Here is a 72,089-nt window from a genome sequence, read left to right as displayed (position 1 = left end):
AAAAGACAAATTTCCCTTCAAGCATGTTTAGAAAAACCGCTCTAACATGGTGGGGTAGTGTCATGCATCTCCAAGGGTCGGAAGCGGCTATGGCTCTTCCATGGTCCGACCTCAAGGCACTCATGATGAAGAAGTTTTGTCCCAAACACGAACTTAAAAAGCTTGAGGAGGAATTTTGGAACCTCAAGCAAGATATTGGTGATAACGCCGCTTACTCACTCCGTTTCCACGAGTTGAGCATTCTCGTCCCTCATTTGGTTACCCCGGCTGAGCATGAACTTGACAAATACATTGGGGGTTTACCTATGCAAATCCGGGACTCAGTCATGAGTAGCAAACCCGTGAATCTTGAGGATGCCATTACTCTAGCCGGTGCGCTATCGGAGAATCATGTGAAAGCGGGTACCCTAACCCTCAAGAAACCAAACGAAAATGCCAAACCCGAGCCCGCACCACAAGCCAAGGTTGAACCCGCACCACAAGCCATTAACTACTCCAACTCTTCCCGTCACAACAATAACAACAACAAGAAGAAACCCAAAACCAACTACCGAAACTATGCCGTTACCCAACCCCAACCTCAACAACAAACCCAAATTCCACCCCAAACCCGAAAACCCTATACCGGTACCGCCCCACTATGCAACATTTGCCAACTCCATTACCCACCAAACATGCCTTGTCGCCATTGTACCATTTGTAGCCGACTTGGTCATCTCAACACCACATGCCGATCCGCACAACGAACCCAACCTAACCAACCAAACCAACCAAGAACTTTTCCCCAAAATACTCAACACCGATATGCACCTTACCCACCAAACCAACCTCAACAACCCCGAGCTTGCTACAATTGCGGTGACCCTAACCATTTCCGCAACAATTGTCCTCGCCTCATCCTTACTAACCAAACCATGACCACACCTTACTACCAAACTCAAGCTTACCAAGTTCAAACCTACCAACCTCAACTTTCCCAACACAATGCACCACTCATCCAACCCATCCAAGCCATACAAGCACCACCTCCTCCACCACCGCAAGCACCTCAAGTCAACCAAGGCAATCAAGGACGAGCTTTCATGATGAATGTTAATCAAGCTCAAGCGGCAAACGATGTTGTGAATGGTATGTTTTTAGTGTACCAACATTTGGCTTCCATTTTATTTAATACGGGTGCCGATAGAAGTTTCATTTCTTTGAAATTTGAGTCAAAAATTGCCGTGTCTCGAACCAAGCTTTCCCGGTCGTTTTCTGTTGAAGTCGCCAATGGGAACTCCATCACCATAAATTCCGTCGTCTGCATTTGTACTCTCGTTCTTGCTAACCATAAATTCTCCATCGATCTCATCCCGATGCAAATGGGAAGTTTCGATGTCATAGTAGGCATGGATTGGTTATCTTTGCACCGTGCCGAAGTTGTTTGCTTCGATAAATTCATTCTCATTCCGCTTGTTAACGGTAAAATCCTTAAGGTCTTCGGAAAAGCTACTTCGAGAAGGCTTAATCTCATGTCGTGCTCTCAATCGCAAAAATACTTACGCCAAAAGTATGCTCCGCTCCTGGCTCTCTTGGCGACAAAAGACAAAAAGGAAAGGAAAATCCAAGATATTTCTATTGTTCGTGATTTTCTCGATGTCTTTCCCGACGATGTCACCGGCCTTCCACCCGTTCGTCCGATTGAATTTCGAATCGATCTTGTGCCCGGCGTGATGCCTGTGGCCAAGGCTCCTTACCGTTTAGCCCCGTCAGAAATGCAAGAATTATCGAACCAACTCGAAGAACTTTCCAATAAAGGTTTCATTCGTCCTAGCTCTTCTCCTTGGGGCGCTCCTGTTCTCTTCGTGAAAAAGAAGGATGGTTCGTTTCGTATGTGCATCGATTATAGGGAACTTAACAAACTCACCATTAAAAATCGTTATCCCTTGCCACGAATCGACGACCTATTCGACCAACTTCAAGGCGCAACTTGCTTCTCCAAAATCGATCTTCGATCAGGTTATCATCAATTGCGTGTTCGCGAAGAAGACATTCCAAAAACCGCTTTCCGTACTCGATATGGACATTTCGAATTTTTGGTTATGCCCTTCGGGTTAACAAATGCACCTGCGGTGTTTATGGACCTCATGAACCGCGTTTGCAAACCATTCCTCGATAAATTCGTTATTGTCTTTATTGATGACATTCTCATCTTTTCCAAATCCAAAGCCGAACATGAGCATCATTTGCGTTCCATTCTCTAACTTCTTAGAAACGAACGACTTTATGCCAAGTTCTCCAAATGTGAATTTTGGCTGGAGCAAGTTCAATTTTTGGGACATATCGTAAACAACAAAGGTATTCATGTTGATCCCGCTAAAATTGAGGCCGTTAAGGATTGGAAAACTCCAACAACTCCCACGGAAATTCGATCCTTCCTCGGTTTAGCCGGATATTATCGACGTTTCATTCGAAACTTTTCCAAGATCTCTTTGCCTCTTACCTCACTCACTCATAAAGGAAAACAATTTGATTGGGGTTCGAAGCAAGAAAAAGCCTTTTGTACTCTCAAGGACATGCTTTGCAATGCTCCCATTTTAACCCTTCCCGATGGAAACGACGATTTCGTGATATTTTGCGATGCCTCTCATCAAGGTCTTGGTTGTGTCCTCATGCAACGAGGTCAAGTCATCGCTTACGCATCAAGGCAACTTAAGGTCAACGAGAAGAACTACACGACTCATGATCTCGAACTTGGTGCCGTTGTTTTCGCTCTCAAAATCTGGAGACATTACCTTTATGGTACGAAATGTGTGGTTTTTACCTATCATAAAAGCCTTCAACACATTTTTGACCAAAAAGATCTCAATATGAGACAACGACGATGGGCCGAATTACTTAGTGATTACGATTGCAAAATTCGTTACCATCCCGGTAAAGCGAATGTTGTCGCCGACGCCCTAAGTCGAAAGGTTAATGTTAAATCCGTTCTGCTTCTAAGCGTTGTCATTCAAACTGATCTTCAAATTCGAATCTTCCAAGCTCAACGTACCTCCGTTGAAGAAGGTAACATGTATGACGAAATGTCATGTGGAGCCGAACTTCAACTCGAAACCAAACCCGATGGTCTTTTGTACTTTCTCAATCGTTTGTGGGTTCCAAATCGCGATGACCTTCGTACTTGTATACTCGACGAAGCTCACAATTCGCGGTATTCCGTTCATCCCGGTGCGGATAAGATGTATTTCGATCTTCGTGCTACCTTTTGGTGGCCGGGTATGAAAAAGGACGTAGCGTTATTCGTATCTAAATGTCTTACTTGCTCAAAAGTTAAAGCCGAACATCAAAGACCTTTTGGTCTACTCGAGCAACCACCGATTCCCGTTTGGAAATGGGAAGACATTGCTATGGACTTTATCACTAAATTACCCAACACCCAAAAGAGCAACGATAGCATTTGGTTGATCATCGATCGTTTTTACCAAATCTGCTCATTTCATTCTGATCCGCGAGAAGTATTTTGTCGAGCAGCTTGCTCAAATATATGTTCGAGAAATCGTGTGCCGACACGGTTTACCATTGACTATTATCTCTGACCGTGATGCTCGTTATACCTCTCATTTTTGGTGTTCACTTCAAGAAGTTTTGGGAACACGTCTCGATCTTAGCACCGCTTATCATCCTCAAACGGACGGTCAATCCGAACGTACAATACAAACTCTCGAGGATATGCTACGAGCATGTGTTCTTGATTTCGGTGGGAATTGGGATTCTCACATTCCGTTCATTGAGTTTTCTTATAACAATAGCTACCATTCGAGCATTGAGATGGCTCCTTTCGAAGCCCTTTAAGGTCGTAAATGTCGTTCTCCGATAAGTTGGAACGAAGTCGGTGAAGCTCAAATCACGGGACCCGAAATGGTTCAAGAAGCCACCGACGTTATTGATCGAATCCGTAAGAACCTCCTAGCCGCTAGAAGTCGTCAAAAGAGTTACGCCGACAAACGGCGAAAACCGATCGAATTTAATGTTGGCGATCTTGTCCTTCTAAAAGTATCTCCTTGGAAGGGGGTAGCCCGTTTCGGAAAGAAGGGTAAACTAGCTCCTCGTTTCGTTGGTCCTTTTAAAATCCTTGAGCGTGTTGGAAAAGTAGCTTATCGACTCGAACTACCGAAAGAACTTACCGGTGTTCATCCGAGATTTCATGTTTCAAATCTAAAAAAGTGCTTAGCCGAGGGTAATCTCCATATACCTCTCGACGAAGTACATGTCGATGAGTCGATGGTCTTGGTTGAACGACCCGTTGAGATCATGGATCGCAACGAGAAGAGAACCAAGCGTAGCCGTATTCGGTTAGTCAAAGTTCGATAGGAATCACGGCGCGGTGCGGAATTCACTTGGGAGCAAGAAGACAAAATGAAAGAGAAGTATCCACATTTGTTCGCAGCATCGTCTTCGTCTTAATTTCGGGACGAAATTTCCTAAAGTAGGGGATACTGTGACATTCGTCAATTTCGGGTCTTGTTTGTATTCGTTTTTGTATTTGTTTATTATGTAAACCGACCCGATTTGTAAACCGAAACTTATGTTATAATCAAAATAATGGATTTATGTTACAATATTGTTTCACACTTGTTGGGTCTTGAAAACATCCTATTTTTATTTTTATTTATTTATTTATTATTTATTTATTTATTTTCTTGTTGTTTTGTGTTTTTGTCTTGATCCATTTTGCATGAAAACTCTTGTGTCTCACACCCATATTTGACCACCAACATTACCCTATATATACACCACCTTTCCTCTTCATTTCCCTTGCTACAACTCCAAAAAAAAAAACAACTCTCTCAAACATCAAAGATTCAAGGTTATCTTCTTAAGTGTTCTTGAAGGATATTGGTCTTTCATCTTAATTAGTTTATGTAGCCTTATTAATACTTGTTTATGGTTGTGCAACATATATATAATATACACCCCTTGTTTACCTTTGGTAGTTACTTCTCCGATTTCGGTCTGTGAGGTTTCGGACCCCAAAAGGCAAGGCTTCATAGAGGAATTCGTGTCCTTAATATATATACATCTATATAACTTGTTCATACATATTAATCTTGCTTATTTTAGTTTGTTGGTCATGTTTACAAGTTCCATGGTTATGGGTTTTTAAGAGTCTATGTGTAACATCCCGAAATTTCCAAGTAATATTAATTATATTACTTAATAATAGAGAGAAAGTTTACCCGGGTTATCAGGAAATAAATAATAGAATAGGAGTTGGTATGGGTCGGGCTAGTGTTGGGTAATGGATGTGGGTTGTGGACTTGGATTAATTAGGATGGGTTAAATGAGAATGGGCCTTAGGTCCATGGGATCTCAGGGATATAAATACCCTAGCACCCCAAAATATCTTCATTCTATCTTTATCCAAGCACACTCCACACACACATACACTAACTTCGCCGGAACCGGGCAGAGCCAAGGGAAGAATCGGACTGATCCGAGAGTGAGAGAGGGCGACTAGTTGCGTTAACAAGTTAAAGGAGATCCAAACAAGCCCAAAAAGGTATGATTCTTGATCTTTGAAGTTTAAAGATCCAAGCTTTTTAGTGTATAAACGACCAAAAAAAATGGTCGGGTAGCGCAGTGGGTGATATTGAACCATAGCAAGGGTGTTAAAATCGCTCGAAATGCCGATTAGAAACTAAAACAGCGGCTGCCTGGGCAACTTCGCCTTCATCTGGGCAACTTCGCCTTCATCTGGGCAACTTCGCCTTCATCTGGGCAACTTCGCCTTCAAAGTGACGAACTTCGCCTGCAAGCTAAGTTCGCCTGATGAACTTCGCCTGCAAGCTAAGTTCGCCTGATGGCAACTTCGCTGTAAAGTTAAGTTCGCCTAACTGGTAACTTCGCCTGAGGCTAAGTTCGCCTGATGACAACTTCGCCTGAAGCCAAGTTCGCCTGATGGCAACTTCGCTGTAAAGCTAAGTTCGCCTAGCTGGTAACTTCGCCTAAAGCTAAGTTCGCCTAAGGTTAACTTCGCCTAAAGTCAAGTTCGATTAGAAAATAAATTAAAAACCTAATGAAAAATGTGTTAAGACAGTTAATGTAAATAAAATTTTTCCAAGCTGACCTGGCAGCTCGACCCCAGCCAGGGGCTCTGCCCCTTGGACCCTGCTAGGGGCTGCCGCCCCTAGACCCCGCTGTCAGGGGCGCTGCCCCCGGACCCCCGTTCGTTGTGGGTAGTAGTTAAGACTGGAAAGATGATATGAGTAGTGATAGTTGTTTGATACGTGTACTTGTTATACAGTCAGCCGTGCACAGCTGAAGAAAGGGATTACGATTAACGGTGAACGTAACCGTGTTCAGGTGAGTTTCTAGCCCCATTCCTTGTTATGTTTTTCGGGGCTGTGTGCATACTCGATGTGTTATTAATACATTTATCCTAAGTGATAAGTGTATGTCATATGTGATATGTGTGATAGATATGAATGATTGTTTGTCGGTACGCGAACGATCTTCGGATATTGCGCGTACTGTCAGGTTAAAAATAAAGGTACGAATATTATATATCGAAGATGTATGAATATTTCAAATGAATACTTGTCGGGGCGTGAACGATCTTCGGATATTGCACGTAACGACAAGGGGTATGGTTGTTAAATGAATGAGGTAAAGAATGCCTAGAGTGTTCTTATGTTATAATGTAAGTATGTGTATATAGGTACACGAATGGCATGTGAGTTCTACGTTCGACATAGTAAGTTAGGATGGCAAATCCCTCTAGCTTCTGTCGGACATAGACTCGGCTGGTAATGGCGTAGTTAAGGACTGCGAGCCTTATACGTGAAGTAGATGATATATGTAAACGTAGATAAGGACTGCGAACCTTATACGTAATGTAAATAGGCGTCAGCATAGGAAAGGACTGTGAACCTTATACGTGCTGATTTTGTAGCATAGGGGAGGACTGCGAACCTCGTACGTGCTATGAATTAGGTTGCAACATAGGGAAGGATTGCGAACCTTGTACGTGTTGTGAATGTATTTCAGCATAGGAAAGGACTGTGAACCTTATACGTGCTGATTTTGTAGCATAGGGGAGGACTGCGAACCTCGTACGTGCTATGAATTAGGTTGCAACATAGGGAAGGACTGCGAACCTTGTACGTGTTGTGAATGTATTTCAGCATAGGAAAGGACTGTGAACCTTATACGTGCTGATTTTGTAGCATAGGGGAGGACTGCGAACCTCGTACGTGCTATGAATTAGGTTGCAACATAGGGAAGGACTGTGAACCTTGTACGTGTTGTGGATGTACTATGGTATGGGGAAGGACCGGGATCCTTGTACGTACCAATAATGGTGAACATAGGTAAGGACTGCGAACCTTGTACGTGTTCACAACCTTGAGTACAGGTATAGACGGTGAGCTATGAACGTACTCTCGGTAGACTGAGGTTAGTGATTGTAGATATATATGTATGAGAACAGAAGGATAACTAGTGAAGTATGGATATGTATCTACCGATATGTTTGTATGTGTATGTATTGTATGGCGTTCGATTAACTAGAACTCACTCAGCGTAGCTGACTTTTAGTATGCACGCAGGTGAGCTGATTACAGAGTTAGCATGAGGATGACACACGGCATGGATTGAACGGCTGGCATCTGAAGAAAGAAGTAAAGATGTTTTAAATATAAAGTTTTGTGTTATGGTATCAAAGAAAGGATTTAATGTTTTGTAACAAATGATTGATGTTTTATATTCCGCGAAAAGTTTTAATAAACTCTGATTTGAAGAACTGTGTTTATGAGTAAATCCGACGCTAAAGTAGGGCTACCGGGTTCGGGGCCTTACACTATGCTTCGGTTTAACCGTAAATAGCTCTAAACCGTAAACCGAACTTTGTTACTAGTTTTGTTTGTTTAAACATACTTAGTGTTAGATCAAAGTTTCTAAAATCATTTTTACAAATTCTATGGTTATGGGTTTGTAGAATCTTACTTCGGTCTTAACCCGAAACACGATCCGAACCGAAAACCGAACTTTTGTTTAAAGACTTTATTGTTAACTTTTGGTATTTTTTTTATTTGTACATTATTATACAAGTTATTTAGTGTTTGGACATGTGGAAACCATCTATGAACTTGTTGTAAGATGGAAACCGAACCAAACCGATTCTTGCCGCGTAAGACACACAAGTGTGTTTTTTTTAGCCATCAAGACTTGTATATTTCTTTAAAAATAGTTACAAATTGATTTTTAAATATTTTCTTAAGTACTTGGAAATGTTGGATCCAACTTGATCTCATAACAAAGTTTGGACCGACAAAACCGAACACAAGCTTAACGTGCGTTGTTAGTTCTAAAACAATGGAACTACATACTTGGTTAAGTCTTATTAAACTTTATTGAGTTATCTCATAACATTCAATATTTTGGAAAGTTGACTTTGGGTTTGACCAATTATCAAGACCCGAACCGACAACCCGAACACTCGATAAAAAAAACGCGTTTTAGTATCTTTATTCCAAAGGGATTTGCATTCTTGCATTTTACCCACCTTATTACTTAACATAGGTTGAGTAAATATTAAGGTTAGATACTTTAACCCGGTTTCGAGCAAACTTACATTTTTAAAGGGTTATTATTATAAATTCTTAAATAGTCACATTTTAAACCTTGAACTTTAATTATTTACATTTCTCAACATTTATTTTGTTTAAAGACCTTCAAGACAACCTTTCTAAATTTAAGATTTCTTTTCTTTTTAGGCATTGTGCGTTAAACTCGTCGTTCCGACAAATCTCCAAATTATCATCTTTCAAGTTTACCACTTGAAGGTGAGTACTTCATACCCCATTTTCCATCTTTTATTTTGGAGGTGACATTTCATACTTATTCAACAAAATGCTTTATATTTGAATCTTAAACCACAAACGTAGTTGTATAATTTACCTAAATAATTGCTCGATTTGGTGTTCTATGCTTATATGCCTATGTGTTTATCTCTTTTGGTTGGTGGAACTATAAAATCCTAGACTATTTGGCATCCCCTTATAGCATGGTGTTGTTAACGTAATGCAATTAACGATAACTATAAAATCCTAGACTATTTGGCATCCCCTTATAGCTAGGTGTCGCTAATGTATTTAGCGATATCTATTTATCCAAATTACCACTTTTATTTATCGTTTCGTATGCAAGTTTTGTGGCTATCTTTATTATATACTAATATGATTAAACTTATGAATTGATCACCGACCTTTGTGTTGACAAACTTTATTTTATGAAATGTTGCAGGTTTGCATCTTGGTTGATTTATGATTGTGAAGAAAACGACATCAAAGACCTTAGGATATTAGTAAAAATGAATAATATCAATTTGCCATATTTTGTGATATCTTGTTTATGGTTATTTTATGAATAATTGTTATGTGACATTTTCGATGTTGTGAAATGAAATGAGTTTATTAAATACTGTCACTTTAATTAGTATCATGTGCTTATGGACAATCGTTACACCTCGGCATGTTCCGCCGCCTTTGGTCGGGGTGTGACAGGGATGGAGAAGAAGGGTGAGAGAAAGAGGAAGGAGATGAGGAGTATTTTAATGGACGTGTTAGGGTTTGTAATGGTGGTGGTTCCTCATGGTGGTGAACGATGATGACATGGTTGCTGGTGAGAGTTTGCTAGTTACCGGTTTTCCGTCTACAAGTCAAACAAGCAACACAGAAAAGCTTCAACCCGGCGGCGTCAGCGTCGGCTGTGAAGGCTAGAATTATTTTTCGGGCGGCCGTTAACCAGTCATTGGCTTTTCGGCGCCGATCACCGGTAATGTTGATGACGGCTGTAGGCATCTAAAGCTACAAACGTTTTCTTTCCCTTTTTGTTTGTACCCTAAATTGATAAAAAGAACTGGGCTTGGGCTGCTATGGACACTTGGGGTAGTGTATGTATGGGCTGATATAACAGATTCATAAATGGCTAGCAAGTAAGATATGCTTTGGGCTGTTGGGTTTAATTTAGTTTGGGCTTAACTTTATTATTGGCAGCTAGGATTAATTTTATTTTGGGCCGATAAATAATTATATGTTCAGATTGACCAAACTAAAGAAAGTCACACTTGTTTAGGTTTTCGTCATATTGTTTAATCGTGTTGAAAGCTTGTTATTTCTAAGGCGTTCGAGAAGTTGGATCCGAAAGGTGAACTTCGAATGAATTAATAAGCTTTGTCATTTGACCGTTGAATTTGGTAATTCAAAATCGATTTGTGGGTATTCGAGCTCTTCTCAACCTATATTGCTTAAGATCCGAAAGAATGGATAAAGAAGCGGGAATTTCTTCATGACTAAATTAGGTGGGTCATAGCTTGAGGGGTGAATTGAAATGAAGAGGTTTTAGTTTATCGGTTGATATGTGAAGATGCGAGACACTATTTGACAAGTTGATATCACAAGTCAAGGGGGTGATTGTAAGGCTAATATTTGTGATTTATAATATTGATATAACGATACCCGTTAAATATAATATGGTCAAGCAAATAAAGTGGGCGCGAAACTGGATACAAGACGAGAGCTTCATTGCACTCGTTTAGCTTCAACGGAGAGGAGATGTTCTAGAATATTTATGTTTTTGCTATTTATGTGTGTGTTGTATGGTGTAAATCACCCATCCAAGGGGACCTTGGGTGGGTCGGTTCGTTCTTAATATTATAAATCTTTTAACCAATTACGGAGTCGTTCACTATATTTATTATCTTTATATTTTTGTTCGATCGTTTGATTTACCGCACCCATCTCGAACGCTAATCAAGAACAAAATTCATTCGTTGTTGAATCCAGTTTCGAAGCCTACAATAGCATTCAAGAAACCCACAACTAACAAAGCAATTGGATAAATGTCACCATAAGTGACTTTCCAAGTAAAAAAAAAAAGCCATACGGGTCTTCAGCATTGACACTCTCCTATCATCTAAACATTTCACATTGCGTCTCCTGTAAAACAAAATGTAAACCTACCAACCAAATTATAAAAGAAAAGGCAAAACAAATTAAAAAAAGTTATTAGTTTTAGATGTTATAAACGAACTGAATTCTTATTTGGTCACTCGGTTCATTTTAAAACTGTAACCAAATTATCAATTTGCTTTTCAGTTAAGGAAATTCTAGGTTTGTTTATAGCTGAACAGCCACTCGTGTGATCTGTAGTACTTACTAGGTTAGCTACCCGTGTAGCACATAGGTAAGAATAAAAAAAATATTTAAATAATAACACAATGTAATATACAAAAAATATGTTTAAAAGATATAAATATATATTATATGGTAGAATAATTTACATATTATTCAATATGGAAACAAAAAGTTGTTAGAAAATTCACAAATCTTTAAATATTTATTTGTACGTAATATTTGTAGTTTTATTTGTAACTTTAGTTTCTATATTAAAACTATAAAACTTAGTAGTTTTACATTGTTTCTGTTTATAACTCTAGATAATGCAACACATAACTGTCCATGAGTTAAAATAAATTATCTCAAAAACAAACCAACCATCTATAACGATTGACCTTAGCTTTTATTCATCTTCAATGCAGAATACAAATAAGTGAAAATTTCATACTTTGAAATTAATCATTTTATCTAAAGGTATAAGCTTTTTTAAAAAATAAAAGTGTGAGTTCCAATATTACTTTTGGATATGATTTCGGCTTCTATAGCACGGTTATCATATTGTATATTCACATATAGTTTAGTTTTATTGCATAGGCCAATTTTCTAGTTAATATTTTTAACAAATGATTAATAGTGTGCTAATGTCTAGCATTTGCATTCTAAAGATAAGTTGTCTTATCCACCTGAAAAACCAAAACATGTAGTTTAGTGTTTATATTTTTGTGGATCTTTAAGATGATGAACTTAACATAATAAATAGTCAATTAAAAAAGAAGTTGTAAATGTCTACTTTTTTAAACCAACCCGTGGACCGAAACTCATTCTAATCATAAACTATTTTGACTTGAACCATGTTTGATATTTTAACTGGTTAAAGAAACCCGCTCGTTTAAGTTAACATAAACAATTAGAATACATCAATAGTAAATTTGTCTTTTCAGGGTTTGAAAGAAAAAGACTTGTAATTTAGTAAATAATCATATATATTTAATAAGTTAAAGTTTATTGAAATTTAATTTTAAATTAATCTTGCCTCTTTATCCAATAATATCATTTCTTATAAAACCTTAATTAATATAATATATTTAAAACCTTAATTTTTGAAATCATTATTCAAAATCAACGTGAAAATTGGTTACTTATAAAAACCTAATATTAGTAACTAATATAATAGATTTATATACAACAAAATAGCAAATTTATGTTGGTATTAAATTGTTTAAATCTGGAAAGAATTATTAAAAAAAGAAAATGAAGATTAAAAAGTAAAAAATGAAATACAAAAGTATTAATAAGAAAAAGAAATGTCAAATGTATTTAATACTAGTTTAAGACCCGTCTACTACAGTCTAGTCCTTGAAAATACAAGATTTAATAAATAATCAATATAACAAGAAAAATAAATCTATTAAACACTATTAATACACAGTCGTTAAACAATAGTCTTTAAAACAGTTTTAAAGTAAAAGATTATTATAAATATCAAATATTTGAAAAAAAAATTAGGAAGTAAATATTAAATTAACAAATTGTGAAGCATAAATTTTAAGAATGGTAAATATTATTCTACTATTATAAATTTGTTAAAAATAGTGAGATTTAATGTGGGATTGACAAGTGGAAAAACTTGTAGCTTTTTATTAGAGAGTATAAAATAGATATAGATGAGAGAGAGGAGGGAAAATTTTTATAAGAATCAATTTGGTAATGATATGTGGCACTTAGTAACTTTTATTTATTATATAGTATAGATTTTCAGAAAATCGTATACGATACATCCAGTCCCTAACAAATACCAATGTCTTTGTGAATGAGGCTAAAGGTGAGATGACGTCAAACATTAAGGTTTAAAAATGAGCCTATAAAACAAGCCTAATGAGGGAGAGTTTACATTGGGTCAGACTTGGCTCATTTTCAAACCTAGCTGGATCGGCTCGACTTGTTGACCAAAAACAACTGAATTTTAGTCAAATTTGCATTTGACTAAAAAGCAAATGACCTTTATCAAATAATTTTAGATTAAAGGCAAAAATCTTACACAACATTCCTAATGGGTTCTTCATACCTATTTTTATTTCTAAAATTTAGAAAAATCATCTAAATAACCACTCCAACCCATTCTCTATCTCCAAACTCTATTTCTAAATTTTAGTGAAATGGTATAGGAAACCTCTAAATTTAAAGTGTTGCCACAATAGTCTATTTCCAACTACCCTTCTATAAATATATATTAGAAATCAATTTATATTGAAAATGATAATAAGACAAAATAGTTAGAGTTAAGATTATAAATGAAAGAAAGGGAAAAAATAACAAAAAAACTTAAAAAAGTATATAGAGATGGAAATGGAGAATGGGTTGGGGAGGTTTTCAAAAAATGATGTATAAATTAAAGAAATTGTGTTTTTTAGTTAAATTTTAAAGATGGAGATAGAGAACCGATCGGGAATACTCTAAGTTGCAGATTTGAAAACATATAATTTAAAAAGTGTAAGAAACAATTGACTTTTTTTATCAAATTTGCAGTTGGCCATAGCCCGTTTTGATCCGAACCAACTTGACACTTTTCTAAATTGACCCGTTTAAACCAAAACCAATTTAGCAATTTTTATTAGAACGACCTAGCTTGGCCACTAATCTCCTAAAAGATACATGTCAAAATCTAATTCTTTCATACTCATATTTGTCATGAGTATCCTCATAATAGCGCCCTTTTCTACCTCGGGTTCAAAACTGGATCGTCCTCCCACAATAACACGATCAGTTTTGTAAAGTGTAATTCTAAGGCCACAAATCCACAATAACACAATCAACCTCGGGTTGGAATGCAACGAGCCATAATAAGCAGTCATTACAGACAATAATATATACGTTAATTTAGTTTCTCTTATAAGTGTGATGATTCCCACGTGTGTGTGAGAGAGAGAGAACAATTATTTACCAAGATGAAATCGAGCCCGTTCGCATCCAGATTCAATACAACAGTTGGAACCTGCTTAGGTTTCTTAATATAAATTGTAAATAAGTACTAGTCTAGGCCCCTTTATGTAATTAGTATTTACACCTAGCCCCTTATTCATCTCTATATATGGAGAGCACATATATTGGTGCATCAGATATTATTAATGCATATCAGTTTACATGTTATTAGAGCTAAAAAGCTCCTGGTACATCATGCCTAGCCCTTGCTCAAGTTACACCCTAGTACGGTTCGTCACAACCATCTACTGTTCACAAAATCATAGCTCATCCTTTTATCTGACACCACCACCGTCGTATTCACCGACTTTCGATTTGGAGGTCTTTTGAAAACGCCGTGAAACAATGTCTGACGCGCCGTCACCTGCCACTGTCCTTTGACACCAGTTCCCACGCGCTGGCGCGAGAGAACACTTGTGGCCACCTTTGACCGCCAGTTTTTTGTCAGCTCTCTTGAAAAACACTTTCGACTAACCTCTTGACTTGTCATCGCCTTTCGTCGTCTTCCTCCATTGTCTGCCGCCATCATCTGTCACTACACTCTAATCAGAATATTTGTAGGCCACCTTTACTGTCCATTTTTTGTTGCTAAAACATATGATTATAGCTCTACCAGCTGAAGTACTGGTTCCCAAATTATTCATTGATTATTATTGTTATCATCTAAAGCTAGAACTTGTTCTTTATCACCTAAAATTTAATATTCACGTTAGACCTGTTCCATTTTGTACTCCTATTCTGATTTAATACTCGCGTTGCCTATCAACTAAAGTTACTAGAAGAAATGACTGGTACATATGATGTATTTCATGTAAGCAACGAATGGAAGTAAATAAAAGAAAGTTGCCACCATCATACAAAGAATATCGTAACTCAAATATGAATAATGAAAGGCCAACCAAGAAGAATGGTTGAAAAGATTCAATAGACCGAATCGAAAGTACAATCTAGTCAACATCAATAAATGTTAAGAATGCAGAAGTAAGGTAAATAGTTAAACACAACTGATAACTATGCTTAGCAATTTACAATTACTGATGATGTTCTAAACTATTGACTGATTACATCATTTATAGACTTAGGTAGCGTTTGATATGCAGAAATGATAGGGGGAATGGAATGATTCATTACGTGGGAATGAAAAATGTGATGTTTGGTTACTCAATGGAATGGAATCCCATTCCATCAAAATCATTCCTTCCCACCCCCCTTCTTTTTTTTCATTCCATTCCTCCTTCACCATACTTTCTCAGCAACTCCACCACTTAACAATAACCAGCGCCACTACTATCACCACCACCACCACCTGACCGCCACTACCAACACCGTCGCCACCACCACCACCTTACCATCAGCGCTACCGCCGCCGCCGCCACCACCACCACCTTACAACCAGCGTTACTACCGCCACCGCTGTCGCAAACATCGTTGCAGGAACCACCGCAACCGTTGTCATCGCCTCTGCTTGGCCATCACCACCACCACCATTTCCGTTGCGTGACCACCACCACCTGACCGCTACCACCGTTGTCGCCACCCTACCATCACAGACGGAATTCTAGGATCCCTCCTCGGGGCAAATACTTTTATGCATACCTCTTCTGGTTGATCCACGCCATACTCTATTCTAGTAAGATGATACACACTAGCTAATAGTCCGCCCGGTGCTACATCATTGGCGCATTGGGAACGGAGATAATTGTAACCATATACATATAAAATGACAGCAATGGAATGCCAATCCCCGGGTTTTATTTGTAAAGTCTCTATTCCTTGGTAATCAAAGCCCAAAGATCTATGAATTAGCGCATGCTTAACTAGCCAAGCAGACAAATTACCCTGCATCTTTTTTATCTCTCCCGCATTTTTTTGTAGGTATAAGTATTTCAGATTTCCGATAAAATTTCTGAAGATTGAGCCACAACTTTTATTCTGTGCAAAAGAATCCTGTCTAATTTACTAATTCGTGGGAAGATACTGAACTTTTGTATTTGAAAAATGTTTCAGGAGGAATCTCTGAGGTAGATGGCGGTTGATAAAAGAATCCTTTATCATAATTTCCAGTATGAATACTATGCCCAACCTGAAACTTGTGATTGGTAGTAAAACACCGATTCTTTCGCTGAGACATAATTCTATCTGGATAGATTTATCGAGATATTTTCTTACGAAGTTTTGTTATAGCATCTATAATTGCTTCTGGTTTAGGTGGATAGCCCGGCAAATAGACATCTACAGGAATTAGCTTATCGACTCCACGAACAGTACTATACAAATCAGTACTGAACATCCCCCCTGTAATTGTACATGCTCCCATAGCAATAACATATTTTGGTTCAGGCATTTGCTCGTACAATCTCACTAAGGAAGGGGCCATTTTCATTGTTACTGTTCCGGCTGTTAAAATAAGGTCCGCTTGTCTAGGGCTCAATCTTGGTACTAGTCCATAACGATCAAAGTCGAATCGTGAGCCTATTCCATCACTACCAATGCTACCACTGCTTAACCACCGCCACCCCCCACCACCACCACCACCACAACCATCTCCCCTGCTGCTTGACCGCCACCACCAGCACCACCGTCGCCATCGCCACCACCATTTTTGTCACCGGAGCTACCACCACCGTCACCAATGTAGTTTTTTTTTTTTGGTAAAAATATTTATATATTGAGATAGGAGTGTTTTTATTATTTCTATTTCATTCCTATAATTTTTTTGGATACCAAACAACATAAAATAATAATTCATTTCATTCCTATAGGTTAACCAAACAAGACAAAGGAATGTAATGATCCATTTCATTCCATTGTTCATTTCCATTCCTTCTCACATTTCATTCCTTCTTCATTCCATTACCTCCAACTAAACATACCCTTAGAGTTAACAAGAGTTAGAATACCCACACTTTAGATAAACAAATCTTGAGGAAGAGATTCATCCCAAGGGGGGAGGATGTAACATCCTTAAATATCGGTCCAAATTTGACAATTAAGGAAAGACAAAGGACCAAAATTAATTTAAAACTATATGATGGAGAATATGAAATAAGAATATGGGAATATCCCACTTTGAAGTTATAGGAAGGTGGGTTTCTCCCACGTTGGTGAAAGATGAAAGTGGAGTTATTCCACATGGGTAAAAATAAGAAAATAGAACTTGTCCTACATTGCTAAAGAGAATAACTTGTAAGCTCTTTATAAGGAAGATGCTCACATTGATAATATTCTTGTATGAAAAGACATACTCAGTGGTCTTAGAGAGGGTGCAAAGCACCCGAAACACACGGGCTCGGGCGAAATGCGATAGGAGCAATGTGGCGCTTTGATGGTGCACTGTACACTTCTCGCATCACCGCGAGCCGCTTGAGAGCTGCCTTAGTATTTTTGGTGGAAATCAAATTTTTATTCCCATCACGCTACGCAACGGGTGGAGATAGGCCTCGTTGTGATACACGAAGGGTTATTATTATCCATAATTTTTTTTGTTCATTGCGATACATGGCGGGTTCTCAGTTGACCCATCGTTATACGTGACGTGGAGGCTAGGCAGCAATGACACGTTGCCTGCCACGTGGCATAGCTAGGGCTGACTCAGCAAGGCTATAAAGCCATCACGCTATGCGATGACCTTATGTTAAGGTCGTCGCAATACGCGATTGACCTAAAACTCAGCTATAAATGGGAGGTGATCCAAGCTTCATTCTTCGCTCATTTCCTTTTGTTCTCTCACACTTTGTTATGGTATAAGTGTTGGTATAATACCTTGTGTACCTTCAACTACCTTATCCGATTGATCGAGACTTTAGTACACGAATCCAAATCTCAGCTATAGTGTAAAGTTCTCAATCTCGTGATTATCGTTAAAGATTTTCGGTTTATACACACACACACACACACTACAGTGGGTTAATCTAGGTGCTTAATTAGCAGAAGGATTGTAAATTATAAACTTGCAAGGTGAGGCATTTGAGTTTTGTACAACTCACATTTGCGTGAGATAATTAGTTTTCTAATATTGTCATGATGATTTTTAAAAGTTATTAAACTCATGGCAAATAGTCCAAATGCTTTCAAAATATTTTTAAAAGGTTTCAATTATGTTGCAGTGATTAAATCTCTATAAAGTTACGGAATGGTTACTACTAGTATTGTGGGGTTTTGTATACAAGGTTTGACTAATGGCCTATTACAAATTATTTATTGGAAAAGTTTTAGCCAATAAGTAATATGACCATAGTTACAGATACGGTCGAGTGACAAGTACCTTTCGGTAATTTATAAGCATGCAGGTGTAAAAACATTTTAATGCTGTAATTGTAAAAATGTGTCATTTACTAATGAATGTACTCAGAAACAAATCATATTTTTTTATAACCTTCATTTCAGGATAATCATGTAGCAAGAATTCAACACCAATATCCAAGTATCCCACCTTAACTATCAGAACCTGTAAATTTTACACGCTCAAACCCTAATACTCCTCATTATTAAGCATATATTCTACACACAGTGGCGCACACACACACACACACACAAAAACACATTGCTAATTGTACCACACATTATTGATCGATAACCAGACAAGTTTTTTTTATCTACCACAACAATTCGCAAAAACAACCCTAAAAGATCATAATAACACTTTAATAGTCATACCTACTCCATAATCTAGTCAAATAAGTCCAATACCTTTTAATAATCGTCACAAATATTTAAAAAAGAAAATTAACAATCCATTAAAAGCCTAGATGAAATTGAAGGTGAAATTAGTAGTAGAACAAAGTAACATTGAAGGCACATACCTCACAGTAGTTGAACTCTTGCAAATAATCCTTCAGTTAAACGAAAATTTTACTTCAAATAAGCAAACCCTAGATGCTATCGTGTGCCAAAAACAAAATTGTGGGCTGAACGCAAGATGGCGTATGGTGGTGTAGTGGGACTGATGGTGAAGATCGTTGGTTGAAGTTGACAGATGGTGAAGATCGTTCACTGATGGAAAAGATCGATGTTCAATTGTGAGGGAAAGTTACCGAATGATAAAGTGTGTTGGGTGCTACTTGGGAGGATGGGCTGGTGTTTATTTTTTATTTGATTTCAAGATGACATGCAAATATGACACGCATGTTTTGTTTTTTAATTTATGACATTGGTTCTATGATGTACAAAAATAAGTGTCATAAATCTTATAATTTTTGAAAAATATAACTTTTTTAATGACACGCATATTTGCGCGTTATAAATCACCGCATGCCATAGTGCGTATGTCATTAAAAGCTTTTTTTTTCTACTAGTGATGGATCGATGGATGGCTTATCCGGACGAAAATTTTCAACTTTCATGACAAAGAAGTTGCGATGAAATTTATATCAACGACATGTTGTCGATACGGGCTATCTCGACGACAAACTGGGGATATAGAGACAATAATTGCCTATGAAATAGGCCTATTTTGTTGTAGTGGTTGTTAGGTCATTTTACACCTCATTAACGGAAAAGGTTAACGACGATTAGTGAAAAGGACCAAATGTCTTACAAATCTTCAAACAAATAACCTTATTAGTTAAGTTTAAAAAAAATACAATTTAACGTAAACTTAAATGATGAAATTTATGTTTATACTCAATTTCACTCATTGTACTTTATCTAAGAAATTGTTCTGTTTTGTCCTTCACGTTTTCAAATCCAATAACGCTTGTCCTTTAGCCATAGGTCATGTGCCATACCCATCGGAAGGAAGATTATCTCTTCGATCGGCTGACATTTTGGTGTTTGGATGGATAGGAGGAAAACACGTGTGTGTGGATTTAACAGGGGTTTCCCCTTTGGTGGGCTTAAGGAGTAGTAGTTTCGTAGTTGATCAAGTTGCATTAAAAGCTGCTTCAGGTAAGGTGGCAAAACATGAGAAGGCGTGTCTTGAAAACCAACATGTATTTATTCCTTTTGCTTTTGACATTTTTGGTTTTCTCGCGGCTGAAGCTATGGAGCTACTTACCCGTGTTCAGCGGGTCATGCATAGTAATGTTATGACTTCAAGATAAGCAAATGTAGTTTTTAAAAGATTGGGTTTTGCAATACAAAAAGGAGTAGCGGCGCAGCTTGTTGTCTGCTTGCCTTTTGTTTCGATGTAATCTAAACATTTGCTTTTCTATTTGAAATTGTGAAATTGCAAGATAAAAAAATAAATAAATAAATAACAAAAACAAATTTAAAAACTTAATATAAAATATATATACACCCATCACGTATCTCTTCTTCTACCTCACTCCAACTTAGCACACCTGCCGTAGCTACCTCTAACCTCCAGCCACAACCAACCCCCGCCTGCTACCACCAACACAACCACCAGGCCTAACCATTTACACCTTCACCGCCATTCACTACCACACCACACCAAATCTAAACCCTATCGCAGCCACTACAACAACCGTCTCCATCGTTGAAGCTTTAACCAGGCGATGGAAAATCAAAGCCAAAGAAGGAGGCGGATGTGTGTTGCAACATCGGTGGATATTTGTGGTGGTTGCAGGTGCCGATTTCTAGTTAAAATGAGCTTGACACCTTCAACTGATTCCGCACCAAAATTGGAATCGAAATCTAACCGATTGCCTGTGGGGTTTAATTTAAAACAAGTTTGGGGCTTTAGTCGACGCCGACACAAAGTCTTCGGCACCGTGTAATTCATGGTTAATTGCTCCCAACAACAACGATTTGGGATAGGGATTTGGTGACCAGGATAGGATTATATCATATTCACACTAGGGCTTTGTTTTAGCAAAATCAGTTAGGGGATTTCAAAACCCTAACTTGCAATCACAAATCGGTATATGTTATTACAGTTAGGGTTTCAAGGAAGAAGAATATCAGGCATGTTATTTGGCTGACGGGTTAATAAACTGTTTCAACTCTGGTAATTGTGGTGGTTGTTTTTACGGTGGTGGTGGTGGTGATGGGGGTGGTCGAGAAAGAGAGAGTGATGAGTTTTTAAATTTATTTTTTTTATTTATTATAATGTTTTCAATTAGATAGGTAAAATTACCAATTTACCCTCATGTGCAAAGCATATGGCCTAACTTAAAAATGAAATTTAACGGGATTAGGGCTAAAGGATAAATGCTATTGGATTTAGAAACCTAAAGGCAAAACAAATCAATTTTGAAGATAAAGAATAATAAGCGAAATTCAGTACAAACATATCTGTAATTCTGTCTTTTTATTAATACGATGTTCTTGATATATTGAAAAAAATTAAAATATAAACTATATGCTGTGATAAAGCATCATGTTTAAGTGTAGCATGTTTAATAAGTTATATATTTATAAATTTACAAACCGTTTATCAACTTTATAAATAAATATAAATTTTATGAATTCAGTTTTATGAAAATTATGAGAAAAAAACACAATTACTGGTTCATTCGTGAGTTCATTAATGGATATCAATGCGTCTTAATCGAAAATTGACAGCTCTAAATATTGCTATTAAGAAAAATAAAAGAAGAAAAGTAAAGTTTTTGTTGACCTTTTGGAACAAATGTACTTTTCAGAAATTAAGAGCTCAAGAAACAAACTTGAATTGACTATATAAGCTAGAACATGACTTCCAAAATTCTTACTGTTAGACTATGTCGCGGACGAAATTAAACCACCAGGACTGTGGTTGAATATCCAGCATGATGCGTTTTACCACCAGCATAATTTGAGCATGAGAAGTTATGTGTTGGCTGCTTCAAGAAAATTTGGAATTAAATACATATCATCACCTGAAGTCAATTTTCTAACAAGTATTGTGAAAAGGTTCAGTCCAAAATCAACCAAATTAGTTTTTCGGTTTCTTGGAAAGGATGATGCCCTACAACCAACCATATCGAGCATTCCCAACTCATTCCCTAACATATATCTATATATATATATATATCATATAATTATAATAAAAATAACTGTTTTTCTCTCTGCTGTTTAATTAAATATTAAATAATCTTTTTTATACATTTATCATTATCTTTTCTCTTTCCTCCACTCACAACCACTTTTAGAATATATTAAAAAATTATACGGTATGAACAGTAAAACCCTAAATTTAATTTTCACATATAACATTTTCTCTCTCGTCTACTTATAACCACTCATAAGCATACCTTATAATTTACAAATCTTCATCACATAATTTTAGAGAAGAATACTCTCATCTTTATAATCATTTCTAGGATAACCCAAACTAATACTTTTATTAGGTTAGAATAACAAGTGATGAGCTCCTTAGTTGATAACTTGATATACCGCCAGCCCCGCCGCCAGGGGTGTATTTTTCTTGAGGCGAGGGTAAGAAGGCCTCTACCGGACTTTAGCCCATCAATATATTGTTCCCATAAACTTTGATTAAATAAAACTGGGCCTTTTTGATATTGTTAATAGCCCAAGCCCCATTTTCAAGCCTATTTTGTTAATTTAATTCCCATCTCTCTCTCAAGGTTCAGTTTATTCGACCAACACGGGTTCACAGAATCACAACGCTACATCAGGGTTGTTTAACTGCAGATTCATAGGTTGAAATAGCTTCAATCAGATTTGTAATGGTGAGGAATTCTAAGTTGAAATTGGAGGTTGCTAAGTTTTCCGTAGGGTGTTTTATTGTTCCTTAGTTGTTTTAGTTGGAATCAGTCTTCTTGATTTGTTAAATATATTTGTATAACCATGTATATATATGTGTGTGAATTTGCACTATTTTGACGATATTTTACTAATTTCGTGAAAATAGCGTTAAAAGTGGCGGAATGTTAATCAGACATCATGTGGTGACGTTGATAGCCGAAAGACAATGGTACGTGCACCAATCGGCCGATGGTTGTGTGCTGTGTGCCTTATGTCCAATGCTTGACCGGGGTTCTCACTGGAAGCAGCCTCTCCGTTCTTACGGGGTAGAGGTAAGGATATCTACATCCTGCCCTCCTAAAACCCTACCATAGCTTTGTTATTAATGAGATTTATGATGATGGTAGTGGTGGTGGTGGTGATGGTGATGATTTGTATATACCATAACAAAATAGTGTCTAGGTTTCAGATTGTTTATAATTGCATTTTTCTTTATATGAATCATGATACAGCATCACAGTTTGATTTTTTTTGCAAATTGAATTGAATATGATTTTATTTATTTATATACTTTCATTGTTGAATTGATGATTTCAAGTTTATTCTCATCTATGAAGTATAGTTGGTAGGCCGGCTTGAAGTGTCAACCTCTTAGAAGCCCTAAGTTGTCACTAGTTATCCTCATCTATATGATAGACGTTTATTTCGATATTTTTATTTTATTTCTTCAAATTATATTTGTTTTATTTCAGTAGCTATAAGTTGTTTATTAGTAGTGACAGTGATTGAAAATTTCAGAAACTTTCTGAATGAGTCAATTAAGGTTAAATCCTTTGACACTCATAAAGTTATGTGTGACTAATACTTTTTGTACCCAACCCACTATGACTCAAGCTGTCTAAGAGATCGTTTGGCATCCTTGTGTTGAGCCATTAAGAGGCAATGGGAATGGGTTTAGTATATTTCTAAAACTAACATATTAAGGCTATATAAACCATTAACATGTGTCTTTTAAGTGAACCAAACATATTCTACCTCCGACCGATTTAGAGGCAGTTTCTTAATGAAATCATTAATTAACCTTAACCATATTTAGCCCCAATCATGAAAAAAAAACTAGATATGCCACTTTATTGCCGCACATTAAACGTACACTTGAATTGTCGTTTACCCCCCCCCCCCCCCTCTCCTCTTTTGAAGTGCTTCTACAGATATTCTATCTAGTGCCGCTCTCCAAGTAAAACAATTTATCATTTTGTGGAGCCCAGCTATTATTCCAAATGAATCTTAAACTGTTTAGATTCTAGATTCCGGCAACTATTCAAGATGCAGCATGGGTGTTCTAGTTTTCTACTTGTGTTCCAACTTGAGATTGCGGTCGTTTTCTAACAAATCGCCACCATGTTCCAGTTTAAGTTATAACTGTTCAGATTCTAGATGCCAGCAACAATTTAAGATGCAACATGAGTGTTTCAAATTTTATTATTAACAAGTGAGGCAAATGCATAATATCTATGCTCCAAACTCTAGAAAAGTTGCTAATTATAATTAGTTTACTCTTAGGATTTATTAGTATATGGACTGTAGGCCTATTGAGGGCTCTCCTCCGTTAAGATGTAACATGAGCGTTGTTTCCAAACTTTATATGTAACAAGTGGGGATTAATAACATTTATGCTCAAACTTTTGAAGAATTTTTTTAATTATATTTATAATTAGTTTATTGTTAGGGTTTATTAGTATAATACAAGTATAATCTATTTTACAAATAACAAGCCATTGGCTTGCTTATATATATATAGCTTACACACCAAAAATATATCAGTACTTACACATATTATACATTTATACAACAATCAATCAACTGATTCAGTATTCTTAAGACAAGCAGTCCTGCATTAGCCCAGGACTCATTAAACATGAATCGGAGTATAGAACCAAATGACTGTATATTTGTCCCCTCAAAGCACCAGTATAATTGTACCAACAACAGCCACAACAGAAAACAGAATCTGCACCACACTTTTAGGTGGCTGATCACTTGGTGAAGCCCGTGGTGATGTTGCTGTCCTATTTCCAGATGGCGCAGATGGTCTTGTAGGTGGTATGGGTCCTTGAGCCACGTCAGCATCTTCCAAAACAGGATTAGGAGCTTCAGCTGGTGGGAAATATTGAGGTGTCATGAACGAGAATAATTGACCAGGCAGTGCTGGACTCATGTATGATGGTCTCTGATCTGCTGGTAATCCTAGACAACGGTTCCTAAATTCCACCAAAATTAACACGAAGAAATTATGATCAAGAAACCCATAAATATATATGTGGTTTGGCTTGGAAAGTCAAAATAGCATATAACTAGTAGACTGAAAGCATGAGTGTTCTAAAAGTTTCAAAATTGTGTTAAATAGCAATGTGAATTCTAACTTATAAAACTAATGATTTTGACCTCAAAAAGCTAGGTTAACAATATAAATGAACTTACTTCTGTATTTGGAAGATGTAGCTGGATAAGATGTAATGACACCATCAACATCAGCTCCATTTACGTACGAGTTAATTTCGACATACGGGTCTGAAAAGAAGTCCCATGGCTGTGAAACAAACTCGTTATTAAAAAATTGTACATACACTGGGAGATTAAAAGCGTGAAGCTTTGCAACAACATCAGTTTGATCACCAAGAAAGCGACTGTTTCTAGGAAACACAGATTCTTTCCCAATAATAACATAATTGGCAAATTCACTGATATCTGCAATTGTTGAATTTAGGACATCGCGTATATTCTCATCAACTTCATAAACAAGCTCATGCCTGTTGCTTCTTGCCTTGAAAATTTTCAGAACGGCACTATCTGATGACTGAATCAAGATTTTCTTTGTTCCTTGTTTATTTATTGTAGATTTATTCAAAACGTCCATAACAGCATCTGTTACACTCAATCCCTGCTTAGCAGATAAGTAAGCTGCATTCTGCAAGTTATAAGAACAAAAATGGTATCACTTTCGTGTGAGTTATTAGATAAATGAAATAACGAGACGGTCATCATGTGACTCACCTTAATGTTGATCAAGACACCAGAGACTGAAGTAGCATTACTAGCAAAGTCCAAAAAGTCGGATAGTCTTGAAAGGTTGCCATCATTAACAGCCCTTGGATTTCTTGGTAACGTGTAGTTTGTATACGGTGTGTAAATTACAGCTAAAATATTAAAAAAACAATAAGAAAATAAGAAAAACCAGTACGTTGATGATATAAAACTAGCGAGTATAATACTTATGTTGTAATGTCTTAATCTGGTCCCATGTGAGACTGAATGTAAATATTCCAGCACCAGATTGAAGTTCAGGGATGGTTATAATATTAGTAAATTCTGACTGGGCGACATTCGTTCTATCAAGGAGGTTAGTTGAACCTAAACAAATAGGTATCCCATCGCTTGTTATTTGAATAGGGCAATCGATAATATCTGCACCGTCATTAACAGCTTTTTCATACGCCAAATCAGTACACCCCGGGGTAATCACCACTTGCTCCTTCATATGATATGATCAAAGGTTTTGTTTTGAGTGTGGTTATTCCCCAAGTTGGATAAACAATCTGTAGAATTACATAGAAATTAGCAACAAGAACAAAGAAATATAATCATGTTGATGACTTACCGAATGCTGCAGATGGGGTTATTGGGTTATCAGAAAGCACACCATCAACAGAAAACACACCATTGTCAACATACTGAAGATACTCTCGTACGGGGTCATAACTGTAATTATACGGGAGTGGAGCATCATTTTGAAATCACTTCCAACAGGCCATATATACGATTTAGGAACAATAATTCCTTGGGCAAATGTTGTGATAAATGTCAGGTTCCTCAAAAGATGACGATATGTTTGGTTGGTTGTAGGCTCGATATCATCCTTTCCAAGAAACCGAAAAACTAATTTGGTTGATTTTGGACTGAACCTTTTCACAATACTTGTTAGAAAATTGACTTCAGGTGATGATATGTATTTAATTCCAAATTTTCTTGAAGCAGCCAACACGTAACTTCTCATGCTCAAATTATGCTGGCGGTAAAACGCATCATGCTGGATGTTCAACCACAGTCCCGGTGGTTTAACTTCTCATGCTCAATTTTGTTTAGATTTCTCCTCTTCTGCTCTTAACTCACCGACCCTATCATACCATCACCCTAGCCCACTATCCAAACACACTCTATATGAGTCGTACAAATACGGATGACTTTTTCGGTACCATACACCATATGAACTTGTTAGAATTGTGGTTGACGAAACTATATGAGTCGTACGGATTCGGATGACTTTTTCGGTATTAGACACCGGATGAACTTGTTAGAATTGTGGTTGACGTAACTTTTATACGAGTCGTATAACCATATATAGTCTCATATGAATAGTATGGAACGAGTTGTATAGGCCTATACGAGCAGTACAAATAGAGTAGTATAGGTCTACGCGAGTATTATAACCTTATATGAGTAATATAAGCATACGCGACTCGAATGTTTAAAAAATCCTATGTATAAAAAAGTATGATTCTCAAATTATAATAATTTTTTTTATATTTCTTTTGTAATAAAATTAGACAACTGAACCAATATGAGTCGAAAGTAATACAATTCTTATATCTCCCTAAAATCCGTATATGGTTCAATAACAAATCTCATATTTTCAACAACAAAGATAACATATATGATCATTGACCAGCTACTCAAAAATTATTTTTTTTATTACAATTTGGTTGTATGTAATATTAACGTTGATTAAAATCAAAATATTGTTGTTTGTATTCTCTTGATTGTCTAGTGTGATTGAAGAATAAATTTGAAAAACATTTTAAAAAAGTATTTAGTAAAATGTTTATAGGTCATACGATTGGTAATGCCTATACAAGACGTAAGCTGGTCAGTGACACTATACAAGATCTGACATCTATACGAGTCGCATGGCGCATACAATTCGTATAGCTGGGGCAGGTAGGATGGAGCCCAAGAAATATCAACTGATCGTTAAACAATTCCATATTCCTCTGAATTATGTTTTCACTAAAACTATCTTCATGAATCCTTCCACTGTTGGACCAACAAGACACGATTGTTGATGATAGCTTAACCTGATACGTAAAGTAAAAAAAGATGAATAACATATCGAAGTATGTTGTGATATACCCGTTAATGTTTTCCTTGGAGATTTTGTGTTATCAGATCCCAGAGCTAAAGCTCTAGTTGACTAGACTTTTGGGAAGTGGGTGGTCTTGGTTTAAGTCTTGGAACCTACAATGCATTGTCATTTAAAAAAGGGGGTGTGACAAATGATCGGAATTGATATTTGTGGTAGGAAAAGATACTGACAAACCAAGCTAGCATTGTCACTTTAAGTGTTGGACATTGACCGAGTCAACAGTGGTCAATGGCTTTGTTTAAGAGTTTATAAGGTTCAGGGGTAAAATAGGCATTTGTCTAAAGTGATTGAATGAAGCTGTGATTCAGTTTGCACAGCTGGTGTGACTAGAGGGGCTGAAGGTGATGACTTGGAAGGTTGGATGTTAGTTTCAAAACAGCTCGTTATAAGGCAAATGAGTATCAATCTTATAAGCAAAGTTAAGTCACAATGGCTAGTTGATTTGCTCATTCAATTCGTTTTCATTTTGTAATCATTTTCGTCAGTAATTGTTACATTTTTTTTGTTTTGTTTCTTTTCGTTCTTAATCGAAAAACCACAAGCATTTGCGACAGCTTCTCATTTTGCGCCCTGCTTTGTTTTGACACCGTTTTTGCATTCGCCATTTACAAACTTGCGACCATATTATATTAAAATCATTTCTTGTTTTGAGTCATTTTCAATTTTTAACTTGCTATAGGTCCTATGATCGGGATCAAACAACAAAGTTCTTGGATCAATCTCCTTAGAGGCTAGCGGAAATCACCTCTAAGTAACCAAGATATCGGATCTTGTTGTTGTTTGGTTATTTGCCGAGAAATGAAGTTAAGAGAGAAAGTGGAAGAGTTGTTGGATAAGATAAGGTATAAGCATGGCAAAAGGTTAAGTTGAATGAGAAGCTTGCACTATTTATAGTACAAGTCTCATTCACTTTATATTATTTCCATGGGCCCATGGGCTTACTTACAAATTGCCTTAGGCCCAAACATGGATGCTAAGATGAAAGACGATTATATATAAACATAAATAAACAAGACAATACAAAAGATTTAATATACAAAATATGGCCTAACAATCTCTCTCTACTATTTAGTATTATGCTTCGTCTTTATCTTCAATCGGTCTCGTACTCTAAGCATCCATCTTCTGGTAGTTGAACCTCAACAGGTTTTCGAACAAACTTGTTGAATGCCTCAACTATTTTGTTAGTACTATGCTTTCCATGATCTTTTAGAGTAGGCAAAGGATACTTGTACAGCTTCAAAACGTCTTCTTTGCTGGACCCATTAGCTCGTGTTCATCGAACACACGCTAAGGATGCATGGTTCGGCATTGTATCACGGCCTCGCCCGTGTTAGTCTCATATTTATTATTTAGATATATATGTATGTATGTATGTATGTATGTATGTATATAGGGGAGGGATATTTTGAGAACCATGTTAAGTTTTAAGAACTTAAGAACTCAATTCTAGGCCACATATTTAATTAAATGAATTAGAATATGTGATTGAGATTAAATCTGGCAAAAAAGTCAAAGTAGGAGAGAGAATAAATATGTAAGTGGTTACACTAACTTTTACGTCCGTTACGCATATGTAAAAAGTCGACTTGGTGCGTAAAAAATTCTGTAATTTTTTTACGTGTATGTAACTTACATATATTACGCATGTGTAAAAAAAATTCAAAAAAAAAAAAAATCGTTACACTGAGTTCTTTCGAGTTCTTAAAACTCAAAGGGTTCTTAATTGAAATCTCCCATATATATATATATATATATATATATATATATATATATATATATATATATATTAGACGGGTGCCCGTGCGATGCAGCGGGAAACACAGACCGATGGTAATGGTTCGGTTTCAATTTTCAATGGTTCGGTTATGGTTTTCGATGACAAAAAACCGCTACTAATGTTTTGGCTCACGGTTTAATTTAAAAACTATCAAAACCAGGTCGCAAACACCGATACATAAAGTGTTAATTCTTTTTAACTAAAAACAACTATAGCAATACCATACTCAAATTAAAGAGAAAAAAAGACGATCGCTTTTATGGCGTAATTTAAAAAGAAATATAAACATATGAATAAATTTTGAATGTTTAAAAATCGTTGGTGGAAGTTGGGTTAAAAATGAAACTTAAAAGGATATATGACTAAAAGTTAAAAGGTCAATGTTGTAACTATTTCTTAAATTTTCAAAAGGTTAGTAAAGTTTAAAGGGCAATATTGTAGCTATGTTTAACTAATATAATACTTTAAGTCGTAAGAGGGGATGTTTTGGGAAAAAGGATGGACAAACGGACTTTTAAAACGTATTACAAGGCTCTAAATTAGAAAGATAAAACCCCGGCTTTTTGACAAACATTTATAAACGATCGAGCCGATTAACGAAATTTACGGGCATTACATATTAAAGTTCTCTTATAAACTATTAATTAAATGGTATTAAAATAATTTAATCCGTTAAAGATAGTTTATAGAACATTAGATGGATAATTCATTAGCTTTAATCCATTTATACAATTATTGTTCGAGATAAAAATATGTGCCTTGTAAACACTTTAAGTCTTATAATAGCGTTAGTAATAATATTAAAATGATATTAAATCGTTAAACTCCATTAAAACTTAAAAATATAAAAATGCCATATGTGAATAACATATATTAAAATAATGCTTAAATCCTGTTAACAAAATATTTACAACTTTTTCATTCTCGTTAGTTAGATTTTGTTTTTGTTTTACTTATAGTTCGAGAAGTCACTCATTTTGGATTATTTTACGCACTTTTGGTTGCTCTGGTTTTGTTATCGTGCTTTCGGCTTTTAATTGCATGTTTATCTTCGATTTCGAGGTGAATTTCTTACACCCCTTTTTTTAAATGTTTTCATATTTTTTGGGGTAGTTTATGTATCCTACCAACTTCATATATTTACGCTTTTGCTTACAGACTACAATTCACTACATGGACTTGTGTGTTTACTTGCTTACTTGTAACGTGTGTTGATTTCAAATGGTTGCCTCAATAAGTATGATCATACGCCCCCCTTTGCACTCAGTTCAATTGTATCAAGTGGAAAAGGGACCTGAATATCCGAGTACGTTGGTTGTTACCAAATGGATATGACCTTCATTTGTTCTTTACACTAAGGACCATTGATTCGAGTGTAAAGAACCCTTGCATGCGCTGTAGTTATACATCTCACAAGTTTCATAGAATTGTATGTTTTTTAACGTATTATATCAAACTGTGTGAACTCATCAACTATTTATATAATTGGCATTATTTTATACATATGCTACAGGTACAGTTAGTATAAGATGACACACGATGAAGATACTAGACTTAGGTTATTCAAACAAATGAACACACTGCTTGTTTTATTTATTTTCCTTGTATTACTTGTTTAAACTGCGTATTTAAAGTATTAATGAATTAACGATAATATTGTCACTTAATAGTGTCATATGTGTTTTTAACAATCTGTACGTCACACTCGGGCATTTTCACTTTAGCCGGGGTATTACAGATTGGTATCGGAGCCATGACTATAAGATAGGACACTAGACATAGCCAATTCATTAGTTGGGACCAGTAGTGACCAAAAGAAAATAGTTGTGATTAATAAAAACCAATATACCAAAAAAATAACAAAGTCACCGACTAATACGGTGTCGTCAAGTAACACTTGCGACACCAAAGTCCTAATTTATATATATTAGTAATAGTAATTTTGGATTAACTATATATTTGTTTTTCTTAGGGTTTTGGAATAAAAAGACTTAAATGCCCTTCATTTCGGGGGCATGTGATCAGATTTTGACAGAACAAAAGGGATGAGGTTAGCAAGGCACCAAATGGCATGATACGTCAAAATTTAATTTTGGATTCAAAGGGTTAAACAATCCAAACCACAGGGTCCATAACTGTAATATACTATTAATATTAACAGTAAAATAGTTGCAAAGTAGTGATTAATTTGTCCACCACAACGAAAGGGGAATGACACGGGAAGGGCGTACAAAATTAGTGTCCATTTAAGGAAGACGACGACTTCTTTCAAAGTAAGGCTGACCCACAAGAACGTGGTTCCTAATGTTCGTAGCGACCGGCCACTTTAAGTTTTGAACCTTATTTGTAGAAAAATATTTAGCACAACAAACGTCCATCTTATATTCGTATTTGTGTTTTTGTTTATGATGATAAAGTAATTAGTTTACAGTTCGTCGAATTATAAATGTTAAGTTAAACATATATCATATGGAAATTATTTTCTTAGCTTTATATGATACAAATTTCAAATTTCTCAAATAGTATTATATTGTGTTTAATGTATAATATTTGTTATGAGTTTTGTTTATGGATTAGACTAAACGTTTCCCATTTCCTTTATTTGAATATTTGTATCTCCAATACTTATTGGGTTGTATGGTAAGCTAATATATATTACTTTTAGACAATAAGATAACATGATATCGAATCATTCAAATAACTTTCATGGGTTGTAAGGTAACCAGATATATATTACTTTTTAGACAATAAAATAAAACGATATCGAATCATTCAAATAACTTACATGGGTTGTATTGTACGTAACCTAATATATATTACTTTTTAGACAATAAAATAAAATGATATCGAATCATTCAAATAACTTTCATGTTGGCTTGATGAATTGGAACCGATAATTCGGCCCAGTCGTTTTGGAAAGAAGTCAACTCGTATGCCAAGCTCCAAAAGGCATTTACGACCAAACAGTACTTTAGAATCCCATAGATGGTGCATCTGATCTAAGAGAAGAAACGGCCGAGAGAGAGAGAGAGAAGCTTCTGGTCTAGCCGACGAAAAACAACCAAGTAGAGAGAGAGAGGGAGAGAGAGAGATCACCAAAAACCAATTGTGCAATCGTGTTATATTCCTAATCAAACTACCCGTTATACATCCCGATAAAATTTCTTTCTTGGATACACTATTTCTTTTCCAATCATTCTTAAAGTGACAATGCTAGCTTGGTTTGTCATTATCTTTGTAAACCACAAATAAAAATATCAATTCCATTATTTGTCACATCCACTTTCTTATATAACAAAGCATTATAGGTTTCGAGACTTTAAAACAAAAACCACTCATTTCCAAAAAGTCTCGTCAACGAGAACTTCAGTATTTGCCACTCTGCCAACGTGTACATTTTCCGGGAATGTGGAACCTCAGGTGCTACCTCGTCTACTTGTTACCGTTAATCTGTTCGGTCTCCTTGGTCAGAACTCAGAGATCTGATAACACAAAATCTCCATGGAAAACATTAACTGGTACATATCACAACCTACTTCGATATGTTATTCATTGTTTGCACTTTACATATAATATACAGGGTCAAGCTTTATCGTTGGTATCATGTTTGTCGAATTGTTGGTCCAAAACATCTCAATATTTTTACAACCAATTTTACAACAGTTAGTGCTCTTAGTATACATGAATATATAAGAAACATGATTTTTAAACTATTTTTCATTCAGATTCATACTTAAATTTCAGTATCATTTTCTTGTTTAATTTGTATAGTTTAATTCTTAGATATACAATCTGAAACATTTATTATATAACGTAGTTATTCTTAGCAAAAAACTATTTTTTGATTAGTAACAGTGACATAACTCGTACGTAAACTAATTTTCTTTTGTTTAATTTTTATATTACGTGATTATTATAACATATATTACATTGTGTATAAAATTGAAAATATAAAAAAAATTGATTGTTACATATGAGTTTACTCCAACCAATTTCACACCGAAAACCAATGTTTTGCTAGTCCTCCATCGTTGATGCCATTTAAGCGCTTGATTAATAAATCTACATTAACATCCTACAGAAAACTTTTTCACCAAATAAAGAACGTTTTTTTTAGAGAGATGAGTGAGAGATGCAATTGGAACATAGGTTTATTTATTTATTATTTTTTTAATTATTATTTTATTTAATGGGTATAACAATTAGAGTAGATTTACTTACCTTTTTTTACTAGGGGTTCACTACAACACGCAATCATGTAGCGACTAAGGCTATATTGATCACAAAGGTCGTCGCTATAACTAACCTGTTCTCAATGATTTTTGTAGGATTGTTTAAACTTTTCTGCTTTTTTCTACCCTATATCGACGACATGTCGTTGATACAGGGTGGGCCAAAGTTTTGGAGGGATTTGCAAAATTGACCGCTAACTTGAAACCCTTTTTCAATGACTTGTCGTTATATCTTAAATTAACTTTTTTTTATTTTTATATTATTGGTTGATAAATTAACAAAAAGAAAAAAATAGAAAATATATAAATCACCTTGTTTCGACGACTTGTTTTCGCTATAACTTAAATTAACTTTTTTTAAATATATTTATTATTGGTTGATAAATAAATAAAAAGAAAAAATAAATAATAAATAATAATAATAATAATAAATAAATCACTCTATTACGACGAAATGTCCTTGCTAAATGTTAAAATAACTTTATTTATTTTTTATTAATGATTAAATTAAAATATATAATTATTAAAACTATTTTTTTTTTCACTTTCTATTTGTTTTATATGCATGTGCTTTACTAATTATTTTGTTTTTCTAATAATATGTTTGTATTATTAAAACAATATGTTTGTATTATTATCGATTGTTGGATGGATGGATCAATGGATGGTGGATGGATGGATGGATGGATGCACTACTAGAAAAAATGTTTTTAATGACACACATTGCGTGTCATTAAATGCTACAGATAGCACGCAAATACGTATAGTTAATAGCCCGATCATACATAAAAAATGACATGTACCCGAGTGTCATGTTTAATGACACACATTAATTGCAGACATTGTGACACACATTTATGACCCGCGTTCTCTCATAGATACTTTCTTTTTCCTTCTTTAACTTTTTCTCATTCGAGGTTTTCTTCTTTGACTTTTTCTTCTTTGATATTTTCTTCTTTAGCGTTTCCTTTGACTTTTTATTCTTACCCCATGTGTTCTCAAACCCCGCAAATAGTCGTACACATCTTCACCTGATAATGGAGTTTTTATAATATCACTCTCTTGTTGATTGTTCAAGACTTTTTTTTTCTTTTACGAAAAGGATGCTCAAGTAGGAGAAATCTTTTATGGCCAAGAAAGCATACTTTTTTGGACTTTGGCAACCATTGTGAATGAGTATTCTCTTAACATATTGGACAAGCATGATAAGCTTTGGTAACACACCCCGAAATATTACCATATGCGTTTATAGTCCAAAGTAATACCGCACTTAGATTGAAATACTCTTTCTTATAAGCATCAAATGTCTTAACGCATGTTTCCCATAAGAGCTTTAGATCTTCTATCAATGGTGCAAAGTAGAAATTAATATTGTTACTAAGCTGGTTGGTCCCTGATATTAATAGAGTCAACATCATGAATTTTCTTGACGTACACAAATAAGAGGATAGATTATGCGTTATTAGGATAACGGGCCAATAGTTATGTTTGGAACTTAATGACTTGTGAGGATTAATACCATCAACAGACAAGGCTAATCTAATATTCCTATCTTGTTTTTCAAATTCTTTCCACGTGTTGTCAACAAGCTTCCAAGAAGGGGAATCACGAAGATGAGTTAGCTTACCATTATTGACCCATCCTCGTCCATACTAAGTTAGGTCATGGGCAATTTCTGGTGATGAAATGTCACACCCGGCCCTGAGCGGCGGAAACAGCCGGGCGCGCACGAGTGGGGATTGATACTTAAGCACGGGCCATTGCAAAACATTCAAAGATTTTCATTGCGCATGAAATGTTTAATACAAATACATTACATTGATTAAGATTACAAAAAAAAAAACATTCAAGTATAAAACTGAAGATTTCCTCGCCATATCCCCTTGCGCGGCGGGTAACCGTGCGCATCGAGGGGATAAAACCAAAATCTTCCAAAAAGCTTGTTTTAGATGTTCAGCGTGTGGTGCTCTAAGTGTGACTCCATGCGCTACCTAGCTATCTCCTGAAAGACACGTAAAAACATTTGAATCAGTATAAACTGAGTGAGTTCACAAGTTTTAGTAACTTGATAAATCGTATTGCATCATAATCATTCTGAAACATAATTCTGTTAGCATCATTAAAACACATGCTTGGTAAAACATAGTTCTATCAACATATTCTGATAAAATCGTTCCGCGGGTTACGCGCTAACATTTCTGGGAACTGTGCTCGTTTGTGTAAGTGGCGCTGCCACTACGAGCTAAGATAACGTAATACCGTCCCGCGGGTTACGCGCGGACACTTCTGGAAAACTGTGCTCATCTGTGTAAGTGGCGCTGCCACTACGAGCGAATATATGCTGTAATACCGTCCCGCGGGTTACGCGCGGACGTTGTGCCGGAAAACAAGGCGCTCGTCTGCGTAAGAGGAGCGACCTCTACGAGCGGGCTTAATCCCATAGTACTGCCCCGTGACATGCTAGGCACTCGTCTGTGTAAGAGGTGCGACCCCTACGAGTGGGCGGATCAAACCAGCAGTCCCTACCCTTAGAGTTCCAATGGTAAAGTGATCACTTACTCGAATCTGGTGCACTATCATCGAAAAACCATAGATAACTGTTCGCATTGCTCATCATGAAACATAACTTAAACACGTAATCGTTTGCTTAGCTTGTAAGTATACCATGATAAAACATTATTTAAGTACGTGTCCCTCGCCCCGAAAACAGTTTAAAATAGTGAAAACAGTGAAAATGGGGCTGTGAGACTCACCTGTGGTTCTTGTTAAGGGATTAATCGAGATTCGGGTTTTCTTGGTGTTGGCCTCGGAATCGAAGGTCTAGAATACGATTAAATAACAAATATATATATTAAGATCAAGATATAAGGGTTGGAAAGTAGATCTCAAGGTTATAATCTCGGCTTACCTAGTAACAGGATCGGAGCTGGAAACAATGGATACTTGGGAAAAGATTAGTGCAAGTTTGTAGTTCTTTGAAGTGTGTTTTGGGTGATAATTTAGGCTACAAATTTATAGGCAAACTCAAGGGAACATAATCCCTTGCTTTAGGGAATTGTAATCTTTTGAAATGATGATAAGGTATGGAAATTATTATTATTTATTAAAAAGAGTAGAAAAGTAGATTAAAGATTCTGGTTTGATATGGACAGGACATGCAGGGCTGTGGTTGGTGAGAGTGGGTGGCTGGCAGTTGACTTTTACAGTTTGCTTTTTCAGTGCTTTAGACAGTGTACAGTAAAAAGAAGTTTTCTGAAACACGCAACCGCCCTCTTTTGGGCGGGGACAATTTCCTTAAATCTGATCATTTTGACTAAGTGTTCTGCGCGTATAACTTGGTGCGCATAGCTTCCTGCGTGTAGAACATTTCTTTGCTGCGGGTAGGTGCGTAACCTTCTCGCAGTTAGGGACATTTGAGTTTCATTTGTAGATTCTCCAGGTGGTTTTGGTATTTCAACATAGTGATCAGTCATGTTGAAGTCAATTCCATCCTGGAGCTTCAGACAAACTAGCTCTCAACGTTCCCGCCATGCGGGTAGGTTAGTTCCCTTCCGCACGCGCATAAACGATGTAGGATGCACCCGCCTTAGCATCATGCGGGATGGTCAACCCATAGACAACATAACGTTTAAGTTACATGAAAACATAAGGCCAAAACGTTCACGCATGGCGCATATAACATATGCTCACGCTGGTTCTTAACATGGTGCGCTCGCGCAGGGCGCACATAACACATGCACGCGCTGACTAACATGGCGCGCTCGCGCAGGGCAAACATAAATGTCCGCGCTGATTCTAACATATTCTCGCGCCGGGCGCACATAATGTGCCCGCGCTGATTCTTAACATAGCGCGCTCGCGCAGGGCGCACATAACAAATGCACGCGCTGACTAACATGGCGCGCATAATATTTACAATCACCTAATTATTAGGTTGATTACTTAGTTTAAGGGGTTGGGAATTTACCGGGTGTCACATTCTCCCCTCGTTAAACGAATTTCGTCCCGAAATTTAGGAGACGTTGCTGGCAGAAGCCATATTCTGAAAGAGGTGTGGGTATTTTATGCGCATCTGATCTTCTCTTTCCCAAGTGAATTCAGGCCCACGCCTTGAGTTCCATTGAACTTTTACCAACTTGATTCTGCTTCTGCGCAACCTTTGTTCTTTCCAATCGGTTACTGCTATAGGCTCTTCTACGAAGTGCAGCTGTTTGTCAATATGAATTTCTTCCACCGGTAAAATCAACGTTTCGTCAGATAAACATTTCTTGAGGTTGGATACATGAAACGTATCATGAACTCCACTGAGTTCGGCGGGTAGACGGAGTTTATAAGCAACTGGACCGATCCTCTCCAGGATCTCAAATGGTCCAATGTAGCGCGGATTTAGCTTTCATCGCTTACCGAAACGGGGGACTCCCTTCCATGGAGAGACTTTCAAAAGTACTTTATCCCCTACTTGAAACTCCAACGGTTTCCTTCTCATATCAGCATAACTTTTCTGTCTGTCGCGTGCTGCCTTAAGGCGATCCCTTATCTGAAAAATCTTGTCTGTTGTTTCTTGGATCACTTCTGGACCAGTCATTTGCTTGTCGCCCACTTCAGCCCAACACAGTGGGGATCTACACTTGCGCCCATATAAAGCTTCGAACGGCGCAGCCTTAATGCTTGTGTGATTTTTCTTTTGAAAATATTCTTTGAAAAATAATTCATGCGATTCCCCAAAGGTTATAGTCTAGGTTAAAAACTTCTTTTCCTAGTTCGCTATAACCAGTGCTCTGATACCAATCTGTCACACCCGGCCCTGAGCGGCGGAAACAGCCGGGCGCGCACGAGTGGGGATTGATACTTAAGCACGAGCCATTGCAAAACATTCAAAGATTTTCATTGCGCATGAAATGTTTAATACAAATACATTACATTGATTAAGATTACAAAAAAAAAAACATTCAAGTATAAAACTGAAGATTTCCTCGCCATATCCCCTTGCGCGGCGGGTAACCGTGCGCATCGAGGGGATAAAACCAAAATCTTCCAAAAAGCTTGTTTTAGATGTTCAGCGTGTGGTGCTCTAAGTGTGACTCCATGCGCTACCTAGCTATCTCCTGAAAGACACGTAAAAACATTTGAATCAGTATAAACTGAGTGAGTTCACAAGTTTTAGTAACTTGATAAATCGTATTGCATCATAATCATTCTGAAACATAATTCTGTTAGCATCATTAAAACACATGCTTGGTAAAACATAGTTCTATCAACATATTCTGATAAAATCGTTCCGCGGGTTACGCGCGAACATTTCTGGGAACTGTGCTCGTTTGTGTAAGTGGCGCTGCCACTACGAGCTAAGATAACGTAATACCGTCCCGCGGGTTACGCGCGGACACTTCTGGAAAACTGTGCTCGTCTGTGTAAGTGGCGCTGCCACTACGAGCGAATATATGCTGTAATACCGTCCCGCGGGTTACGCGCGGACGTTGTGCCGGAAAACAAGGCGCTCGTCTGCGTAAGAGGAGCGACCTCTACGAGCGGGCTTAATCCCATAGTACTGCCCCGTGACATGCTAGGCACTCGTCTGTGTAAGAGGTGCGACCCCTACGAGTGGGCGGATCAAACCAGCAGTCCCTACCCTTAGAGTTCCAATGGTAAAGTGATCACTTACTCGAATCTGGTGCACTATCATCGAAAAACCATAGATAACTGTTCGCATTGCTCATCATGAAACATAACTTAAACACGTAATCGTTTGCTTAGCTTGTAAGTATACCATGATAAAACATTATTTAAGTACGTGTCCCTCGCCCCGAAAACAGTTTAAAATAGTGAAAACAGTGAAAATGGGGCTGTGAGACTCACCTGTGGTTCTTGTTAAGGGATTAATCGAGATTCGGGTTTTCTTGGTGTTGGCCTCGGAATCGAAGGTCTAGAATACGATTAAATAACAAATATATATATTAAGATCAAGATATAAGGGTTGGAAAGTAGATCTCAAGGTTATAATCTCGGCTTACCTAGTAACAGGATCGGAGCTGGAAACAATGGATGCTTGGGAAAAGATTAGTGCAAGTTTGTAGTTCTTTGAAGTGTGTTTTGGGTGATAATTTAGGCTACAAATTTATAGGCAAACTCAAGGGAACATAATCCCTTGCTTTAGGGAATTGTAATCTTTTGAAATGATGATAAGGTATGGAAATTATTATTATTTATTAAAAAGAGTAGAAAAGTAGATTAAAGATTCTGGTTTGATATGGACAGGACATGCAGGGCTGTGGTTGGTGAGAGTGGGTGGCTGGCAGTTGACTTTTACAGTTTGCTTTTTCAGTGCTTTAGACAGTGTACAGTAAAAAGAAGTTTTCTGAAACACGCAACCGCCCTCTTTTGGGCGGGGACAATTTCCTTAAATCTGATCATTTTGACTAAGTGTTCTGCGCGTATAACTTGGTGCGCATAGCTTCCTGCGTGTAGAACATTTCTTTGCTGCGGGTAGGTGCGTAACCTTCTCGCAGTTAGGGACATTTGAGTTTCATTTGTAGATTCTCCAGGTGGTTTTGGTATTTCAACATAGTGATCAGTCATGTTGAAGTCAATTCCATCCTGGAGCTTCAGACAAACTAGCTCTCAACGTTCCCGCCATGCGGGTAGGTTAGTTCCCTTCCGCACGCGCATAAACGATGTAGGATGCACCCGCCTTAGCATCATGCGGGATGGTCAACCCATAGACAACATAACGTTTAAGTTACATGAAAACATAAGGCCAAAACGTTCACGCATGGCGCATATAACATATGCTCACGCTGGTTCTTAACATGGTGCGCTCGCGCAGGGCGCACATAACACATGCACGCGCTGACTAACATGGCGCGCTCGCGCAGGGCAAACATAAATGTCCGCGCTGATTCTAACATATTCTCGCGCCGGGCGCACATAATGTGCCCGCGCTGATTCTTAACATAGCGCGCTCGCGCAGGGCGCACATAACAAATGCACGCGCTGACTAACATGGCGCGCATAATATTTACAATCACCTAATTATTAGGTTGATTACTTAGTTTAAGGGGTTGGGAATTTACCGGGTGTCACATGAAAACATTCTTCTAAATCTTAGGATGTGTGGAAATACCATAAACTTTTGAAGGAACATTTTTGTACCTTTCCTCCAATGGGATGCGCCACAAGCTAGACAATGAGAAGAATCCTTATGTTCTTTCAATAATAGAACACAATCATTTTCACATGCATGAATCTTTTCATATTCTAGACCTAGTCCTTCTAGCAACTTATTGGCCTCATATATTGAGCTAGGAGTTGTATTATCTAATGGAAACACATCTTTTAAGGTACCAAACAATCAAAACTAGCATCAGACCAACCTTGTTGACCTTTCAAATGTTGGAAATTCAATAATCCACTAAGTCCATTATACTTGACTTATCACATTCTTCAAGAAGTGATTTCAATGAATCAGGGTATTTCTCAGCATATGCGAAGGCATCATTTAGCATTTTCTTTGTATAATTATAATCACTTGTATAATTATAAATAAAGTCAGGAGGCCTAGATTTATCAGGAAGTTTTTCTCCACTAAAAGACGAAACCTTATAATTTTTTTGAAACCGTGGGCAAACAAATGATAACGGACATTATCAATAGAGTGGTGACACAAATTGTTACATTTTACACAAGGACATGGCATAACTTTGATTTTGGATTATTACTTTGCACAAACTCTAAAAAGGCCTCCACAGCTTCCTCGTATGCATTAGATAATCTATTAGACGAAATTCATGATTTATCAACAACCATTTGTTTCTACTTTAACACAATGACAGCAAACAAAATCAAACTTTATACCTAAATTATTAAAATTTATAGACAATACAACACCATGTAGCAAATCAGAAACAAATCATATTTTTCTGTAACCTTCATTTTAGGATAATCATGTAGCAAGTATGCAACACCAATATCCAAGTATCCCACCTTAACTATCAGAACCTGTAAATTTTACACGCTCAAACCCTAATACTCCTCATTATTAAGCATATATTCTATACACAGTGGCACACACACACACATACACACACACTAAACACATTGCTAATTGTACCACACATTATTGATTGATAACCAGACAAATTTTTTTTATCTACCACGACAATTCGCAAAAACAACCCTAAAAGATCATAATAACACTTTAGTAGTCATACCTACACTATAATCTAGTCAAAGAAGTCCAATGCCTTTTAATAATCATCACAAATTTCAAAAAAAAAAAGAAAGAAAAAAGAAAAGAAATTAAACAGTCCGTTAAACCCTAGATGAAATTGAAGGTAAAATTGGCAGTAGAACAAAGTAACATTGAAGGCACATACCTCACAGTAGTTGAACTTTTGCAAATAATCCTTCAGTTGAATGAAAATTTACTTCAAATAAGCAACCCTAGATGCTATCGTGTGCCAAAAACAAAATTGTGGGCTGAACGCAAGATGGCGTACGGTGGTGTAGTGGGACTGATGGTGAAGATCGTTGGTTGAAATTGACTGATGGTGAAGATCGATGTTCAATTGTGAAGGAAACTTACTGAATGATAAGTGTGTTGGGTGCTACATGGGAGGATGGGCTAGTGTTTATTTTTTATTTGATTTCAAGATGACATGCAAATATGTCACACATGGTTTATTTTTTAATTTATGACATTGGTTCTATGATGTACAAAAATAGGTGTCATAACTCTTCTAATTTTTGAAAAATATAACCTTTTTTAATGACACGCATATTTGCGCATCATAAATCACCGCATGCCATAGTGCGCATGTTATTAAAAGCATTTTTTTTTCTACTAGTGATGGATCAATGGATGGTTTATCCGGATGACATTTTTCAACTATCAAAACAAAGAAGTTGCGATGAAATTTATATCAACGACATGTCGTTAATACAGGCTATCTCGACGACAAACTGGGGATATAGCGATAATAATTGTCTTCGAAATAGGCCTAGTTTGTTGTAGTGATTGTTAGGTAATTTTACACCTCATTAACGGAAAAAGTTAACGACGATTAGTGAAAATGACCAAATGTCTTACAAATCTTCAAACAAATAACCTTATTAGTTAAGTTTAAAAAAATACAATTTAAGGTAAACTTAAAAGATGAAATTTATGTTTATACTCAATTTTATTGTCCTTTATCTTCGAAATTGTTCTGTTTTGTTCTTCACGTTTCCAAATTCAAAGAAGCTTGTCCTTTAGCCATAGGTCATTAGCCATACACATGAGGATAAATTGGTAATTTTAACTATCTAATAAAAAATAAATAAATAAATAAATAACAAAAACAAATTTAAAAACTTAATATAAAATATATATACACCCATCACGTATCTCTTCTTCTACCTCACTCCAACTTAGCACACCTGCCGTAGCTACCTCTAACCTCCAGCCACAACCAACCCCCACCTGCTACCACCAACACAACCACCAGGCCTAACCATTTACACCATCACCGCCATTCACTACCACACCACACCAAATCTAAACCCTATCGCAGCCACTACAACAACCGTCTCCATCGTTGAAGCTTTAACCAGGCGATGGAAAATCAAAGCCAAAGAAGGAGGCGGATGTATGTTGCAACATCGGTGGATATTTGTGGTGGTTGCAGGTGCCGATTTCTAGTTAAAATGAGCTTGACACCTTCAACTGATTCCGCACCAAATTTGGAATTGAAATCATAACCGATTGCCAGCGGGGTTTAATTTAAAACAAGTTTGGGGCTTTAGTCGACGCCGACACAAAGTCTTCGGCACCGTGTAATTCATGGTTAATTGCTCCCAACAACAACGATTTGGGATAGGGATTTGGTGACCAGGATAGGATTATATCATATTCACACTAGGGCTTTGTTTTAGCAAAATCAGTTAGGGGATTTCAAAACCCTAACTTGCAATCACAAATCGGTATATGTTATTACAGTTAGAGTTTCAAGGAAGAAGAATATCAGGCATGTTATTTGGCTGACGGGTTAATAAACTGTTTCAACTCTGGTAATTGTGGTGGTTGTTTTTACGGTGGTGGTGGTGATGGGGGTGGTCGAGAAAGAGAGAGTGATGAGTTTTTAAATTTATTTTTTTTATTTATTATAATGTTTTCAATTAGATGGGTAAATTACCAATTTACCCTCATGTGCAAAGCATATGGCCTAACTTAAAAATGAAATTTAACGGGGTTAGGGCTAAAGGATAAATGCTATTGGATTTAGAAACCTAAAGGCAAAACAAATCAATTTTGAAGATAAAGAATAATAAGCGAAATTCAGTACAAACATAAAAGACGATATCTGTAATTCTGTCTTTTTATTAATACGATGTTCTTGATATATTGAAAAAAATTAACATATAAACTATATGCTGTGATAAAGCATCATGTTTAAGTGTAGCATGTTTAATAAGTTATATATTTATAAATTTACAAACCGTTTATCAACTTTATAAATAAATATAAATTTTATGAATTCAGTTTTATGAAAATTATGAGAAAAAAACACAGTTACTGGTTCGTTCGTGAGTTCATTAATGGATATCAATGCGTCTTAATCGAAAATTGACAGCTCTAAATATTGCTATTAAGAAAAATAAAAGAAGAAAAGTAAAGTTTTTGTTGACCTTTTGGAACAAATGTACTTTTCAGAAATTAAGAGCTCAAGAAACAAACTTGAATTGACTATATAAGCTAGAACTTAACCAACTCAAAGTCTTGCTAATTAGGATTATTTAAATAAGAGAGAAACGTAACAAGCGTATGTTTATCCGTTGACAGCTTGACCCACAATATAAACTAAACTTAAATAAATAGGTCCCAAATTAAATAACTAGATATAACTTAGTAACAACTAAACTACCCTTATGAATTTCGACCAACATGTGAACTTTAACGATTAACTCGAGCATTCATGACCGTCGAATAAGCGTTGTGGTCCTTGCTTGATCAGATGGTTAAAGTTTAATATTATATTACTTTTGCAGGATACCCTCCATTAGTGGTTGCAAATGGTGGGTTTTCAGGCCTCTTTCCTGGTTCCAGCTACAATGCATACTCGTTTGCTCTTAGTACTAGTGTACCCAATGTGATTCTGTGGTGTGATGTACAATTAACCAAAGATAGTATTGGCATATGTTTCCCAAATCTGAATCTTGAAAACTCCTCTACAATAGCTTCCACGTTTGATAAGGGAGGAAAGACGTATAATGTAAACGGAGTATCTGTAACAGGATACTTTCCTGTTGATTTCACCATTGCTGATCTGGACAGAGTCTTTTGTAAGTTCACCTTTTCAAATTTCATACGGTTGGTCAATGTTTAGTAATAGTATGGTCATTTATAAATAATATTGTTGTAACAGTAAGACAAGGGATCTACTCTAGAGTTCCATATTTTGATGACGCTTACAAAATTCTTACTGTTGATGAGTTCGCGGGAATATTACTACCACATTCACCGGCAGGATTGTGGTTGAATATTGAGCATGACGCGTTTTACAACCAGCATAAGTTGAGCATGAGAAGTTATGTGTTGGCTACTTCAAGAAAATTTGGAATCAAATATATCTCGTCACCTGAAGTGAACTTTCTAAAAAGTATCGTGACAGGATTCAGTCCAAAATCAACCAAATTAGTATTTCGGTTTATTGGATACGATAAAATTGAGCCTACAACCAACAAAACTTATGCTTCTCTTTTGAGGAACCTGACATTCATCACAACATTTGCCCAAGGAATTATTGTTCCTAAATCATATATATGGCCTGTTGGGGATGATTTTTATCTGCAGTCATCGACTTCTTTGGTAGCAGATGCTCATAAAGCGGGCCTAGAAGTTTTTGATTCTGATTTTCAAAATGATGCTCCACTCCCGTATAATTACAGTTATGACCCCGTACGAGAGTATCTTCAGTATGTTGACAATGGTGTGTTTTCTGTTGATGGTGTGCTTTCTGATAACCCAATAACCCCATCTGCAGCATTTGGTAAGTCATCAACATGATTATGTTTCTTTGTTCTTGTTGCTAATTTCTATGTAATTCTACAGATTGTTTATCCGACTTGGGGAATAACCACACTCAAACAAAACCTTTGATCATATCATATGAAGGAGCAAGTGGTGATTACCTGGGGTGTACTGATTTGGCGTATGAAAAAGCTGTTAATGACGGTGCAGATATTATTGATTGCCCTATTCAAATAACAAGCGATAGGATACCTATTTGTTTAGGTTCAATTAACCTCCTTGATAGAACGAATGTCGCCCAGTCAGAATTTACTAATTTTATAACCATCCCTGAACTTCAATCTGGTGCTGGAATATTTACATTCAGTCTCACATGGGACCAGATTAAGACATTACAACGTAAGTATTATACTCGCTAGTTTTATATCATCAATGTACTGGTTTTTCTTATTTTCTTATTGTTTTTTTAATATTTTAGCTGTAATTTACACACCGTATACAAACTACACGTTACCAAGAAATCCAAGGGCTGTTAATGATGGCAACCTTTCAAGACTATCCGACTTTTTGGACTTTGCTAGTAATGCTACTTCAGTCTCTGGTGTCTTGATCAACATTAAGGTGAGTCAACATAGTTCATTCATGTATTAACTGATACAAAAGCAATACCCTTTATGTTCTTCCAACTTGCAGAATGCCGCTTTCTTAGCTGCAGAACAGGGATTGAGTGTAACAGATGCTGTAATGAACGTTTTGAATGAATCCAGAATAAATAACCAGACAACCAAAAAAATCTTGATTCAGTCATCGGATAGTGCCGTTCTGAAATTTTTCAAGGCAAGAAGCAACAAGCATGAGCTTGTTTATGAAGTTGATAAGAATATACGTGATGCGCTCAATTCAAAAATTTAGATATCAGTGAATTTGCCAATTCTGTTATTATTGGGAAAGAATCCGTGTATCCTAGAAATAATGGTTTTCTTGGTAATCAAACTGATGTTGTTGCAAAGCTTCACGCTTTCAAGCTCCCTGTATATGTACAATTTTACAACAATGAGTTTGTTTCACAGCCATGGGACTTCTTTTCGGACCCGTATGTTGAAATTAACACGTATGCTAATGGTGCTGGTGTTAATGGTGTTATTACATCTTATCCGGCTACATCTTCCAGATACAGAAGTAAGTTTGTTTATCTTGTTACCTCTCACTTTTTAGGTCAAATCATTAGGTTTTAAGTTCACTGCAAATGCTACACAATCTTATTGCCTATAGAACAAAACTTTACACGCTAATTAGTATGATTTCTTGAAACTTTTAGAATTTAGAACACTTTCTTTTCCATTTAATTTTATGGTTAAAATTTGTTGTATTTTTTGGTTTCTTGATCATAATTTCAAACTTTTTTATATTACATTTTGGTGGGATTTAGGAAACCGTTGTCTACGATTACCAGAAGATCAGAGACCATTGTACATGAGTCCAACAATGCCTGGTCAACTACTGCCGCTCATGACACCTCAATTGATGTCACCTGCTGAGGCTCCTAGCCCTGTTTTGGACGATGCTGATGTAGCTCAAGGGCCCTTACCTCCTGCAAAGCCATCTCCACCAGCTGGAAATGGTACAGCGGCACCGCCACAGGCTTCACCAAGTGGTCAGCAACCTAAAACTGCGGTGGGGATTCTGTTTTCTGTTGTTGCTGTTGTTGGGACAATTGCATTGTTGTTTTGAGGAGGCAAATATGCAGCCAGTTCATTCTATGTTCCTTGTTCATGACTGCTTTGTCATTTGATTCGACAATAACGTTGCTTACTGGTTTATGTGTGGTATGCATGTTATATAACCAAAGGGCTTTGGCCTAGTAGTTTCAAGATTTGTGAAACGGTCTCTTCATGAGAGGTCGAAGGGTTCATGTCATGTGGTGAACAATAACACATAACAAAGAGCATTGACATCACCTCCTCTAAAATTTTTGTGAGAGAAATCTCTAAAATTTTTTTAGAAGATTGTAATTGGTTGTGAGTGAAGGAGATAGAAAATTTTAAAGAAATGGGTAAATTTTGAGTAAATTTGGAGGAACACTATTTATCATCTATTTAATTTTTAATACATTTAAAAGTGGTTGTAAGTGAAGGAGATAAAAGATGTATTGTTTTTTAATTGTATATGAGAGAGAAAATATAGTGTTTTTTAATATAATTATAGAGATGAAGATGGAAAAGCTGATGGGAATGCTCTAATAGTAGATTAGATTGCTTTAATAATAATAATAATAATAATAATAATAATAATAATAATAAGGCAACATGTAAATAAATAATCCCACCTTTTGTGGATTGGCCTTTTAATTATTTTTGTCTCAATGGACCTCCGTTAAAACCAATTAACGTCGTTAATTTTTTTCCGAGTTTCAAACCGATGTTTTAGGGCTTGATTGGAAGAAGGATAAGAGTCTATTGATATAAAACTTATCTCAAAATGGTGATTCAAATGACTGGCTTGATTTTTATTAATTGAAAATTCAAACAACAGAATTGAAACACTGTTTCGTCATTTGGATCACATTTTCTAGATAAGTTTACATTAGTTGACTTGTATCATTCTTCTGATCAAAATTCCTAAAACATCGGTTTGAAACTCGGAAAAAAAAAACTTAATGACGCTAGGTGTTTTTTAACGGTGGTCCATTGAGACAAAAATAGCTGAAAGGTTGGACCGTTTGTAATGATTTTTAAAGGTGATTGAGGTTGGCTAATACATAAAATGTGAGATTATTTATTTTCAATTTACCTAATAATAATAATAATAATAATAATAATAATAATAATAATAAAGGTGGGAACTATTGTTCCAAAAAAAAAATTAAGTAAACCAATAAACTTTAAATGTCCACCAAAATTAATTACAATACATAATGTAAAAGAAGAAAGAATACAATACCGAACTTTAAATTGCAAGAAATAAAAATAATTAAGAACAATGAATTATAAAAACAAAAATGAAAGAAAACAAAGCAGATACACTTCTAGCTGCCATGATACAACAGCCCATTACCTGGACTTTTACAAATCTAGAATCAAGATCTGCATTTTTGACCGATATATGACAGTTTTGACCAAATTGCCCATGCATTTCTGTGGCCAATGCCTAATAGTTTTGATTGAAAATTTGTTGGAATACCGTATGCCCGAGACGCATAATCAGGTTAATGTGGCTAGCCGTGTTTGATCCAAGTCGGGTCATACCCAATAACGAGTTAGACACACACCAATTATGTATTTGTTGAGATATGATCTATAAAACAAATACAGAACACGACACATTCAGAAATCGGGTTTCTGAATAATTACTTGAAAGTGTTAAATAAATTAATTGGTTAATTTATTTATTCAAATAATTATTATTGGAATGATTATTTAACCATGTGTTCCTTTATAAAATGTTTTATAAAATATGGGGTGTTTATATATTTTATAAGGTATAAAACATATGATAAAAACATGAGTCATACACACTCCATACACTTGGTCAAAGTTGGTAAGGTTTGTTGGAGGTTGAGTAAGGATCACTTGACTAAAACCTAACAAATGATTTGATTGAGATATGATCTCATTATATAAAAGGTTCAAGACTTTCAAGTAAATAATAACAACAACAACTCTTCCTTTCTTTCTTTCTTTCTTGTTTACGGCAAAAAGAAAAGGAAGGGCTCGGGTCTCGGGTTTTTCGTGTTCAAGCTTCCTAGCATAGCTCGGTGTGTGTTGGAGGCTCGGGGTATATTCCGTTTGAGGGTTTTCCTTTGAAAGTCTAGCATTCACATCATCATCTTCTTCAACCATCTACTAAACTCTTAAAGGGTTAAGAATGTAAGTGTTTACAAGCTTGATAGTTTAGCTTTTCCGTATCATTTGATCCTTGCTTCGGGTTTCTAGTAAATAGATTATTGGTAATCTTATAACATGAATAAACTAGGTTATTCATGAACATATACATATATAAACACATGGATACATATGTTTAGTTTGTAAATATCACGCTTCCGCCTTAATTGTGACTAGTCAAATGGTTAACTAAGCTTGTTAATTTCATAGAAACCCAACAAATGGCATCAAGAGCCGGGATACGGGAAACTAAGCTTCGGGTTCTCGGTTTTATATTTTTTCCCCTTGAAAGATTTTATACAAAAATTAACATGCATGATTTTTTTTTGTATTTAATCTTGTTATTGTTTTTTGGCTTGGTTCAAAAAAAAAAAAAAAAAAAAAAAATTAAAACCGAGTAAATGGGCCGAAGCCCAATTCGGGTGAATTTGGGCCGAAGCCCACTTTAACATGGTTATTGGGCTAACCGGAAATTAAAGGGAAAAGCTTTATGGGCCGAAGCCCATTTTTGGTTAAATGGGCCGAGCCCATGAGTTTTTTAATTGGGCCGAAGCCCATGTGTTTTGCACATGTGGGCCGAAGCCCATAATCTAGTTATTGGGTCAAGCCCAAATGGGTTGGGCTAGGCCCGATAAAGTCAAGGGGTTTTGGAACGGGTTCTTAAAACATAACGGGTTATGTTTGTTAAAACTAGACCGAGCCGTAGACCAAAGTGGATGTTTGTTTGTGGTTGATGTTGTGATTGTAGTTAATTATTCAAAGTTTCGGTTTGTAATAATTAATTAGGGGCTATTTTGTAATTATTTATTCATATGGGTATGTAATAAATAGGTTATTTGTAATATCTTTATTTTATAGAAAAAATGTATTAGGACATTTGATTTTGTAAAATTAAAGAAGATTGCAAAATTGGAAGTTTGGGCCTAATTGGGCCGGGTATGGTGATAATGGGTCTCACAAGCCCATTAAAGGGATTCAAGCCCAAAAGGACCTAAGCCCACCAATTAAGCCCAAATGGAAGCTTATGGAAGCTAAGGCCCAAGTTCAAGCCCAATGGATCACAACGGGGTTGAAGAAGATGCTCGAAGCATTTGGATGCGGGATCGAGTGGGAGCTACAACATCCATGTGTCATGTGTCCCTTAGGATCGGACCTAAGACACACACTTGTTTCGGCTAACAAGTGTGGTCTAACTTAGTGGCTCGTGTCTAGTATAATTGTGTATGCTTGTTAATTAATTGATTGTTTGATTGTGTGGTTGTTAGATATTAGGATATCAACTTCGTCACATAGAATTAATTAACAAAGCATAAAACGGGTTCTAATAATTATCGGTAATTACGTGACACATAGTTTAATAAAATGGATTTATTAACTAGCCGTCTCACGCCCATAATAAAATGGTTTTATTATAAATTAGAATTTTGAAAATGGTTTCAAAATATCATGTTACTAAATGCATGTTAGTACATGATTTAAAGTTTTACAACTAGAATTATTAAAACTAAAAATCCCTTTTAAAATTAAGGATAATAAGTTAAACACCATCCTTTTGTATAACGCTTAACATATTAGTAAGCTCTTAGTGGGAAAAAGGTCACCTAACCGCATAGAGTAAATTAATATGTTAAGGTAATATTGGCATATAAATGGGAAAAAGGTCACCTAACCGTTTGTATGTTAATATTACAAGTTGATACAAGTAGGACGACTTAAATTAGAACCATGTGAAGAGGGTCACCCAAGCATGGGGTCTAATAGGTGTTGATGGGATAAACATGCCGACACGAAATATGATTTCGAACCGGTCCCATAAACTCTAGAAGTTGCAAAAGGGTTTGCAATTGTTATGAATAACTACCTTGATAAATCGACAATGGGAAAAAGGTCACCTAACCGGAGTCGGGTTTATCGTTGGATTCTAGATTTTAATTATTAATTATATTTGGTATATATATAAAAGGGTATTAATAATTAAAAAGGTAAAACACTAAAATGAACTTAATTAAAATTCTGCAGATGGCCGCACACGTCGACGACAACATAATCCCTAACGTCCAAAATGTCTCTCTCCGATCTATTCTCGCTAAAGACCGTCTTAACCACAATAACTTTTCGGATTGGTTCCGAAATTTAAGGATTGTTCTAAAACAAGAAAAATTATATCATGTTTTGGAAACACCTATCCCCGAAGAACCGGAAGAGGGTAGTGAGGTCGAATATATGAATTGGGTCAAACTTACGGAAGATTCCATTCAAGTGTCATGCCTCATGTTGGCGACTATGGTTCCCGAAATCCAAAAGGATTTCGAAAACCATAATGCGTACGACATGATTACTCAACTTAAGGAAATGTTCCTTAAGCAATCAAGAGTTGAAAGGTTCGAAACGGTTCGAGCCTTGCATGCATGTAGAATGGATGATAATCAACCAGTTTCAACTTATGTACTTAAGATGAAAAGTTACATTGATCGCCTCGCCAAGCTCAATTGTCCCATCTCAAAAGAGTTAGCAACGGATTTGATCCTTAACTCTTTGTCGAAAAGGTTCGACACTTTCGTGTTAAATTATAACATGAACGGGTGGGACAAAACCATTGGAGAACTTCACTCAATGCTTAAAACAGCCGAGGCGAGCATGGGCAAAAGGGTTTTACCCATGTTTGCGATCAATGAAGGTAGATCCAAGAATCGGTCTCAACCCAATCCTAAGGCTAAGGTAGCAAAAAGAAAGGGTCCCCCAGTGCATCTTAAGGGTAAGGGCAAATCACCGGTTATGGCAAAGAAACAAAAGGTTATGGAACCGAAGGGTCATAAGGATGATCCTTGTTTTGGTTGTGGGGAGACCGGACACTGGAAACGCAATTGTCCGGTCTACCTAAAAGAGCTAAAAGACAAGAGGAATGCGGCGCATACCTCGGGTAATGTCTTTATGATTAATGTTGAGCTAAATCTTATTTCTTCTAACACATGGGTATTGGATACCGGATGTGGAACTCATATTTGCAATTGGTTGCAGGGGTTCAAAAAGAATGAAGACTTAAAGAAGGGCGAAGTGAATCTTTTCATGGGCAACGGTGCAAGGGTGCACGTGGTCGCTAGAGGAGACTTCACTTTATCGCTTCCAAGTGGTTTGGAAGTTATTTTGAGAAATGTTTTGTATGCTCCTAGTTTGACTAGGAACATTATTTCTGTGCACCTTCTTAGACAATGTAATTTTGACTTTAAATTTGTGAGATCAGAAATGCATGTATCATCTAATGGTATCTTTTATTTTAAAGCTGTACCAAACAACGGTATTTATGAATTGGTTCATGATAATACCTTAAATAGCTCATTATATCAAACTTCTACTAAAAGACTCAAAAAGGATTTGAGTGATTCCTACATTTGGCATTGTCGCCTTGGACACATAAACAAGAATCGTATAAATACTCTCCAAAAGAAAGGTCTTTTGAAAACAAACGAGTTAGGTTCGTTTGATGAGTGTGAATCTTGTATTCAAGGCAAGATGACCAAAGAGCCTTTCAAAGGTACAAATGAAAGGGCTAAGGATTTGTTAGGTATCATACATACGGATGTATGCGGACCTTTCAAGCCAACTAGTAGGAATAGTGAAAGGTACTTCATTACCTTTACCGACGATTTTAGTCGATATGGGTATGTTTATCTAATGAAACACAAACATGAAGCCTTTGAAATGTTCAAAGAATTTCAAAATGAAGTACAAAATCAGCTCGACCGAACAATCAAGGTACTCCGCTCCGATAGAGGAGGCGAATACCTAAGTGATGCTTTTCAAAGTCATCTTAGAGATTGTGGAATTATTTCACAGCTCACTCCTCCTGGAACTCCTCAACATAACGGAGTATCCGAGAGGAAGAATCGAACACTGTTGGACATGGTTCGATCAATGATGGCACGAAGCTCACTACCGCCATCATTTTGGGGATATGCGCTACTCACAGCGGCTCGTATTTTGAATATGGCCCCGACCAAAAAGGTGGATCGAATACCCTATGAAGTGTGGCATGGAAAGGTTCCATCCTTTTCATATTTAAGGGTATGGGGATGCATAGTTTATGTTAAACGTGACACCCCAAATAAACTTGAGGCTCGATCCATCAGGTGTATCTTCATAGGATACCCAAAGGATGATATAGGATATATATTCTATGATCCTAGTGAACAAAAAGTGTTTGTTTCACGCAAAGGATACTTCTTAGAAACTAGGTTCCTTATGGAAGGACCTAGTGAAAAGAGAGTGGAACTTGAAGAGGTTCAAGAATCACTGGATGATACACAGTTGGTCGATACTAGCTTTCAACACGAGGATGTTGAAGGTGATCAAATGGTTGATCATACACACGTTGCTCGCAGATCTAATAGGATTAGTCGACCTCCCAAGAAATATGGATTTCTTGTGGATGATTGCTACTTGGTCGATTCGGATGAACCGATCTCCTACAAAGATGCTATGTCACAACCTGATTGTGACAAGTGGCTTGAAGCCATGAGCGCCGAGATGCAATCCATGCACGATAACCAAGTTTGGGAATTGGTTGATCGTCCACTTAACTCCAAAATGGTTGGATGTAAGTGGGTCTTCAAGAAGAAGACCGATATGCATGGAAATTTAGATACTTACAAAGCTCGACTTGTCGCAAAAGGTTTCACGCAAACTCAAGGGATTGATTATGATGAAACCTTCTCGCCGGTTGCGATGCTTAAGTCGATCAGGATATTATTTGCCATTGCAGCTCATTTTGATTATGAGATATGGCAAATGGATGTCAAGACCGCTTTTCTAAATGGATATCTTGAGGAAGATGTCCATATGGTTCAGCCTGAAGGTTTTGTCGATCCATCTAATCCTGATAAAGTATGTAAGTTAAGGAAATCAATCTACGGGTTGAAACAAGCATCACGGATGTGGAATCATCGTTTTAATGAAGAAATCAAAGCGTTTGGTTTCGTCCAAAACGGTGATGAGGCGTGTGTGTATAAATGGGCTAGTGGGAGTATAATCATGTTCCTTATTTTGTATGTCGATGATATACTTTTATTTGGAAATGATATACCAAGTATGGAAAGCGTTAAAACGTGGTTAAGTAGTCGTTTCTCAATTAAGGATCTTGGAGAAGCGACATATATCTTGGGAATAAAGGTCTATAGGGATAGAAAAAGGAAATTGATCGGACTTAATCAAAGTGCATACATTGATAAAATCCTAAAAAGGTTCAGGATGGAAAACTCTAAGAAAGGTTTGGTACCTATTCCTAGAGGAACCGTGTTAAGCTCATCCCAAAGTCCTAGCTCTAAGGAAGAGCAGGATAGGATGAAGCATGTTCCTTATGCTTCGGCAATAGGATCTATTATGTATGCAATGATGTGCACTAGACCGGACGTCTCGTATGCTTTAAGCATAACGAGTAGATACCAGCACAACCCAGGTGACAGTCATTGGATGGCTGTCAAGAATATATTAAAGTACCTTAGAAGGACTAAGGATATGTTTTTAATATATGGGTCTGGTGAGGAGGAACTCGTCGTAAAGGGTTACGTGGATGCGAGTTTCCAAACTGACCGAGATGATTCTCGATCACAGTCGGGATATGTCTTCATTTTGAATGGAGGCGCTGTCTCTTGGAAGAGTTCGAAGCAGGATGTTGTCGCGTTATCCACTACAGAATCTGAGTACATCGCCGCTTCAATGGCAGCCCAAGAGGCTGCATGGATGAAAAAGTTCATCATGGATCTAGGGATTATCTCTACCATTCAGGAGCCCCTAGAGATATTCTGTGACAATGAAGGTGCTATTGCACAGATCAAGGAGCCTCGTGCTCATCAGAAAACGAGGCACATTGAGCGCAGATTCAACTACATAAGGGATGAAGTTGAAAAGAGAAAGATATGTATTCATAAAGTTCATACCGATCAAAATATTGCGGACCCACTCACGAAGCTCCTCGATAGGCCAAAGCATGAGGGTCATGTTTGTGCATTAGGACTTCGGTATTCTAGTGAGTGGATTTAATCTGTATTTAGTGTTTGTATAAGAACGAATGTAATGGGGATCTCATGAAAATTAATTATGTTTTAATTATTCAATGAGTTATGTTCTATATTTGCATGTTTAATCCATGAATGACTTATGTTGTTCTAAACGTCCGTAGTCGATCATACTTGTGGGAACAAGTATGAAGTTAAGACTATTATGAACTCGGATTGGTTGATATTCATGTGATGAATATAGGGCATAGGTTTGCCACCAAGGTTCATAGATATTTGTGGGATACAAATATTGGACATGATCCGCTCTCAAGGATCACTGCATGGAGTTAGTGCAATTGATCATAAGTAATCCTTGAGTAAAGGCGAGTATCATTGTGTCCTTTGACCTGAGATGCATATCGGATCTGGTTTTTCATCAAGTCTGATATCTTGACTCTATTCTTTGTTATTTCGGTAACACGATGACGTGTAAGAAAGAGCTCAGATATTATATGAGATGTCAACGAGGATGTATGCAGTCAAGATGGGATTTGTTCCTCTTATGTGTTGAGAGTTTAGATGTCTAAGGCCTGTTAAGTTAAATCGTTGAGAGAATGATCACTCTGTGTCTCTTCGATTTGACAGGACATCTAGTAACAAAGGGATGTAATGATAAGACTTACCTATATCATATCAAGTATGGACTTGAAGGGGATGATGTTATTGAATGGCACTTAGTCAAACACACTAGGGGTGGTGACCTGTTGTTAGGCGGTATTCACCATTAGCATTAACTTCCTATGAGTCTCGTGCAAGTGGGAGATTGTTGGAATACCGTATGCCCGAGACGCATAATCAGGTTAATGTGGCTAGCCGTGTTTGATCCAAGTCGGGTCATACCCAATAACGAGTTAGACACACACCAATTATGTATTTGTTGAGATATGATCTATAAAACAAATACAGAACACGACACATTCAGAAATCGGGTTTCTGAATAATTACTTGAAAGTGTTAAATAAATTAATTGGTTAATTTATTTATTCAAATAATTATTATTGGAATGATTATTTAACCATGTGTTCCTTTATAAAATGTTTTATAAAATATGGGGTGTTTATATATTTTATAAGGTATAAAACATATGATAAAAACATGAGTCATACACACTCCATACACTTGGTCAAAGTTGGTAAGGTTTGTTGGAGGTTGAGTAAGGATCACTTGACTAAAACCTAACAAATGATTTGATTGAGATATGATCTCATTATATAAAAGGTTCAAGACTTTCAAGTAAATAATAACAACAACAACTCTTCCTTTCTTTCTTTCTTTCTTGTTTACGGCAAAAAGAAAAGGAAGGGCTCGGGTCTCGGGTTTTTCGTGTTCAAGCTTCCTAGCATAGCTCGGTGTGTGTTGGAGGCTCGGGGTATATTCCGTTTGAGGGTTTTCCTTTGAAAGTCTAGCATTCACATCATCATCTTCTTCAACCATCTACTAAACTCTTAAAGGGTTAAGAATGTAAGTGTTTACAAGCTTGATAGTTTAGCTTTTCCGTATCATTTGATCCTTGCTTCGGGTTTCTAGTAAATAGATTATTGGTAATCTTATAACATGAATAAACTAGGTTATTCATGAACATATACATATATAAACACATGGATACATATGTTTAGTTTGTAAATATCACGCTTCCGCCTTAATTGTGACTAGTCAAATGGTTAACTAAGCTTGTTAATTTCATAGAAACCCAACAAATGGTTCAAGACCACTCAAGTTGGGCTTCCTTCCATGCATAAGCTCGTAGCAAGTTTTACCAAGTCTCTTAACGGTTAACACCCTATTCAGAACATAGCAGGCTGTAGCAACTGCTTCAGCCCAGAACATCACAGGAAGCTTCGAATCTGCCAGCATAGTCCTGGCTCCTTCAATTAAAGTTCGGTTCTTCCTTTCAGCCACTCCATTCTGTTGTGGAGTATACGGAGCGCTGTATTGATGTTCAATTCCTTTCTGAAGACAGAAGATCTCCATTTCAAAGTTCTTGAACTCCGTACCATTGCCACTTCTGATGAACTTAACTGTTTTACTCATGACGTTCTCAACTTTAGTAATCAAACTCTTCACCATTTGAGCCGTCTCATCTTTCGATTTCAGAAAAATATACCCACGAATATCGCGAGTAGTCATCAGTGATCACCAAGCAGTAAGAAGTACCTCCTAGACTTTTTACATTCACTGGACCGAAGAGATCCATGTGAAGCAGTTCTAGAGTACTGGCAATTGAGTTGACCTTCTTGGTGAGATGGGATTTCTTGTGTTGCTTTCCCTTCTTGCATGCAATACATTTGTCTTGAAAGTTAAAACTTTTCAAGGGAACGCCCATCATAAGCCCATTTTTGACAATGTGGTTCATCTTCCGAAGATGAATGTGCCCCATTCTCCTGTGCCATAGTTCGGATTCTGATTCGCTTGCTTTCGTCATTAAACATGATTCTCCCAAGGCCATTTCAGTAGACCTCATATCCATCACATACGTATTTGTGTCACGTGGAGCTGTCATCACTATCCACTCGTCTGGTATCTGAAAACCAGGCTTCAACATGATCGCCTCATTCTTAGTGAAGTGAACAGTATACTCCTTATCACAAATCTGCGACACACTCAGCAGATTGTGCTTCAGCTCTTCCACAAAATTCACATTCTCAAGTGTCATCTTCCCATTGGACACCGTCCCTTTTCCCGTAATCCTTCCTCCACTTTCACCAGCAAAACTAACTCTCGCTCCCTGAACAGGTTTTAAGTCGTGCAACAAGTATTTGTTGCCCGTCATGTGCCGGGAACAGCCGCTATCTACAATCCAAAGACTGTGGGCAGCCCTGTTCAACTGTTCCTGCACAATAAAGCAAATGATTAGAATCTAGGGACCCAAGACCAATTGGTCTTGGATCTATACATCCCGTACTTCTGCTTTCCGAAGTTAGCATTTGTATAAGTCCTGTCAGTCCTAGTAGGAAATCTCATTGGAGATTGAGTGTGAGGCCTTCCAAACCTATGCGTATTGAAAGTATTATATCTTACGGTTTGGTGATTAGCATTGTAAAACTGAGGTTTGTTTCTTTGAAAACCTGTATTAATTACATTTTCGGAACCTTGAAGGGTTTTCATTTTTAACAGTATTAAAATTTCCATTAGCCTTAAGCTCAGTTTTAATAGGCCTCACGCCTCTGAATTTCGGCGTCAGAGGACAATCTGCAACAAGATGTCCTACCTTATTACACTTGAAACAACACCTATACTCCATTTTCTTTTCAAATGTTGTTTTCGATGTAGAGGCAGTGTTACCAGCCGTTCGTCTCACATAAGGTGGGACGTACGGGTTGAGTGGAGTACTCTTTTTAGAAGTTTTATCTTTATCTCCACCAGTGGGTAACACTACCTTCTCTTTTGTCTTACCCGATTCGGACAACTTATCCGAATCCGATGAGACCGGACTCGTAACAGAAATATTTACACTTGAAACAGGCGAACTCGTTTCGCCACTACTAACACTCGGTTCTTTACTTGTAACCTTGATAGGAACTGTCTGAGGAACTTCAAAATCAGCAGATTTCTGTACACTAGGGTTAAAAGTGTAATTGTGGTTATACGGTGGTGGAACCTCGTGATAACCAATTCCTCCTTTCTTTGTAGAGGTACCTTGATCACTAACAAGGTGATCAAGAATAGCTGAGGAATTTCTGAACTGTTCTAGTTTTCGGTTCAGTTCCACCACTTTCACCTGGTGGTCAGCAATCTGCTTTTCTCGTTCAGCAATCAATTTAGTTTTTTCTTCTAAAACCTCATAACTTAGATCAATTACTTCAATCTTTTCAGCAAGTTTAGTTTTTAAGCTTTTAACATCTTTTTCACATGCTTTAATTTTAACTTTGTAACTGTTTTCTCTTGCTTTTGTGAAGTGATGATCTTCTTTAAGAGTTTTAAATTCAGCATCTAAACGAACATACTGATCAGTTATGGTAGCAAGTTGCTCAGACAAATTCTCACATTTAGTACAAATAGATTTAGAACTTACCTTGGAGCGTTGATCATCGTTATCTGCCATGAAAGCTTTTTCCTTACCAGTAGCTTTCTCTTCTCCGGTAGTCTTCTCACGTTCTTCACTCTCAACCTTAGCCATATTTGCCTGTTCACCATTTTCATTCAAATGCAGGTTCCAGTTGTATTCACCTGCTTCTCTAGACAGCATGGCATTGATTTCCTTATTATTCCCAGTGTGCTGTGCAGGCCTGCATTGACCACGTTCAACTCTCTCGTTTCTGCAATCTCTGGCAAAGTGCCCGTTTTGTTGACAGTTATAGCACCTCACTTTGGACTTGTCGAACCCTGGCCTGCCACCAACAAACTTTCTCCCCGTCTTTCTCATGAACTTCTTCACTCGCCTCACTATCATGGCCATCTGCCATTGTAAATCCATCTCCTCCAGATCATCAGCATCGATCTGGTCATAGTCTTCATCTAGCATTGCCGGATCAACCACCTTTCCTTGAATATAGTTTTCGTATGAAGCAATAAATGAAGCATAGAGGCCAAACTGCTCTTCAGCAGATTTGATGCTCATTGGCATCTTTGAGTAATTATTGCTTGAGGAACTTGAAGATCCACCACTCTGGCTTGCTGTCTGTTGAGTACCACTTGATCCACCCGCAACAAAGCAAACATCCCCATTTGAATTTACTGACACATGCCCCTCCTGTGAAGAATTGGCACCCGACTCACCATTCGAGTAGTAGGCGGCAGAGTCAGTTTTTGAACTTGTATTGGAGTTCACTTTCGCACCGTACATGCTCGGATCTTGAACCTGATCCATAGATGTTTCCTTTCTTACCATATTAAGCTCAAAAGTTCTGAGCTTGTTGACCGCGGTTTCAAGATCATAAGTAGAGAAGTCCTTGTCTTCTCTCATCAGTACAGTATACATCTCCCATTTTGGTGGGAGAGCATCGAGAAGTTTTTCTACAATCTCTTCTTCTCGGTAGGAAATGGAGTAGTTACTCAATTCAGTCATTAGATGATAATATCGAGTGATAATATCATCAAGAGATTCGTTCTTTAAGTACTTAAAGACTGAAAATTGAGTTTTAAGTAACTTTATCTTTGAGGCCCGAATGCCTACATTTCCTTAGAATCTGCTCTCAAGAGCTTCCCAAAGCTCTCTAGCTGATGTATACTTTCTGAAAGTATGGAGGATCTCCTGTGGAAGAGCCATTGTGATTGCAGCATGAGCCTTGCTTTCGGCTTCATACATCTTCTTCTCCTCTTCTTCCATTTTACTGTATTTCTTGATCTGGTCTCGACCCTCATACTCCATGATCGGTGGAATATATCCATCTTGGATGCATACCCACATCTTTGCATCCTGGTACTTAACATACTGTATGAACCGATCCTTCCACGCAACAAAGTCGGTTCCCTTCAGCAGCCTTGGGGCCTTTGTAGCTGACCCCGCTTCAACTTCCATCTTGACAAGCTCTGAAATATTGATTGACGACATCCTTCTTGAAGACTAAGAAACCCGAAAAATTCTGAAATGGGCGAAGTTAGAAAAATTTCTTCGAAACAGTACTGTAGGCGAAGTTAAGGATAACTTCGCTTAAGTAATAACTTCGCTGGATCCTTCGTAAATTCGCGTAAATGGGCGAAGTTGAGAATAACTTCGCTTAGGATAAGCGAACTTAGAAAGTAAGCGAACTTGAAGAGAACTTCGCTGAACGAGGCGAACTTGAGTAAACGAGACGAACTTGAGAAGAACTTCGCTGACTTAGGCGAAGTTGAGGAGGTAGGCGAAGTTGTGAATAACTTCGCTTCTCCTTATATCTTCGCTGAAACCCTACGAATTCTGACGGCAACTTCGCCTGATGAACAGCAACTTCGCCTGACGAACTTGAACTTTCTGCAGATCTGAAAAACGGATTTTAACGACGATTTTGACGATTTGAAGGCTTAAACGCACTGGTAGGAAGCTAGAATGAGCAAAAACACCACAAACTCGTCCCGGTAACACCCGAAATGGAACGAATTCTACACCCGCGTGAATATCCCGAACCACACAATCGAGCAAAAGCTTTGATACCAATTGTAGGTTCCCTGGACGGATCACACGAGATATCCCGATATACACAGGTGCAGAATCCCTGTGTAGATCGTTACGGACGTAGAATATTAGCTCACGAACACACGTACACACAATACGAACAACCACACGTTATATTGATAACTCAAACCGAGATGCTTACAGACACACGTCAATAGACTTACACGTAAACTGAACTCGATCAACCAAAACTCTAACTGACCAACTAATTCACCGTAAACAGTAAACTACTTAAATACACGACAACTTCGCCTCAGGCGAAGTTGTCAATAACTTCGCTCGTTGAACAAGTTCGCCTAGGCGAACTTGTCAACAACTTCGCTTGGTTAACAAGTTCGCCTAAGCGAACTTGTCAACAACTTCGCTTCTAAACAAACAATTACATAAACAATATTACAGACTCGATTACAGACTTTATACATATGAACTACTGACATCTATGCACCAACATGATATTTAGTCAAAGGAAGCTGATGGGGGTATGTCTCCTATTGTAAAAAATAAAGTAAGGAACTCTGTGAGATTGTTACGTCTCAGGGGGGGGGTGAAAATAAAGGAGCAAGAGGATCATATCCTGCAGTTAACATGAAATGATGATGTATTTAAGAAGTTAAAGAGAGATGATGATGATCTGATGCATCAGGGGCCGGAGGAAGTTAGCCAAAACAAGCTCACTGCTCATCTTCTGGTACGGGAACGAGTGGTGTTGGTGACGTGTACAAACAGGTGGTTGTGTATCATGACTCGACGAATGTACAACCTGTGAAGTCAATAAAGGCCAACTCTGGTTTATTTACGGATAGTGTGGGGGTGATTCGAAGCATGGTGAATGCTGATGAGATTGAAGTGGGATAGTTTGTGGATCGGTCTTTGACACGCGAGCAGATTTCTATTCTGTTGGGTCTGAATGGTGAAGAACATGATGTGTTAGAGGCCGTGGACGATGTTGAGGTTGAGAATGATGAGGATGTCCTACATGATACGACGATTCCTATTTAATACATCTTTAATTTATGAAGATCTGGAAGTTAAAATCAAAGATGTAACAGCTGAGGAATATCCTGATCTATTTCAAAGATCAAGCGTTGATCAGGGTGCTCCTATATTTACTGAAGAGAACGTTAAAGCAGCTGAAGATCATCTAGAGAAAGTATCAAAAGGAAAAGGCAAGAGCTTTGAATCGAATCCTGACCCGTCTGTTGCTAATATTCAAGGATGGTTTGCATACCGAGACAAAAGACACATAAGATTATTGAGGCGTACAGGTATGTAGATAAAGAACAGAAACAAGAATCCATTGCACGAGCTAAAGCTAATCATATGAATTCATTCGACGTCGTGTCTAAAGTAAGAGGTGATATTGTTTCATGGCTTTACGATTCAGATTTAAAGGTTTGTATTATCAAATAGGGGAACAACGCTTAGTATTATGAAAACATTACTGACGTTCTCTCATTACCGCGTTGGGATGTACGTACTATCGCGTGTCGACCATTTATAAACCGCAGTGGAAATCATCAAGCAAATTGGTTTCATCACCATTTTCTGTTTGAGGTGAACCATGGGTTTAAATATTTTAAGCCGCAGATTTCAACCCGAAAAATGGATTGATGAGATTGATCCAAGAACGGTTTGGAGGAAGCTTGTGCTTAAAGTAAAACCGCCTAAGACGATGAAGCGTGTACCAGTCAATATGCTAAATCAGCATTTTTATTTATCGTTCACCCGCTGGTATTATGATAATCGTACTGGCAAGGCCGTTATAGTTTTGAGAAAAGATTTGAAGACTGAGCTGATTAAAATTATCGACCCGATGTGGCTCGTTAATTTAACTGAAACAGACAATGACGTGCTTTTCAAGAATAAAATATTGATCGAGCGCCGTGAAGATTATGACTGGGCTATGAAATTCCAGCGTGTCGTACGTGTATGTCACGAGTACGGGATTCATAGCTTTCGGGACTGGCATACCAAGCGCGTCAAATAATTTAAAGACAAAGAGCTCAAGACGAGGGGATGTGTGTTAGTGCACGGTTTTGGCGTAACCAAGAAAACTCCTAATATACTTCACCGAAATTGGTGGCAGAAACTTAGAAATGGTATCAGTTTTTGTTCGATGGGCCTCAAGTCACGCATGTGAAATCATATGCCCTAACACAATTCCCTACTTCACCATGAAGTGGCTTTTCTACCAATTAAGAACAAGGTTGGCTTCTTCGCACCCGGCCAACATTTTCTCAAAATTTCTCAAACAATGTTCAAAAGAACTTCAAAAAACAGAAAAGTCATCCATGAAAACCTCCATGGAGTCCTCGATCATATCATGAAAAGTCGCCACCATACATCTTTGAAATGTGGCTAGGGCATTACATAATCCAAAGGGCATCCAGCGGTAGGAGAATGTGCCATAAGGACATGTGAATGTCGTCTTCTCATGATCATCAGGAGAGATGGGGATCTGAAAATATCCCGAGAAGACGTCAAGAAAACTATTAACATTTTTCCTGACAGTCGTTCTAACATCTGATCGATAAAGGGGAAGGGAAAATGATCCTTTCTCGTGGCGTCATTGAGTTTGCGGTAATCAATACAAACTCTCCATCCCGTGACGGTACGAGTCGGAATTAACTCGTTCTTCTCATTTATTACAACTATCATACCACCCTTTTTTGGGACAACCTGCATAGGGCTCACCCATGGTGAATCAGAGATCAGATAAATCAATCCATCATCGAGTAGCTTGATGACCTCTTTCTTCACAACGTCTTGCATATTTGGGTTGAGACGGCTTTGATGCTACACCACAGGTTTGTACTCTTACTCCATAAATATCTTATGGGTACAAAAGGATGGGTTGATCCCTTCTATATCCATGATTTTCCAAGTGATCGCTTGCTTATGCCTTTTGAGAACCGTAAGCAATTTAACTTCTCCTCACTAGACAAACTCGAAGAAGTGATAACAGGCTAGCGGGACCCGTCCTCCAAAAAGGCATACTCCAAATGGGACGGGAGTTCCTTAAGTTCAATTGATGGTGGGTCCTCAACAAAAGGTTTTTCCTTAGGTTCGGCAACGCGATCAACATCATCAATTTTCTCCAAACACTTAGGAAGCTTGTGGTCTACACCATAGACCAACTCCTCAAGTAGAGGCTCAATGACAAGGTCAGAACCATCTCCACTAATCTACTGAGTATCCAGAGAACTCTCCTCACACGTGTCCTGAAGGTGTTCACACACACAAGAATCAATGGTATCAATATAAAGCACGTCATCATGATCCTGTGGCTGTCGCATGGATGTCCCAATATCAAAGGTTACCTCCCCGTCTCCGACTCTAAGAGTGAGTCTGCCAGTGCAGATGTAACACCCCAACCTGGCCAGGGCTGACGTGACACTATTACAGAATCAGATCAAAAACATAATTCCAAAATGTTTAATTAATTACATTAATTACAAGGCCTAAAAATTTATTTCGGAAGCGCGATCTATTTCTTTTCATTAAATTGTATGAATCTTTTCATACTCTCAAGCACTCTTCCATAACCCGTCCCCAGATGTCTTGATAACCTGACGTATAAAAAGGAAAACACGAAAAGTACGTCTGAGCAAAACTTTCCCAGTGAGCGGATAGAGGGTAATAAAAATGGCTAATTTTACTTTAGTAAAAAGGGCTATGTATGTTAAAAACACATCAAAAGTAAATGCTTAAAAATTTTCAGAAATAACGACATAAGTAAACTAATATAATCAGAAACAAAAAAGGCAGATTTACCCGAAGTTCAGATGGTTCATTTTTAATTAAAGAGGTGATGCACGGTAGCTAATCCATACATCTAGATTGTGAATGGAGTGTGGGCAAATTACATCGATCTTTCACCAGATAACATATATTATAACAGAATTCTAGGATCGATCCATACGCCTCTGAACAGAACAGACAGTCCAAAGACTAAACGAAAACAGAGACGCCGTGAACTCAACCCACCGTCACGGAAGGTGCCACATCATTCTATGTCACAATGATGGGTCTGTGGTCCCCACAGAGAAGGGTTTCGACTTGGGTCACAAAATACATGTGCAGATATAAACATAATAGCAAACTTGTAATTATTCGAAACATATAACGTGTAAACATTTTTGAACTTGCAAACTTGTAACATAATATAGACAATCAGAACATGCAAACTTGTAAACATGTAAGTTCGTATACTTGTATATTCGTAAACTTGTAAACACGTAAACATGTAATCCCGTAAACCATGTTGATGTGTAAACTTGTAAACTCATAAACAAATAACTCACAAACACATGAAACTCATAAACAGGTAAAGTTCCAGAACGTGTAAACTCATAAACATGTAGGTTCGTAAACATGTGCATGCGTAAACTTGTAAACTCATAAGCATGTAATCCCGTAAACCATGTCGACGGGTAAACTCGTAAACTCATTCACATGTAACTAACAAACATGCATGCAAACTCGTAATCATGTAAATAACATATTTCATAAATCATTTTCTATTAATAACAGATGTAAAACTTTTTCTAAAAACTTATTCAAAACGGAAGCTTGATGAGTAAATATATATAAATATGGAATCAGATGCCCGAAGGCCAAACGGCACGTATCAAATGAAAGGGGTATAGACTATCCGTACCTTAGACGGTGAACACAAAAGTGAGAATAACAATTTAGGTCTAGATGATCATAGAATCCTTAACAACAAGTTGAGAACTTTAGATTGAAATAGCAAACGGTTTAGCACGCGGTGACGTCATTGACTTCGGTTGTCCGAGATATAGTGTGTGGAGGTGGCTACATGGCGGAGACGGTTAAAATGGGTGTCTGTTTTTTGTTTTTAGTGTGTAAAAGAGTGGTTGATCGAAGATGGATAGGATGTCGCCGTAAAAGTTGATCAATAACAGAGAGGTGATATGAGTGTTTATGATTGGTGTGGGTTTTGAAGCAAGGTTACTGGTTTTTATAATACGTGATTCAAAGAGGTAAATATGCGTGGTAAAATATCTTGTACAGTGAAGTGAAGGAAATGATTTTTAATGATTTGGTGTTGAATGTATATGTGATGTCCACACCATTTACGTACAAGAAAAGAAAGGTGAAGAATGGTTATGAGAAGAGATGTCTTTATATTTACAACTCTATGCAATTCTGTTATTAATTAATTAATTTATTTATTTTCCCTTAAAGAAAGTTGGAAATTAGGTTGATGGAAGGATCATGGAAGGATCATGGTGAGCATGCTCTGTTTTATTTTTCTTTGAAAAGAGTTGCAGGAAGTTGGATAAAGAAAATAGTGGTAGGTTATGTCATGTCCAATCAAAAAGTCATGTATGTATGAATGCATTACTGTGTTTTATTATTATTATTATTGTAAACTCTAACTTCCGTATGAATGTAAAATTAGTTTTTAATATATATTTTTATAATAAAATAAATATTATTATATTTTTTTAAAATAATACATATATTACGTAGACTATATGCATACATATATTATTATTAATATTATTGTTATTATTATTATGTTTTTATTTATTTAATTGTATGTATTTTCAAAATGACATGTTTTAGAATTTCCAGGTATTACAACATACATCAATGAGAGCTCTAGTAGTTGCTAGGAAAGGACAACCTAGGATAAGTGGTACATTTTTATCCTCATCCATGTCTAAGATCACAAAATCGATAGAAGACATGAATTTGTCGATTTTCACAAGAATATTCTCAACTACACCGAGAGGATATTTTACAGAACGGTCGACAAGCTGGATGCTCATGAAAGTAGGCTTAGGCTTACCTAGGTCTAGTTTGGAAAAAAACAAAATAGGGCATCAAATTTACGCTAGCACCTAAGTTGGCTAAAGCATTACTAACCGACAAACTACAGATCAAACAAGGAATGGTGAAACTGCCCGGATCGGTCATTTTTTTTGGCAATTTATTCTGAAGGACCGCAGAACACTCCTCATTCAAAGTAACACAAAAAAGCTCCACCAACTTTTTCTTATTCGAGAGGACCTCTTTAAAGAATTTAACATACTTCGGCATTTCTTTCAAGGCATAAAGGAACGGAAGATTAATGTGTAACTGCTTAAAAAGCTCTAAGAATTTCCCATACTGCTCTTCCATCTTATACTTCTTCAAATGGCCTAGGTATGGAATGGGAGGATCATAAGTCCTAACTGGCTCACTAGGTTATGCGGTACTTGCGGGGTCCAGCCTCAAGTTCACCTCACTATGAGTCTCAGTTTCGATTTCATCAGCAATCGGTTTTCATGTGTAAACCAATGCATGGATGCTTGATTTTCAGAGAGGAGTTGAGCAATCTGTCCAACTTGATTTTCGATGGTTTGCATGGATGCTTTCTGATTCCTCAACTCAAGATCGTGCCTCTGGAGAGTCTCATCAATTTTCAGGTTCCTTTGCTCAGCCAATTTGTTTGAGGTCTCGGTCTTAGCCAAAAGTTGGGACAAAAGGCTTTCAACACTAGTCCCCCCTCCTGACTGATTACCATTGCTGGAACCTTGAAATTGAGGCTTTTGCTGGTAAGATTGATTTTTGATTTGACTTTGATAATTTGGCTTTCTGTCAAAACCCGGTGGCATTTGATTTTGATTGCTAACACCATCTTTCGAGCTGAAATTGGGGTGGTTTCTCCATCCCGGGTTGTAGGTGTTGCCGTAGGCCTGCTGGCACTGACTGGTTTGGTGTTTTCGGTCAAACACCCCGCAACGAGAACTAGATTTGACAAGATCGGAATGCGTTTGGTCAAATCTTTTAGTAAGAGCTTCTAACTGAGCGAAGACAAGGGTGTTCGAATCAACGTGATGAACACCCTTAGAGGAAGGAATACTAAGAGGTGGATTCTACGCTAAACTCTTCTTAGCGGCTTTCTCCAAGATATCAAGCGCCTCATTTGGGGTACACCTACTGAAACCTCCTCCCGCAACCTGATCGACGGCCTGCTTTTGTGCCCTGGAAAAGCGTCAAAGAATGTACAACATTGAAGCCCGCGACTCAAACTGCGATGAGGGCATTTTCTCAACAATCCTTTGAACCTCTCCTATGCGGCATGAAGTGACTCGTCATCATTGACACGAAAACCAATGATCTTTGCTCGGAATTTAGCAGTTTTATCAGGTGGGAAATATTGAAGAAGAAACTGCTCAACTAATTGATTCCAAGTGGTGATGGAACAAGAAGGGAGTGCCTCTAACCACTCCAGAGAGAAGACCCACGAAGTGAGAATGGAAAAGGTCTAAGTCTCACGACATCATCAGAACAATTATTAGTTTTCAATGTCGAACATAATCGAAGGAAATGTGAAACGTGAGCATGAGGGTCCTCGTTCTGGAGACCATGAAAAGAAACAAAATATTCAACCATATGAATGATGCTCAACTTGATCTTGAAACTTACTTCAATCTCGGTCTGCGTGAAACTATTGCCATAACCATCAACTGATGGTGTGGCAAAGTCGTCCATGTGACCTTGATCGTTCGGATCCTCCATCGCTTCTTCTTCTTCTACCTTGGGGGTGCAGGTATCCTCCGATTCTTCATTTTCAATGACCTCGGCAACCTCGCGTGCTCTCCTCCTTAAACCTTCTTGAAGATATCGCACGGGCTCAGAAAGAGGTAAAACAAGCTCAGGACCGGGCGTGGTGGACATTCTTCACCAGGAAGAATGCGGAACGGAAAACGAACCAAGACACGGAAACTAACTAGAAACTAAACTAAAATAAAAAAAATAAGATGAATAAAAATGAAATAAAATAAAATAACATAGGAAAAAAATATCAACAAAACTAATCAAAGACTCGGATCGTTCTTTAAAAATCACCGTGTCCCCGGCAACGGCGCCAAAAACTTTACGTGTGTGAATATATATATAAATTTAAGTAAAAGTTCAACACAAATCGGGTTTTAAAATAGGCTTTCACCTACAACTAAACCACACACGAAAGGCAAGTGTACATATCGTTTGTAACAAAGTGTCGGTAAGAACCGTATCAATCCATGGACATGGCACCTTTCTAGTACTAAATCTTTGTAAATGACCAACCGAACAAATAAATCTTGATTTGAATATTTAACTAGTTAAACAAGCATACAATGAAAACAAAGCAAGTAAAAATACCAGAAAAAACAATCAATCCAACAAACTACCTAGACAAGAATCCACTCTACTAAGATGACAAAATGGCAATGATATGGCAAAACAATCAACAGGTAACCATAGACTAACTTGTTTGTCAAAACAACAAAGTCTCATAATCAAAGGAAAGCTAGCATGAACAACATTCTAACCGCCTAAGATTACAATAAAGTAGCCAAATTCAAGAAATTTGTTAGTACACGGTTTTGCGTCTAGAGTCTTTGTATTTAACGTTAACGATTTTGTTTATGTTTAATGTAATTAATAGTTTATTTATTAATCAGTTCGCTAAGTTAAAGGCTAGTTCGCTAGGGGATGTTAGCGAACTAGCCAATTAATGTATTCCCTCCTGATTCGTTAGGGAAAGTTAACGAATCAGGGGGTGCTTCGCTATGATTATTTATGTAACGAAGGGGAAGCTGGTTCGCTAGGGGATGTTAGCGAACCAGATTACCCTCTATATATAGTGAACTAATGTTCACTTTTAATGTAAGTTTTTGAGCTAATTAAAAGTATTTTTCAGTCCAGATCTCTCTCAAAGCTTCACCTAATATTATACAACAATTACAGATAATATATTGATAATATATACACATACATAACACTGAATCAAAGTTAATTATGAGCTAGATTCTTAATCGTATTAATAGTATAAACACAGATCTGAGATCATATTGTGATAATTGTTATTGATACGAATCGAATTGGGATCCATCAAGTGGTATCAGAGCTTTCGGTGCTCAATTTACACTTGATTTGGTGGTTATCGATTTTTTTTTTCATTTTCTGTTTTGACTGGTTTTGAATCGATTAATAGGTAATTTGGTTGAATTATGGACTTGGATTGAATTTGGATTAGTTAAGGTATTGGATAGGTTCGGATTAAAGGAATTGAGGTTTGGATTGGATTTGTGTGATTTAGTTTTGGTTTCGGTTTAAGTCTGAAACAGGGAATTTTTATTGGTCAAATTGGATTGGTAATTGATGTTAATTGGCTTAGTGGTATAGTGTACTGGATTCGGAATTAGATTACGACGAGTTTGATAGATAATTTGTGCGATTTTGTTGAGTAACGAGGTAGTATTACAGATTTGGTATTTTTGGGTTTCTGGGTTGATCTTCATAATTTCTGGAAAATTATGTTGAATGTTTGAAGATTTGAAGATGAACGTAATTTGTTATCATCTGTATGGTGATTCGTTAGATGTTTCATCTTGATTCGTTATCTGAATTTGTCAATTCGTTACCCATTTTAAGTAGTTCGCTAGCCTGTTCGTTATAGTGACTGATTCGCATAATCTGATTCGTGTGACACGTGTTCTTCTTGGAATTTGTGTCCTAACAACCTTTGCCACGTGGCATAAGCTGTCAGAGTTTGTTACAAACGGTTGTAACAACCTGATTCGCTATATTGTGATTCGCTAATCAACTGTAGCTGATTCATTATCTTATTTCGCTAAGCATTCCTTAGTGATTCGTTACTGATTATCATCTGATTCGCTAAACTAATACTTTGTGATTCGCTAAGCTAATCCTTTGTGATTCGGTAAACTAATCCTCTGTGATTCGTTTGGTCAATTCGTTAAGTTGACTTGTGATTCGCTAAACCTTCATCTCATTCGTTATATGTTTCGCCATTTGGTCAATCTTAACCTTGTTAAGATATGATTCGTTAAACAATGTTCATAGTTCGCTACAACTGTTTGCAGTTCACTACAGTTACAGTTCGTTAAATCTTAATCCTTATTCGTTAAACCTTTAATGTTTTGAAACTTTTCAAAAATGGCCGGTATGTATGCATTAGCTTCTGAAAACATGTTGATGCAACAGATGTTGCAACTTGATACCGAGATAGGTTCGCATTCTAAATGTCCAAGATTGATGAAGTTCAGTGACTTTGCCAAGTGGGAACCTCGGTTTCGTGCTCATTTGGGATCTGT

General features: G+C 37.1%; 1 protein-coding gene, 1 non-coding gene and 1 pseudogene across 2 annotated transcripts; 2 read left to right on the top strand and 1 right to left on the bottom strand.

Annotated features, from left to right (window-relative positions):
- Nucleotides 1-24,489: 24,489 nt before the first annotated feature.
- LOC143547232 (glycerophosphodiester phosphodiesterase GDPDL3-like) lies at nucleotides 24,490-26,265 on the bottom strand. Its single transcript, XM_077038710.1, has 4 exons — nucleotides 26,037-26,265; nucleotides 25,782-25,924; nucleotides 25,183-25,695; nucleotides 24,490-25,065 (listed from the first exon to the last, which is right to left on the bottom strand). Exons 1-4 carry the CDS (start codon nucleotides 26,263-26,265, stop codon nucleotides 24,688-24,690), a joined length of 1,263 nt encoding a protein of 420 aa, XP_076894825.1. The 3' UTR covers nucleotides 24,490-24,687.
- Nucleotides 26,266-33,104: 6,839 nt separating this feature from the next.
- Nucleotides 33,105-47,674, top strand: LOC143547230 (glycerophosphodiester phosphodiesterase GDPDL3-like; annotated as a pseudogene).
- A 21,337-nt stretch (nucleotides 47,675-69,011) lies between these two features.
- On the top strand, nucleotides 69,012-69,118 carry LOC143547235 (small nucleolar RNA R71). Its single transcript, XR_013137739.1, has one exon. It is a non-coding gene; the product is annotated as a small nucleolar RNA R71 (small nucleolar RNA).
- Nucleotides 69,119-72,089: the final 2,971 nt, after the last annotated feature.

The sequence above is a fragment of the Bidens hawaiensis genome, unplaced genomic scaffold, assembly GCF_021521415.1.
Source record: "Bidens hawaiensis isolate Kalapana, Puna unplaced genomic scaffold, B.hawaiensis_p1.1 tig00014660_1, whole genome shotgun sequence".
NCBI classification, from domain to species: Eukaryota; Viridiplantae; Streptophyta; class Magnoliopsida; order Asterales; family Asteraceae; genus Bidens; species Bidens hawaiensis.
This window is presented reverse-complemented; position numbering and strand designations above follow the sequence as displayed.

Coding starts and splice junctions, on each gene's coding strand:
- LOC143547232 (XM_077038710.1), bottom strand. CDS start 26,265: ATGAAGGAGCAAGTGGTGATTACCCCGGGGTGTACTGATTTGGCGTAT. Junction 25,925..26,036: donor TGCTGGAATATTTACATTCA/GTCTCACATGGG, acceptor TTAATATTTTAG/CTGTAATTTACACACCGTAT. Junction 25,066..25,182: donor TCATTTATATTGTTAACCTA/GCTTTTTGAGGT, acceptor ATGCTATTTTGA/CTTTCCAAGCCAAACCACAT.